This window comes from Coffea arabica, chromosome 2c, assembly GCF_036785885.1.
Source record: "Coffea arabica cultivar ET-39 chromosome 2c, Coffea Arabica ET-39 HiFi, whole genome shotgun sequence".
Lineage (NCBI taxonomy): Eukaryota > Viridiplantae > Streptophyta > Magnoliopsida > Gentianales > Rubiaceae > Coffea > Coffea arabica.
In genome coordinates, this window is record NC_092312.1 from 59,739,161 (window position 1) to 59,811,249 (window position 72,089).

At 37.0% G+C, this 72,089-nt stretch overlaps 3 protein-coding genes across 4 annotated transcripts; 1 reads left to right on the forward strand and 2 right to left on the reverse strand.

The window, feature by feature from the left end:
• Positions 1-12,746: 12,746 nt before the first annotated feature.
• LOC140035718 (uncharacterized) lies at positions 12,747-13,532 on the reverse strand. The gene is made up of 2 exons (XM_072077058.1): positions 13,298-13,532; positions 12,747-13,162 (listed from the first exon to the last, which is right to left on the reverse strand). The coding sequence occupies exons 1-2, from the start codon at positions 13,530-13,532 to the stop codon at positions 12,747-12,749; spliced, it is 651 nt and encodes a 216-aa protein (XP_071933159.1).
• Positions 13,533-13,833: 301 nt separating this feature from the next.
• LOC113724450 (uncharacterized) lies at positions 13,834-15,594 on the reverse strand. The gene is made up of 3 exons (XM_072077059.1): positions 14,866-15,594; positions 14,167-14,784; positions 13,834-14,034 (listed from the first exon to the last, which is right to left on the reverse strand). Exons 1-3 carry the CDS (start codon positions 15,592-15,594, stop codon positions 13,834-13,836), a joined length of 1,548 nt encoding a protein of 515 aa, XP_071933160.1.
• Positions 15,595-22,737: 7,143 nt separating this feature from the next.
• LOC113727386 (DNA gyrase subunit A, chloroplastic/mitochondrial-like) lies at positions 22,738-44,614 on the forward strand. Of its 2 annotated transcripts, XM_027251520.2 has the most exons (27): positions 22,738-23,340; positions 28,234-28,303; positions 28,415-28,480; positions 28,975-29,076; positions 29,529-29,573; positions 29,663-29,761; positions 29,931-30,017; positions 32,450-32,520; positions 32,639-32,747; positions 32,860-32,922; positions 34,186-34,251; positions 34,381-34,469; positions 35,140-35,188; positions 35,698-35,784; positions 36,144-36,237; positions 37,821-37,891; positions 38,018-38,107; positions 38,492-38,617; positions 38,702-38,859; positions 39,081-39,162; positions 39,242-39,406; positions 39,490-39,591; positions 41,774-41,901; positions 42,461-42,581; positions 42,798-42,852; positions 42,936-43,035; positions 44,234-44,614. In XM_027251520.2, exons 1-27 carry the CDS (start codon positions 22,883-22,885, stop codon positions 44,343-44,345), a joined length of 2,865 nt encoding a protein of 954 aa, XP_027107321.2. In that variant the 5' UTR covers positions 22,738-22,882; the 3' UTR covers positions 44,346-44,614. The 2 variants fall into 2 exon arrangements, 1 of the variants encoding a protein (XP_027107321.2); XR_011839498.1 differs by lacking the exons at positions 42,936-43,035; positions 44,234-44,614 and having other exon boundaries at positions 42,461-42,674; positions 42,798-42,845.
• The last annotated feature ends 27,475 nt before the right edge of the window (positions 44,615-72,089 follow it).

Sequence of the window (72,089 nt, forward strand, 5' to 3'; positions counted from 1 at the left end):
TATAGCGTTGAAAAATAGATTCAAAATGCTATAAATCATCAGAAGAAATCGTGTTCAAACTCTTTTCACAAGAGGGACGAAATTGAGCCACAAGATGCAGCTGTATAATTATCTCGGGTAAAAAAGTGAAACAAATCAGTCCACTTTGCCGGTTCACCACAACTCACTCAAAACGAATTAGCAGGGGAATTTTATACCGTTGGAAAGCTTTTGGTGTCTAGTTTCAAATGCCACAAATGGCACTTGATTTTGACTTTTGTACAAAGATTTATATGCAATCAAAGAGCCCTTGGTCAGCTGGCCTGGGCAACTTTTCTAGTTTTCTTTCTTTTCTCAAAACTCAAGTTTTACCCAACCAATCGAAAAAAACTTTTGAAAAATAATTTCTACACACATAATACAACATATAACAAGCAGTTTTGCAGCCATTTGAGCAACAAAATTCGAAATTAAAGAAAGGAAACAAAACAGCCAAATTTCGGTCAGCCCCTCCCCCTTCATCTTCAAGTTTCTTTCCAACTTTCAAGCCAACAACCAAGCTATAATCCACAAGAATACAACCAAACAAGCAAAATCCTCAAGTCCTCTACCTAAAAGTTCACCTCAAGGCCACAACCTAGGATTAAAGCAAGAAACAAAGGTTTCCTCAAGTCCTCTAGCTTAGGGTTTTTTTTTTGTTAGGGTTTTCAAATCCATGCAACAACCACTAACCATTACTAATCCTTGAAAATTTAAAGAGCAACGGGAGTAAAATTTGTTACCTCTTGAAGGTTTCTTAAACCCTAGGTAGAGCCAAGTTATGCACCACTAAACCACCAAGAATTCACCACAAGATGGAAGCTTCCTTCAGGTTAGATCAACTACTAAAGGTTTGGAGGATTTTGTATGGATCTTAGAGCAAGATTGGTGAAGAAAAATTGGAGCTTTTCTCCCTTCTTCTTGAGCTAGAGAGAGCCGGCCACTTAGGGAGAGAAAAGGAGAAAAAGTGAACTTTGAAATGTGATGGCAAAGTGAGGTGAAAGGTAGCTTTTGGGGGGTAAAAAGTCAACTAGAAATAGTAGCCCGTATAGTGCCAAGCACTACTAGTTTCCTTGTTTGCTACACTTAAGTACTAATCCTCCAAGGTAGTTCCTCTTGCACCACTAATACTCCTTCTTACTAGTCTAAAATTAATTCTCCAAATCTCCAATTAGTCGTGCTGGCGCGACTTTTGAAATTTTTGACGCGTAAACGATAAAAAATGTAATTTAAGTAAAATTCATGCTAAAATAATAAAACTAAGTAACACGAATGCAAATAATTTTTAAAATAAATGAAATTAAGAATAAAAGTACGAGTCCTCACAGTGACTCTTGCTAGATTTTAGATAGAGCACCCATGATTCAAACATTGATATAATTGATACGGTGCTCCTGCCAAATTCCAGGCGTAGTACTTAGTCTCTTTCAATATTTCACTTGCAGCCAATCCAACAGCAGCGTTTTCGAATCCGTTGACACTCCGTCAACATTTGAAATGTTGTAATAATGTCCGTAAATCACCGCTTTACACCAATTTTCTTTCGTCCAATCAACCCTCTTTACCTGGCTTGAACTCCAAAGATAAAAGTAGAGGTAATACTCAGGTATACCAATTTCAGAGTACGTATCTAGTGGATTAAACAATAAACACTATCCAGTAAGTCACTCTCCTTGACCAAACCCTTACTGATTCGATTCGACTAACTAACTGATGGGGTTTGGGAACCAAATCTAATCGTAAATATCAATTCACATGTATATCAAGTCATGCATATGTATATTAATTCACTTGTAAATAGGATAACAAAAACTCAGTCAAGTTAGGTCGAGTGCGATAAAGTGCACACTCTCCTTTGCAATAATAAGTCAAGATATCTAGCTATTTCAGGCAACAAGTCACATTTCGATCAACAAGTCACATGAAACATCCATCAAGTAAGTCATATACTCCTAACATGTAGTTGGAGGAACACTCATCAATTTATCTCAATTTTTACATTTCAATCGCAAGTTTGCCCCCTAGGCCACTCTTGAATCCTGCTATCATATATAGTAGAGCATGCATAAAGTAATAAGCCATCAAAATTCCATCAAGACCCAAGGTCAAAGCAACTAAACCTGAGGTCTTAAACCACTATTCAAGCTATCAAATTTCTAGCCAACATATCTCATATTTCCCCTTCAAAATTTACTTTTTCAAGTCCAGTGAAAAACCACATGCATGATAGATCAATAATTCAAACAAAATATGGAGTAAAAGTAGGTCAATTCTAGTCACAAAATTTGAAGAAAATGAGGCAAGATTCTTGAGGTTCAAAGTTGAAAATTTTGAGCAATAAAACGTTTTAGAGCAAATCATTTTTCTCCCTCGTAAACTTCTTTGTTTTAAGTTAAATCCAACATAGGTCTGAAGATCAAAGTCTTGTCCAGTACCTTGAGTCAAAATGTGTCAAAATTACCATACAAATTCTAGCAATAAAGTTGAACTTTCCAACTATCAAGCGTTGTGGGCAAACATCATTTTCCTCCTCTTAAATCGCCTTGTTTTGGCTCAAATACAACATGCATGTTAAGATGAATATGTTATAAAGTATATTGAGTAAAAATGTAAGATTTTCCAATCACAAATCATGGAGAAAAGTTGGACACTTCCCTCTCTCTCTTTCAGCTAGCTCAACAGATTTTTCAAAACAGGTTCTTTTAAAACTTTCATCCAAGCTACTAGTTTTCTCACTCATTTGCATAGAAAATACACCATATATCATTTTTAATAGGAGATGAGGCATATAGCATGAGTTCTTAGCAAAGAAATCCATCAAAGTTCCAAATACAAGGCTACAAATCAAAGCTATCCATCACATGCCCTTAAATCGAAATTCCAGCAACCTATAGCTTAGAAAAGTGAATATTCTTCCACAAAACTCCTATCTTTTGGCTTAAATTTAACATATAACTAGAATACACAAAATTAATAGAAAAATGAAGGGTTTTATACCAATTTTCACCTCTCTTTTCCTCACAATACAACAGATGGAAAATTCACAACATAGCTTGAAAAACATGCAAGCCTCCGTAAAAGTCCTTCCTTAAGCTTCTATAATATCATACATCAACTAAATTCAAAGATAAGGGAAGAACAATAGGTTTTCTAGCAAATTATGTCAAAACACTAGATGGAAAGCAAATTAAGAGTTTCATTCTTCCAAGAACTTCACCAAAAGCTTCCTTCCAAACTTAATTCAAGGTTTTATGGAGTGGATTAAGTTTTTCTTTTGTTTTCTTACCAAATAAGCAAAAATCAAGGCTTGAAATTGAGTTGGCTTTCTCTCCTTTTCCTCTCTCAATATTTCGTCCAACCAAGAAGAAAAAGAGAAGAAATGGTGATGAATGGAAGCTTGGTGAAGATAAGAATATAACTTAGTCTTGGTCAAAACTAGCTAGATGACCCACAAGTGGCACAACATGGCTCATGCCTATTTCTTATCTCTCTATTTGTCTCTAATCACCAAGATATCTAGTGTTCTTCTAATTAACTCTTAACACCTCTTGTCACATAAACCTTTTTACACAAAACTCCCTCTTAACCACTAAATTTATTGCACATACCTCACTAATTGCTCACTTGTATAATGCACTATGAAATTCAACATGCACCAATTAAATAAGGTAAATGATAAATGATAAAAATCATGACATAACTATTAAATCAACCAAAATTCAAAGAAAGTAGATTAAAATACAAAATATGAAAATAATTTTTGGAAATACAAAATATAAAAATAATTTTCGAGTCGTCACAATTTAGTTGGACTTGTTCCCTTTCCTATAAATTAGTAATAGTTGTTAAAACAAAAAAGTGGGGATGGAATGGAAAAGAATAAAAGTAGTCATATTCGTTGTTCAATTGGTCATCAATTCACTAAAGCTTCACATTCTTGAATCCCTCTTTTGTTTTCGTTCTTCTTTTTTCTTTTCTTTTCTTTTTGTTTTGTTATTATGAAGATAGACTTTACATGCCACTTTGGCAGGTGTGTATTTGCCAATTTTATGTATATTTGCTTTTATTGGGCAAGGTGCATATAAACCATTTAAAATATTTCCAAGGTATATATCTTTATATTGTACCTCATATATACACACACACACGTACAAACACATTTACTTGCCACATTGGCAAGGTGTGTATTTATCAATTTTATGTATGTTTTTTTTATTGGGCCAGGTGTGTATAAATGATTTAAAATATTTTTAAGGTATATATCTTTATATTATATCTCATATACATACATACATACATATACACGTACCAACATACATACATCTCTTATTTTATTTCATCTCATATATATATACATCTCATATGTGTGTATATACGTACATACGTACATACATCTCATATATATATATATATATATATATCTGCTTGCAAACCTATTAAACGAGTTCTATTTTTCTACAGTCTCATATGTCCCTTTCCTATTTTTTATTTCTTCTTGAAACATCGGATTGTAGAAAAATTTTATTTTGATCCGGTCTAAACCGACTACTAGCGAATTGTAGAAAAATTTTATTTTGATCCGGTCTAAACCGACTACTAGGCATGTCTACTTGATATCTAACTATATCTAATAACTATAATATAAGAACCAGTTGGTTGTTACTGTAGCTACTTCAGCTGCTGCCACATGGCACTATGAAAGATGAAAGCTTTTTGATCTGGGAGCTCCGACTACAAACTTTGACATATGGGCCCGTTTGCCTGCTTTCAAAGAAAATGGGAAAGGACCCATCAACTTCATGTTATCCATATATACAAGTTGACATTTGACAAAAAAAAACTTCATGTTATCGCCTTGACAACTTTTGTTTTTGGTAGAATTGAATGTGTAGCCGTGTAGCCTATGCCAAGTCAAGCGACCAGCCATCTTATCCCTGTTTTTCCGCGTTTTGCTTCTTTGGCTAGATGTCTTCGAAGACTTCGATCTTTGATAGGCGTATTTTCATCTCATCTTGACCTTTTAATCCCGCATAATCTGTCCTGATTTTCAGGAAAATTTTTTCCCTTGCCTTTTATCTGTATTTACACATCTCTTTCTCTAATCACACTCTCGCTCTAACCTTCATTCATTTTGGTTTTGGCTTTTTTTCCCCTCTTGATTCGGTATGTGCAATTTCATATGGAAGTACAATTTTTTGTTATTTCCTTTTTGGTTTGAACATTTGTTTTTTCGTCTCTTTGGTTGGACTATAGTGTTGATTTTTTTGTTGGATTCTCACAACAAATGAAGATTAGAAATAGGTGAATTTATTTTAATCTCATTTTCAGCTGTGATGATACAATATTGTTGCCATGAGTTGTGTTTTAGGCTTGATACTAACTGGATTTAAGCTGCATCTTGGCGAGGCAACTCGGATGGCATTTTGGAGTATATATTATTCCAGAATTGCAACTGAGCCATGGTTGTGCTCTTCTTCTTCACCTGGCATTGACAAACAAATTCGAGCTTTACTTTTAATTGTCAAAGTTCACTATTTTTTTTTTCATTTATTAGTCCAACTGTAGCTTAGTTTGTTCTTCTGAAATTCTCGTACAAATTCAATTCCACTTCAAGTATTACTACTCCATGTTTTGATGCTTTCTTATCACTTATCTCAAGTATTTTTTGATCCCTTACAATGATTGCTTATTTTATATTTGCTTCATTATGTCAAAACATGGTTTTAGTATGACACTACTTTTGGTTTATAAGACTAATAAGAAGAGGGTTGAATATGTGAAATCTCATAGGCATGGCTATCAAGTGTTTGATGAAATGTCTGTCTGAAACTTGGGATAATTAGTTCTTAGGTTGATTGCAAATGCAACAATAAATCTAGATGGTGTTTTTTGGATCTCTTGAAGGTTTTTTAAACAAAAGAATTGCTTCATTCATGTTCTATTGATATCTAAAACTAATAAATTAGCTTTATTTTGAATCAAATGTTGGCCATTTGATGGAATTTAGAGCAATCTAAGCAGTTCAACATTGTCACTCGGCTTGCTGTCCAGATTCTTCTTTTTCTCTGCATTGAATTCACTAGTAAGTTTCAAAACTTATGTTAAGGGTCTTTTCCATTTTTTCCTATTTTATGAAAACTGAGTGTAGCGTAACCTAATTGCTTTTTGCTTCTCTTTTGGTGGCTTGATAATCCCAAACTCTAAAGACTTTTTCCAATATTTCTAAAAACTAGAAATTTTAGGAAAATATTTTTCTTCACTGCTGAGAGATAGCCTCTATGTCTAAAATTTTTTAACTTCTACGTCTTTGACCCTTGCTGCAAAGAAGAATAGTTAACCTAAAAACTGATTTCTTTTAATTTTTCTTCTCTTCATCAAAAAGAATAGTTGATTTATTCTTTTTCATTTATTTTGTAAGTGTTTGAATGAATTTTTGTTGTTATTGTAAGAGGCAACAAATTCAAACAAATCTTTCTACCATGAATTGAATAATAGGTATTTCTTGCTTCTTTTTAGTTGTTAAGTTATTCAAAAATATTTTGTTTTATTTTTGCTGCTAATTGGAGAAATAAGTGAGTCACAAAAGAGTAACTTGATATTGGTCCTTTACACTTCTTATTTGGAATCTATAGGGCTATTTGTTGAGTTCAAATGATTGTGCTTTTCTTTTAGCAAAGCTTTTATTAACTAATAATCTGAACCTTAATTTTGATTGTCAAATTCGATTGTTGAATTATATTTAATAATTTGTATGTCTTGTGCTTGTGATTCAATTTTCGCTTTACTTCTTTAGCTTTGACTATTTTACTATTTTTCTTGCTATTTAATTGCCTACTGTACAATACTGACAAAAAATTCTTGGTACTTCTAATAATTTTTTGTCCCTGCTCTTTTCTTCCTTGTACTCATGTAGGGTTAAAACTCTATTTTGAAGCTAGAGTTTTGAAATTAGCATGCTTAAGTTGCCAATAATTTTTAAATAATGACAATGCTAAATATGAGCGAATTTAATCTATTGAAAAACTGAGCGTTTTCTTGTGAAAATAAAGTTGGGAAATGATTATTCTAAGTTATTAGATTCTCTACCTAGACACTTTGTCCTTACCTGAGCATTCAAATGCAAAGTTAATATTTTTGTCCTTACCTGAGCGTTAAAATGCAAGGTTAATATTCAGAATGCAACCTTATTTATTCTTTTTATAGATCTTTAAAATTATTTATACTTTAAGGGAAAATAAATACCAAAATTGATATTTTTTTCTAATGAGAGTATAAACATCATGAGAAGGGGTTTAAAATGCTATGTTAATTATTTACAAAGCATATATAAGTGCATCGCCTTTATTTAATTTTATAAGCACTCTCCTTATTCCTTGGATTAGTGACAGGAAGAGATATGAAAAATTGATAAATTTTTCATAATACATAGAGATTGGATAAGAGATGATTTAATTGATGGCACAAAAAATAAAAACAAATATGCCAGTTATGAGCCTTATGTGTTTAGAAAGTAATTTCTTAGGTTTTTATTTGTCTAGGATTTATTGGAAAAAATATGTTAAAACTTATATTTTTACAGTGTGGGAAAAAATATTAAGATGTATAATTCATATCTCTAATTGATATTTAAAAAGGAATATGAAAAAATGATTTTTTGCAATAAGACTACAAGTGTGTACTAGGGAAGATGTATATAATCTATTTATAAAATTAAAATGAAATAGTCAAAGAATTATCATTTGTAGCTAAGCAGTATTTAATCATAAAGCAACTTTTAAGGTTTTAATTTATTTGAGATTTTTCACTTTTTTAAAACAATTTTGATATCTTGCTTAACTTTGGGCTACTGGATTTGCAATGGTTAATTACTTTCCTTTTGTAACCATTAGATGCTCAAACAATCTATACAAGTCATAGGTCACTATTTTACTTCCTTCAATGACCTGCTATGATTGGATGTTTATTATTTGCTGAGAGTTACGTTGTCCTTTGTATAAATTTCAACCATTTGATCAATTGTTTTTTGTACTTTCATCATATATTCATCATTAGATTAGACCATGAATCAATGGAGTGGTTTACTTACCACCATTGACTACTTTTTTAGATGAAATTTTTTATAACAATAAACAAGAAGGCTACATTTGATGAAGCAAAATAAAGCTCAAAAGCTTTTATTCATTTTGTCTATTCTAATAGCTTCCTTGTTCGTCATTTCCATAAAACAAGGAACACAAAGTGTGCAGCATCTCCTTTTCCTATTGCTTGGTGAACTCTTGTTTGCATTGCTCTTTTATTTAGTTGTTCAGTTATTTGTTAGCTTTGTAAGATGCTTCTTTGGATGAACGTTTAATGCTTTATTTTTGTACCTTTCCAGCTCATTATTCTACATCTCGGATTTTCAGATTGTTTACTATCAATGAGTACTGATGCGACTGCCAAAAACAAGATCCGAGCTGAACTGTGACTTGTTGAGCACGAGCTGACAGGGAGCGAGCTGGCGGGCTGGCGAGGTGGTCGAACCGACCTGCAAATGGACAAACGGCGGGGCTAGTTCCCCGGAGCAACTCTGACGATCAAGTCAGTAGAGATATGAGATTGAAGTGATAGTATATTGAACTATGAACGGCGTACCTTGTATCTTTTCAATGCGTTGTATTTATAGAGTCCTGGGTGGTAGTTTCCTTATAGGACAATGAGTCCTCAACGGAGGGGGACTCTTCCTAGGGCTCCGCTTGTTAGTTCCGACAAGTTCGGATCTCGCGGCCCACTAGGCCAATCCACTTCGAGAGGCGGCAATCGCATGGGCTACCTACTGATTGTCCGAGCTGCCCGGACAGGTCAGTCAGTTCTTCCTGGCCGAACTGACGCGTGTACGGACTGAACTGATGTGCGTATGGGCCCCACTATACTAGCCCCTCTTTTGGTCTAGAGTCATCGAGTAGTCGAGTGAGTTTAGGCCGAATTTCGAGGACTTGTGTCAGTTCGGCGTAGGATCCCCATCTGGCATTCACCCGAGTAACCATCGCGTCGATTCACTTATCCGTCACCTCAACCGTCACCTCGCCTCATAATGACGGTTCTCGATATAAATTCAAAAATAAATGCGCGCCCCTTCGCTTTCCTGCCCTGAAGGTTGCCTATAAATAGGCCTCCCAGGCGTCACTTTCACTCCCCTTCTTTCATTTCATCAGTTCGCCTTCTTGTTTCCCAGTTCGCTTCTTCATTCTCTTTTCTTTCGAGAGTCCGTCCGCTCGTCTTGCTTTAAGAGCCCAGGGTCAGTTCGCGTACTCCTTAGATCGGTCTTTCATCTGACCTCCTCTTTTCACCAGTAAGTTCCCTTTCCCTTTTTATGTCTTCCTCTTCTTCTGAACGCTCTGACGTTACCAGTTCAACTCCTAGGCGTAGGGTAGCTCGCCCCATTCTTGTCGATATCAGCTCTTCTTCCTCTTCTAGCTCTTCTTCTTCTTTTAGTTCATCTAGGTCAGAGTTCATACCCTTCCCCGTTCTGTCTCCTGCTAGAACAATGAGTTCGTCCGAGCAACCTATCGAGCTCCCTGCCGAAGCCGCTGAACAAGCAGCTCCAGATCAAACAGTAGCGGGGAGCTCGGGGAGACCTAGTGGCGACTTCGGCGAGGTCAACACTATTCCCCCAACCCTAGAGCAAAAAGATGTCGACGAACTGGCAGAGAAGTATGATATCCCTGCACAGTTCGAACCCAGGGCCGCCCGACCTAGAGAGGTTGCTAGCCGACCTCCTCCCGAATTCGTGGCGATCTACAGGGACCAGCTGGTGGCCAGCCTCTGCCTTCCTATCCCCAATTTCCTTTTTGAGATCCTCACCTTTTGGGGCATCCGCATAACTCAGCTCATCCCAAATGCTGTTCGCTCCATTATAGGTTTTTTCATTCTTTACCGCGTGCTCGAGATTCCTTTTTCACTTGATTTGTTCCGGGCTTTCTTCCAAATGAAGATCAGCGGCAAGGTGCCCGGGTGGTTCTATTTTGCTCGTCAGAGCGGAGCAAAAACCCCCACCCGCGAATTGTTCGCGGGGGCGCCTTCCTCTATCAAGGACTGAAAGCCCCAGTTCTTTTATGTGAAAAATCTAGGTCTTCCTCCCCCGATCTGGAGAGCGGAGACTCAAGTTTCTGATCCCCTTCCTTCCCCGCTCCTTGTGTCTGAACTCAATCCCCTACTCAGCTCGGACATGAGGCTGAACGTGAAGGAGTTCAGTAATGCCCAACTCTAGGCGACTGGGCTGATCCGAGCTAATTCTTCGGATCCGTCCCCAGAAAGTACAGCTCTCTCCCCGGATGAGCTGGCCACCTGTAATCTTCTTGCCCTTGTTTTTGTTTGTTGGAGCTAAGTCGTTAGCTCGTGCGATTGCTAACTGCTTGGACTTCGTTTTTGTACAGTAAAGAGGTTTTTGCAGCTGTTGACTATTGGGGGCACCGGTAGCTCAAGCGCACCTACTCAAGCTCCTTTGACAATCCCGGGCAGCTCGGCACCTGTCTCGCCAGTTCAACCAGTTCCTGCTCAGTCTTCCAAAGTTGCTGAGCCAGGGAAGAAGAAGACCACTGCTAAGAGAGCCAGGGTGGAGATGACCTCGTCACCAGCTCGGGAGGAGGGGTCGACGCTTGACCCTGCTCAGGCCGGTCACTATGGCGTCAACACCGCCGAGGAGCAGGCCCGAGTTGAGGCTCCTCCTAACTTGTGGCAGCACCAGAGCACCTCGCTCTTCGACCCCCAGTCTCGGCTGGTCACGCATCAGCACCTCATGCACTTCTGTCCCCAATGGAAGCTGTCCATTAACGATCGGGCACAATTTCCGGAGGTAGCTCGGAAGCTCGTGCATGGGGCCATCCTCCCGCGGGACTACAACCTGATCAAGGCCATGAATCCCTCTGACCTCCTTGACTATTATTACACAGGAGCAACTCAGGTCGGTTTCCTCACTCCTTTGCTCGCCCTTGTTGGTAAAAAGTTACATTTTCTTAAAACTGACCTGTTCTCTAAAATCGACTTGCCAGATGAACGTGGTCGGCCCCGAACTGGCTAGGCGCTACGAAAGCCTGCTCCCACTAATGAGCGAGACGAGAGCAGCAAATGAGAAGCTGCTAAGCCAGCACTGATACGAACGGCACCAACCTTATGATGTGACCCGTACAGAAAGGCTTGGATTTAGAACGTAGAGACTCACGTTGAAGACGACGAACGCAGCGGATCACCTAAACCCGTTGATCACGTGGTCAACGAATCTCGGTATTTGTAGAGGACGTCACAATCTAGCACGGTCCTAGATTGATAAGTCAATTGAATACCTAAAATATAGATATAAGATATTCAAGGTGTTTCAATGAAACTTTTGAGAGAACTCTCAATGTAATTTTATTAATCGTCAAAAATTGAATGTAAAACAATGACCTAAGGCTATTTGTAGCCGTGACTAAGGCCCAACAACATATGGGCCGTAAGCTCCGGGGCGTTGCCCCAGAGCCCCCACCAGGGGCGCGTCGCCCCCTGGACCCCTGACTCACTGACCGGTCAGCGAGACCCCCCATACTGGCTCAGCGTAGGGACTAACTACGTGGCCCACTAAAGCGCTATTGGTCCTAAGGCCCACATGACCTAGCCCCTTGACCCAAGAACTAATAACGACTAAGGTTCAAACCACAAACTAGTTAGATTTCTTTATTACATTCTACTAAACTACTAATGGGCCATGGCCCAGGCGAACCATGGGCAGCTAATCCTCATGGATGCCCGATAGTAGGACAACATCTCTAGTTTCGTTGAGGCCCTCAATGGCACTTGGCTCTCCACTTGACTCACGGGCCGCACAAACCAATGTTTGTAGTGTCTCATTCAACCTCTTCGCGTGAGTTCGTGTCATAGGCCCCAATGGCACCTTCACTTACTCCACTTGGATAGCTCCCTCAACCTCCTCATCAAGTACGAATTTGCTACAGCTGAGGCTGAGAGCCTAAAAAGGCAACTCGTGCAAGTCCACTCGAACTTCGAGCTGGAGCTTAAGAAGAACGCTGAGCTGACCTCCCAGCTGAAGGAGGAGCAGTAAAGAGGCGCCGAGCTGTCAGCCCAGGTGGAAGCGGCCAGGGCTGAAGGACGCTAGGAGGGTGTTCGGGCCTTTCTGAGGTCGGATGACTTCATGGATGACCTGGCCATCCTGAACACCCCAGTACTACAACACGGATACTCCCAGGCGCTGAAGGAAGTACAAGAGTTGGGTCTGCCCGGTGATGTGGAGCAGGTCGACCGTCTGGTAGAGGGCTACTCACGCGGGCGGAAGCTGACAGATCTGATTGCTGACCCTTTGCTGCCTGGGACCACTCCTGAATCCGAACAGGAGGAGGAAGAGTGAGAGAACTAGAGTAGGATCTTAGGGTAGGGATCCGAACTAGCTAATCACAGTTCACTTTTGTATGGGCTCGACTCTCCCTTGTACATTTTTTTTTATGGAATGAAACTCTTTCCTTTGCTTGACACTTAGTCACATTTTTCATTCATAACCTTCTTGCCATAACATCAGAATACACTTGTGCGAACTGGTATTGATCTCGATAAGCACGAGCTGGCTTTCAACCTATGCGAAATAACTTATCCTTAATTGAATACATAGACACTAATAAAAATCTAGATGTGCGAACGACCTGACGTGCATGAGCTGGCCTCCATCCAGTTGAAGCGTAGGCCTTGCTCGATCTGAACTCTTAATGAAAGATCCTCAAGTTGGAATTATGCCAAGTACGTGGGACTTCTTCTCCGCTGAAGTGTGCTAACTTGCAGTATCCAGCTCGATCTGCCTCCTTCACCACATAAGCGCCCTCCCAGTTAGGATCCAACTTGGCTGTACCCCGAGTCCGACTCATGGTATTCTTCCGCAAGACTAGGTCCCCTGGCTTGAAGGAGAGGTGTCTCACCGTAGCATTGTAATATCGTGCGACATGTCCGTTATACTTAGCCATACGCATAACCGCTTCTTCTCTCCTTTGTTCGAGCAGATCCAAGTTGAGCCGTAGCTCGTCCTCGTTGTCCTGGGTTATGAAATTCTGGACCCTGCCCGAGGGAACACCAATCTCCGCAGGAATCACGGCCTCTGCTCCGTAGGTCAGGGCAAAGGGAGTCTCTTGAGTGGCAATTCAAGGAGTAGTTCGGTAAACCCATAGTATGGTAGGCAGTTCGTCGATCCAACCAGTCCGAACGGACTCTATCCGAGTCTTCAAGTCGTGCAGGATAGTTCTATTGACGTTTTTCACCTGACCATTGGCTTGGGGGTGACCTACCGAGGTGAAGTGTTGTCTGATCCCGAATTCCGAGCACCAATCTTGAAGAGAACTGTCGGCAAACTGTCGACCGTTGTCCGAGACCAGGACTCGGGGTATGCCGAACCGACAAACAATGTTCCTCCAGAGAAACTTCTGAACCGACCTGCTACTGATGGCGTTGAGTGGTTCGCCCTCTACCCATTTAGTGAAGTAGTCAACGGCCACCACCATGTGTTCATAACCTCCTGGAGCTCGGGAGAATGGGCCCAGCAGGTCGACTCCTCATTGGAAGAACGGCCAGGGGCTTTGAAGCGGGACCATCTCCTGAGTTGGGACGTGATGAACTGATGCATGCAGTTGGCACGATTTGCACCGGGCTTCCAACCCGGTTGAGTCCAAGAAAATGGTAGGCCAGTAATACCCTGACAGCATCTCCTTTTTGGCCAAAACCCTTGGGCCGACGTGGTTTCTATAGAGACTCTCATGCAGCTCGTACAGGATGTAGTCCCCTTCCTCCGACGTCACGCCTCAGTCATGGACGCAAGTAAGATTTCCTATAGAGCACTCCATTCGTGAGTACATATTCCCGCGACCTGATGAGAATCCTGCATGCCTCTACCTTATTTGACGGGAGCTCTCCACTGACTAGATGCCGCACAATGGGATCCATCCATGAGCCCATTACTTGAATAACTGCCTCATCCAACTGATCATATGCCCGACCTCTGACGACCTGCACCAGCACTTCCTTGCTCAGCGTGCCAACGAGGTGGAGGCTAGTTTGGGCAGAGCATTATCTTTTATTTCGGCTTCGTGGGACCTGTCCGAGTGCTAATCGTTTGAACTGGGTTCTTAGTTCATGCACCTTGGCAACATACTTCTTCAATGGTTCTTCTTTGACTTTGTAGTTTCCCAACACTTTGTTCACTATTAGCTGCAAGTCGCTGAAAATCTTTATCGACTCAGCTCCCAATTTCCGAGCTATCACCATCCCTGCGATCAGGATTTTATATTCGGACTCGTTATTGGAGGCCCTGAAATCAAATTTTAGGGCGTAGGCCAGCTCCTCCCCCATTGGGCTGGTCAGGAGGAGCCCAACTCCGCATCCTTCTTTGCTTGATGCACCATCCACAAACAGTGTCCAGGTCAGAATGACCCGCCTTGCAACCTCTCCAGCTTGTCCGACCTCAGCAGATTCTCCGGCCTGTCTGGTCTCGGCTGCTCCCCTGGTCTGCTTGGCTTCAGCTGCCCTTATAGCCTGTGTATCCTCGGTAGCTTCTCCAGCCTGCTCGCCCTTAGCCGCGTCCCTGATCTGCTCGGATTCACCTGCTTTTGTGGCCTGTGTGACCTTGGCAACTTCTTCGGCCTGTTCGGCCTTAGTTGTGTCTCTGGTCTGCTCGGTCTGGGCTGCTTTTGTGACCTGAGTGACCTCGGTAGCTTCTCCGACCTGCTCGGCCTTGACTGTGTCTCTGGTTAGCTCGGCCTGGGATGCTTTTGTGACTTGGGTGACCTTGGCAGCTTCTCCGGCCTATTCGGCCTCTGCTGTGTCTCTGGTCAGCTCGACCTGGGCTTCCTGCAATCCGAAAAAGACACTCTCTGCTATAAAATCAACCAATGCTTGGGTCTTGATGGCCGTACGGGGCTGATAGTCGAGATCATATTTAGATAACTCCACAGCCCACTTCACCATCCTTCCCGACACGTCTGGCTTGGAGAGGATTTGTTTCAGGGGCTGGTCGGTCACCACTATTACGGGATGAGTCTGAAAGTACGACCTGAGCTTTCGGACCGAGTGAACTAACGTTAGAACATACCGTTCAACTGGAGTGTATCTGGACTCCGCTCCTTGTAGAGCTCGGCTAACATAGTACACAGGCTTCTGGATTTTGTCCTCCTCCCAGACTAGCACTGTACTGATTGCCTCTTCTCCCACTGCTAGATATATAAATAAGGTCTCTCCCTGTGCGGGGGAGGTCAAGGCTGGCAACTGAGCAATATAGGCCTTCAACTCGTCGAATGCTTTCTGGCACTTAGAGGTCCATTCGAACTGGGGACCTCTTCTCAGAGTTTTGAAGAAAAGAGAACCCTTGACTGTAGATTTTGACAGGAACTTGTTCAGAGCCGCCATCCTACCAGCTAATCGTTGGACCTCCTTTATGTTTCGGGAGGGAGCCATATACATGATGGCCTTCACCTTGTCGGGGTTAACTCTTACTCCGTCTTTGGATATCATGTACCCAAGGAACTTGCCCGACCTAACTCCTAAGATGCACTTCTTGGGATTCAACTGCATCTGCTAGCTCCGCAGGACGCCGAAGATCTCTCTGAAATCGCTGACAAACTGTTCCTGAGTTTGACTTTTTACCAGCATGTCATCTACGTAGACTTCCATGTTGCGATCGATCTGGTTCTTGAACAGCTTGTTGACCAGTCTCTGATAGGTCACGCCAGCGTTCTTCAACCCAAATAGCATGATGGTATAACAATATGAGCCGTATTCGGTGATAAATGGGGTCTTCTCTTGGTCCTTCTCATTCAGGGCTATCTGATGATACCCCTTGAATGCATCCAGAAAGCAAAAGATCTTGCATCCCGCAGTTGAGTCCACCAGCAAGGCCCTGGGTGCTGTGAGCGAGATCCAGGCTTTTTCTTTCTCAAAGGGTCGGCTCCGAGACAGGCGTTCGAAAGTGTTCTTCCGTCCATGACCAGGTCGCGCCTCCCCTAACTCGATTCCTTTTCTGCGTTTGTCATCCCTCAACCTTTCCTGTGCGTCCTTCAAGCGGTTGGCCTCTTCAGCATTGGCCTTCTCATGAGCTCGGTCTAGCATCTCTCGAACGGACTTGGGAGGTTTCTCCATGAACTCTGTGTACAACTTCTGCTTACGCAATCCATTGATAAAGGCAGCCATGACCACCTTGTCGTCTCGGTCTCGAACCTGAAGAGACTCGTTGTTGAAGCGTACCATATACTCGCGCAGGGACTCCTCAGGCCCCTGGTGAACTGTCATCAAGTGAGCCGTGCTTTTGGAAAAAGCTCATGAGGACACAAACTGAGCTGCGAACAGTCGTGTGAGCTGGCTGAAGGACCGAACTGACCTGAGAGACAATCCTTGGAACCACTGACGGGCCTTCCTCTCCAGGAACATCGGGAAAGTCTTGCACCTCACGGCGTTAGCAGCCGTTTGCAGGCGCATCTGTGTCTGGATTGCGAACAAGTGATCTTCTGGGTCCATGGTCGAATCATAGGACTTCATGGAAGGTATCTTGAACTTTGCTGGCAGCGGATAATCTTCGATACGAAGGGAGAGGCGGTGTACCTGTCCGCTTCCGGATCCAACAACAGATCCAGTTCATCGCCTCTGGTATTCCTCTTTCCTGGGAGGGAACTCCATTCGCGGGAGCCCTAGGATGGGCTCCGGGTGATTAGTTCGGGAGTTCTTGTGGGAGGGCTCCAGAACCTCAATCTGCTCAAGCGTGAGCTCCTTCCGTGCCCTCTTCAGTCGGGAGTTAGGGCTCCCTGTTCTAGATTCCGACGGCCCAATTCCATTCGTCCTTGGTGCCTTGTGTTTCTGGCCGGGATGATCTCTGGATTGTCCCTTCAAGTAGCTCACAATGGCTTCGAAGGTAGGCAGATTCGCCTCCACCGATTGCACTAGCTACTCTGGCGGGATCCGCGTGAGCTCAATCCTCTCGTTCTCCAAGATTGGATCTTGACGGGGGTATTGTGGATCACTCTGCTCATTCCCCTTAGATCCGTCCACGTTCTTCTAAGATCTAGTTTTCGGCATGTTTTTGCAAAAGAGAGTAATTGTTTCCCACAGAACGTGCCAATTGATGCGACTGCCAAAAAAGCGGTATATCTGTCCGCCTCCGGATCAAACAACAGATCCAACAGAGGCGGTGTACTTGTCCACCTTCGGATCCAACAACAGATCCAGTTCATCCTGCCTCTGATATTCCTTTTTTTTGGGAGGGAACTCCATTCACGGGAGCCCTGGGTTGGGCTCCGGGTGATCAGTTCGGGAGTTCTTGTGGGAGGGCTCCAGAATCTCGATCTGCTCACGCGTGAGCTCCTTCCGTGCCCTCTTCAGTTGGCGGCTAGGGCTCCCTGTTCTAAATTCCGACGGCCCAGTTCCGTTCGTCCTTGGTGCCTTGTGTTCCTGGCCGGGATGATCTCTGGATTGTCCCTTCAGGTAGCTCACAATGGCTTCGAAGGTAGGCAGATTCGCCACCACCGATTGCACTAGCTGCTCTGGTGGGATCTGCGTGAGCTCAATCCTCTCGTTCTCCAAGATTGGATCTTGACGGGGGTATTGTGGATCACTCTGCTCATTCCCCTTAGATCTGTCCACGTTCTTCTAAGATCTAGTTTTCGGCATGTTTTCGCAAAAGAGAGTAATTGTTTCCCACAGAACGCGCTAATTGATGCGACTGCCAAAAACAAGATCCGAGGTGAACTGTGACTTGTTGAGTGAGCTGACAGGGAGCGAGCTGGCGGGCTGGCGAGATGGTCGAACCGACCTGCAAATGGACAAACGGCGGGGCTAGTTCCCCGGAGCAACTCCAACGATCAAGTCAGTAGAGATATGAGATTGAAGTGATAGTATATTGAACTATGAATGGCGTACCTTGTATCTTCTCAATGCGTTGTATTTATAGAGTCTTGGGTGGTAATTTCCTTATAGGACAATGAGTTCTCAGTGGAGGGGGACTCTTCCTAGGGCTTCGCTTGTTAGCTCCTGTCGCGCCCCATTTTTTGATAAATAAATGAATTGTTTAAAAATGTATTTTTGTGATTGGAAAATGAATCGTGATTTAAAAGAAAAATGGGTCTAAATGGGGTTTTGAGAATGCGACGATTTGACCCAAAATTATAGTTTAAAAAGGGTTTTTAAAACTAAATACGGAGTCGCCACTTGGTAATGAGTTAAGGTGTACCAAGTCACCTAAAAAATGTATTTTTAAAGAAAAATAGGAAAAAGTAGTGAGAAACCCTTTTTAAACGACTCCTAATCTACGTAAACCAATGAAAAAGGTTCGGGAGTCACATTTGACAAAGGGGAAGGCAAGGATAAAATCCAAGGCACCCCTTTGACCTAGCCAAGGCTAGTTGCATGATTTAATCAAAGATTTTCTTGTTTTAACCAAAGAATTTATTACATTTGGATGCACTACATGAATGCAAAAAGAAGGAAAAAATGCAAACCTAAATTCTAAAATGTCTCTTGTAAGGTTTTTGGTCCCAATCACATGAATTGTGGCGGCCAATAAAGGAAAACCTTATAGAGGTCGATTAATGCAAATGATGGCTAAAGTGCAAGTGTGCAAGTGTATAAAAAGGTGAACGTGTGAAATTGTATGAAAAATCCAAGTGTTTGTGTGCAAGTGTATGAAAAGGTGCATGTGTGAAATTGTATGAAAAATCCAAGTGTTTGTGTGCAAGTGTATGAAAAGGTGCATGTGTGAAATTGTATGAAAAATCCAAGTGTTTGTGTGCAAGTGTATGAAATATAGTGATAAGTGCATATAGGTGTAATTAAGTGCAATTTTGTGAAGTAGAAATCAAATTGAACAATAAGGAAAGGAAAAGTGATGAGGAAATGTGAATTGGAAAAAAAATGAGTAAGTGATAAATGAGAATGAATGAACCTAAAGGAATGCATCAGGTCGGGTATGGGAATGACTACTAACTTTTCGATTTCGATTTTCCCTTTGATTAGAAAGCAAAACTAGCGTGCTAAGGCTATCGAGTAGCCACACTCGCTCGTTTCCCTTATCAGAAGGGGACTCTTCAGGCAAATGTACCCTAACTAGCATGAGATGCAAGTCCTAAAGTGAGGGGAAAGGGAGTCGGGGGCATGCAAAAAATGACAAAACTAAAAAAAATGCATGACATGTAATGAACATGCAAACATGTACTAACGAGGGGAAATCCCTAAGGGTCTAGCGTTGGACTAGCCCATTCTATGAATTCCGACTAGCGTTGGACTAGTGGAAACGTACATTCATCCATTCCATTCATCTACACTACAGAAAGCTAGTAGACATGCCAAACACTCATAAACACGTAGCACGTAACACTTAACATGCTCGACTAGATGCAAAACCTAATAAAACAAGTAGCACGTAACACATAAGCATGCAACCAAGCTAATGAACTTTACATTCACTAACTAAAACAAAGGGGAAGGGGAAAATGGACCAAACTGCTCGCCAAAGCCCTATCTATTACAAACCAAGAGGTGTACACATACCCCATAAAAGAAAAAAACTTAATAAAGCAAAAGTAAATGAAAGGAATGAAAGGAATTTAAGAAATGTAAAGAAAACAAAGTAGTCATGCAATTCACTTAGCACATTGGATCACATAGGAGAGACAAATAAAAGGTAAAAGAAAGTTATACCTCCCTTGAGTTGGTAATCAAATGAAGTAAAAATGGCTTCAAAACAATAAAAAGGTCAAGGTACCACTTTATTTAAGAAAAATTAAAGAAAACATGCAAACACGGGCTCACATGGTCATAAAGCTCTTAAATTCATGCATGAGGTGCAATTTAAACAAAGCATAGTAGTTAATTGAAGCAAACAAGCAATGAAGTTGTAAAATTAAAAACTACCAAGGACCAAATTGAGAAAACATTCAATTGGTTGGGTCATGGTGGAACAAGGGGAGACTTGGGGGGGTTTAATGCAATTTTCTTGAACATTTACATGCATGCATACGGACAGCTTCTTCATTTCTGGTTGCTATATTTTCTGCAAACTCAAACATTTTACTAGTCACCCAAACATCTTGGACAGGGCTTCAAATGCAACGTTTATTAGCTTCCTTAAGACCAACATCATGCCCAAAAACTAATCATGCAAAGCGCAATGAAACAAAGCCAAGATGTGACCATAGAACCAGATTTCTTGTTGCAAATTTCTGCAACTTAAGATGAAGCCTACTGCCTTTCAAACAAAATGTATTGGCAGCTTCCATTTCACACGCAAGTTTCATTTCAAACCTTCAACTAACAAACTTTGAACTAACTCTAAACAAAACATGACTAAACACCTCATGGCAATGCAATTCTTAGAAGCTTTTTCATACAAGTTAATTGAGAAATATTCCACCAACAAGAGAACTTTCAGCAGTCAAACTCCTGCAATTTTCATTAGCAAGCTCTTGCAACTTGCGGCATTTAGTAACCCATGCAGCTCAAGACAATTTGAAACAGAGATTCATGTCCAACATTCAGACTCCCTAGATTCTTATCAAAATGCAAAATTAAACATGCAAACAAAGGAAATCTAAAAATGAATAAAACTAGCAAGTTCCAAATATTTTCGCAGAGTTCTTGCTGCAATTTTTCAGTTACCATTAGCTATGCTTTGGAAATCAGATTTCAAACTCAAACACATAGCTTTGCTCAAGTAGAAAATGTTAACCAAAATCATAGTTTTAAGCTAAACAACAAAACACTCGACTCAGTCATCCAAATAACAAGAAAAACATGGCAAAAATTGGTGGAAAAATTCTGGACAAAACATTCGTGTGACAGTGACTTAGCAATCTGAAATTTACTTTTTCATCAAACATTTGAACATGATTCAAGTATTCCAGTCCCTAAGCATGCAAACCCAAAACCGCAACTACCCACGCAACAACAAAGAGGGAGGCGGCAATAATCAAAGAGACAGTAGGAAATGAGCTTTGTCGGAACCTCATATTTTCCTGCAGTCTTCATCGTTCCAGTGCTGGCCAAAAATTGAAATAACAACCCATAATACAGTCCCTTATCATTCAAACACGGTCACCAAGCTCAAACCCATCGAAGCAACTAAACATAGAAATATAACTAGCCAAGACCATGAAAAACAAACGGCACACAAGGATAGGAATTCATAATCTCAGATGTCTGCTTCAAGAATAGGACCACACAGCCCATTCGAAACCAAACTATACTTCCTAAACAAACATCAGACTTTGTTTGCAAGGACAAACCTCAGACACACATCATGCAACAAAACGCAAAGGGAACAAGATGCAACAAGGTTTTTCCTTGACCTACTCAATAAAAATCTGAACTTGCGTGAGAGATCAAAGGCAAAGGGATTACCTTCAACACCTTATGGTTGAGACAAGTCACAAAATTCCCAGGTGAGACATACGAACCCTATCTAATGAAGAGAGAGTTACCCTCAGGAGCGCCTAGCGTTGGAGGAACTGCTACTTGGAACTCAGATTTGGCGGCTGAATACTTCAATCTGAACGCAAAGCATCAATAGCCCGATAATGGATTTCTTTTCCCTCTGCCCAGCAATCTTCCTGATTTGGCCATTAGCTTCTTTTGTTTTCTGTCCGCCACCCCTTTGCAGAACTCTCCACTCTCTCTCTCGTTCTCTAAATTTCTGGCTCTCCCAAACCCTCCTCCTTTTCCAGATTCCTTTCTTCTTTTTCCCTCTGTGTATCGATCCTTTTTTTTGCCGTTTTTCTTTTCTCTGTGTTATTTTCTTCAGTTTTCAGCCGTCCCCTTTCTCTTGGCTTTTATATGAGCAAACCCCAAAACCTAAACCCCAGCCCTTTCTGATATATTTGCAGCTAAGGAGCTACCCAAAGTTCACTTGCAAGCTGCGGCAAAAACGCAGCTTGCATGCTGCGCGTTGGTTTTTTTTTTTTTTTTTTTTTAAATACAGCATATAAATAATAATAATAATAATAACAAAATGACAAAACCATGTAATAATAATAAGAATGAAAACAAATAAATAAAAAAAACAAACTAAATAAATAAAAACAATAAAAATGTCCATTTTTCAAATTTTCTTCTTTTTCCTTTTTTTTTCAAAATAACTTAATAAAAATAACTAAAGTGCAAAAAGGTTGAATTTAAAGAAATAAACATATTTTTGTGAACAAAATTTCCTCCTTTTTTTTCCTTTTTTTTTATGATTTTTCCTTTTTTCTTTTTTTTTTTCAAGAAATTCTATGCTAAAAACTTAAAAATAAAAATAAAAATAAAACTATAAACTAAAAACTAAAAATCGAATAAAACTAACACGACAAATAAAAAATAAAAATAAACAGTAAATGAAATTACACCAAAAATTTGGTGTCTACAGCTCCGACAAGTTCGGACCTCGCGGCCCACCAGGCCCATCCACTTCGAGAGGCGACAATCGCGTGTGCTACCCACTGATTGTCCGAACTATCCGGCATGGTCAGTCAATTCTTCTTGCTCGAACTGACGCGTGTGCAAACTGAACTGATGTACGTATAGGTCCCACTACAAATACATCCCAATGGGCACTAGCTATGCGTAGCACAGCCCACCCCTACTAATATAAACTAGTAAGTGAGATCTCTATATATTATTATCTCCATTTCACTAATTTTAGCCAAAAGGGATTAAAAAAACAGAGTTTAAAAAAAAACAGAGAAAAAGGGGGCAAAAAAAAAAAAAGATAGGAGAACTTGGCGCGCAAGAACACGTTGAAATTAAACTATACAGTTTCTTGCTCCTTTTCTCACTCTCACTTTCTCTCTCACGCACAACACACACTACTGCGAACAGAGGGTTCCTTGTCACCTTCCATGGCATGAACCTAAATTACTGCATTTCCCCGCCCAAAAGCCCCTTATTTAATCAGCCAATGGCCTTCAACATCACGACAACGGGACTTCGCCTACTCCGCTGCTACTCACAGCACCTGCGCCCCGTCACTGCGCAGTTCTCTGGGCTCCGGAAAGTTAGGGTTTCGGAGCTCCGGTTCTTGTCCTCCTCGGTGCCGATAGAGAAGTTACCGGTTGTGAAAGCCAAGCGGAGAGAAGCCGAGGACGCAGTTTTGGATGATGGAGGAGGAGATAATGGTAGTGTTGTTTTGGCTGCTAGGGATAAAATTGGCGGTGGTAGTGGAGGAGGCGAGGGGAGGATTATAGTTTCGGAGCTTCATAAGGAAGCCACTGAAGCTTATATGGCTTATGCCATGTCTGTGCTGCTCGGCCGCGCCTTGCCTGATGTTCGAGACGGGTTGAAACCGGTCCACCGTAGGATATTGTGAGTTAATTGTTAAGTTATTTTTGTTTTCTTTTGGTTCAGGAATTTATTATGCATTTTTTTTGGGGATTAACAGCTGGTGATGTTGTACATGATGCTGTATAAGTTGTACATTGTACTATTCTGTATGGAAATTATTCAAGTATTTTTGGAGCTAATGAGTTTCGGAATACCTAAACATAACAAATTAGGGGATTCATTTAAAAATCAAGTTGCTGAGTGTTGGACTTTGTGCTTTATGACTTGTACATTTTACCATTCTTTAGGTTAAAAGTACGTTACTTACAAATAGGGCTATGGAGTTGCTTCAACTAATTTGATGAACTTTATTCTGATTGATAATTAATTCCATTAATGTGAACTATGATGTGAACATAATTAGTTGTATTAATGAGGATGTGATAAGTTCTAGTGCCTTAGGATGGGGCCCGCAGCATTTAATATGTAACCGGATGTGAGGAACGCATGGGTCCTATTTTCTGAAGGGTAATAATTTTTTTTCCTATGGAAAATGGTTTGATGTCTTTGTAAAGTCGATCATTGGACAAAAGTTTCCCATTGTCTGTAACTTGCTTTATTTATTTTTATTTGATTTTTTCCTTTTGTTGGTTTACTTGTGGCAAAGGGTTATATGTGCCATACAATTCTGTTTCTGTAGAGCTTCACCTGGTGTTGGAAACAAAGTATGTAGTTCTTAGGACACTGGGATGAGAAGTTTTGTTTCATTGTACTTGTCCCAGTGCTTTGCAAATTATACTTCTGTTTCAGTCATTTTCTCTGTTTCATTCTCATAGCCTTGAATAATAAGTCCATGGCACATTTCTGTAGTGCAGATGCAAGTTACTAGACATGATGAACTTGATTTTTTTCAGCAGTTTTGTCAAACTATAAAGAAATATAGTAACTGATTAGGTGTAGATCATTAATTCCAAATGTTCTGGTATTTAAATTAAATGATGGAAAAAGGGAATGATTGCAGTGTCTTTGTAATGTTCATTAGGAATGCTGCTGAGGGTTCTAGTTGCTTCAGAGAAATCGAAATGAAGGTGAAATGTTGGAAATTGGATATGTTTGCTCACTAAAATACTACTAATTTGGACCAAAACACTAAAAAACAGAATGTGAAAGTATTGCATGCTTTATGGGAAGACATAAATTCCAAATGGATCTGTTAGCTAGTTTTGTCCAACTGCAGAAAAATTTGATTTGATGCAACTATTCATGATGCATGAAAACAATTATACAGTGTGGCATAACCCAAGATAAGACCTATCTTTAAATCTGAAAATTGCTCTCTAACAGAAGAAAAATGAAACTCACGATTGTGAGAATACAGAAAGAATAATACACCAATAGAGATAAACAAGGAAAGCTAACTGTGTAGACTTCGTGGCTGATCTTTTGTCATAACTATTTCAAAGTTCAAGAGGACGTTTCTATACCATCTTTTGTCTCTATCTATGGTTGAGGTTCTTGTGGTAATCTCGATCATTTTTTTATTCAGTTCACTTTTAGTTGTAATAAGCTTTGAAAGTATTGATAGTGGTCTAAACTTAGTGTAGATTGCAGTTCCTGTTTCTTTTCTCTTCTGCCCTAATTACTTTTCAAGCTACAATCTAGTCGAGTAAAAATGAAATTCAAAGTATGACCATCTTGAGATCCACGTTTTAAAAGAAGACTTGGTGAAACTTGTGTAGCACTATGAAGTCGCAACAAGGCTTCTTCTCATCCCTGAAAATCCAACAAATGTTTCAGAACTACAGTTGAAATTTTTTCTGGTTTAGATCTGTAATTGAGAAAACAGAATAATCCTTCTAGTAGGTACACTGTTTAGATGCATTGGAAATTGCTTTAAAGTCTACAGTAAGTTTTGTCCCTTGAATCTTTTTGGACAACCCTTCAGGGTTTTCTACAAGTTCAATAGATTTTGAGAAGATGTAGAATGTGCGTAATAGGTTTGAAAGGTATTGATTTTCTTAAAGGAGGTAACTTCAGTTTGATTACGAGCATCCAGTCTAGTATTCTGATTGAATTATCTCATGATCAGTATACCCGTTCAGACATAATTGGGATTTTTAGGTTTGCCTACCAATGAGAAGCAAGATAATTTTATTATTTAGAAGTATGTTCTATGATTGCAAGTTAGAATAGTGATATCTATTTGTCGTAAGGTGTAGAGCTTTGTGTCAGACATAGTTTAGATTCTGGTAGCAATTCTTCTCAATGATGATGTTATGGATCCAAAAGTCTGAAACTGGGTGTTCTAAAGAGGATATTGACTTGATTTTTTTCGATTATTGCAAATGAAGATGTAACTCTTGCTGAGATGATCACAAGGATATAGATGCTAGCCATTGAACTTCAGAATGCCCTCAAAAATTGGCAAAAAAGGAAATACGTAGCCATTAGTTCTTCTAAAATTGCTCTTTGCAGTAACGGAAGAGTCATAATCTATACATTTTTTCCCTTATTGTTCTATTTTGAGGGATGGACATTCATTTCCCATTGGAGAAGTTCAAATCTTTCTGACTGGTAATAGTTAATAGCTCATCTCACTATATATGCATACTAGAAATAAAGCATGCTCCACCATGACTTAAAAATGAATTACAACTGCAACCAATATGTGGCATGGTCCTCAACTTGACAAGCTCTGTGTACTTGATTATACTTAAGTTGCGGCTAAAGTAGTTCAAGCGCGGAAATCTAGCTTGAGTACTTGGTGCCTAATTTTAGCACATAAAATTTTACAGTGATTAGTTTTGGAAATACTGAAATAAAAAATTTGTTCTGATAACATGTATACCTAGTATAACATCAGAACTATAACCACATTATTTTTTGAGGGGGCTCAATGGTCCAATTGAGCTTTGTTGTTATGGGATGTTGCATTTTGCCTAATGGTGTTAAGTTCAGGTTACTGTGCAGGTTTTCATGAGAACATGGGCTGTGGTACTTAGTGTCTAGCGCAAGCTTGACTACTGTCAGCCCTATCTGGAAACATATAGTTGCATATCACAAGGAAGACAAGGTTAGGGATGCAACTGTCGTGGCTGGTTGGAGTATCAACTGTCATGACTTGTTATGTAGGTCCTGAACACTGGATGGAATCAAGCCAAGAGAGTATCAATAAGCACTTGGAACTGTGTTTGACTCAACCCAATTCCCTAATTTCAATATTTTCCCTGGCTCTATTCTACTAATTCTACCGACTCTTGCAGTCTATTGCCTGCAATGCATCCCTAATTACAGCTTGCAAACACATTTTCACGTCATTTGACAAACTTACATCCATGGGTATAATCTGTATCCAGATAGGCTTATACAGTATAACTATTCAAGTATTTATGTTGCATAATTAATTTTCTCTCTTCGACTAATGGCAGCAACCAATACATAGTTTCATCTAAATAAGGCTGTAGATATACGTATATTTTGTTAATGATTTTGACTTTTGACTCATACCTCTGACTTGGTTGAGATATAGGTAAATGTGTTGTTTGTCATACTTCACAAGGTAATTGCTGTACCACCCTAAACTTTTTCAATTGCTTAGCTTGACTACCCTGACCTATTAATTTGTGTTACATTAGCCCAATCATCATAATGCAGTTTGAGGAAGAAATCAATTATCAAGTTAAGAAGTTTCTAAAGGATCCGATGTTGGTTGGATGGATCTTAACTCTAGGAAATCAACAGTGTCTTTGGCAGAAAGTCATCCCAAATATTGTCAATGTGAATCTAAGAACAGTTATATTACTGTTCAAGTTAGACATTGATCCAGTGCTCTTCTGATGATTCGATTAACTTAAGATGGATAAGTAGGTTAACTTAGTTAAGCAATGCAGTTGAACACTCATGGCGCAATTTGCAGGTGAGTAAAAGTTTAGGGGCATAGACTTAAACTAACTCTACTTAATTGTTTGTCAAAGTCTTCCTCTTATTGCTTATGTTTTGCTGATTTGCTTGATGCTATTCATAGGTATTGCATGAAATGGATACTGTTTGGATCATTTGCTTTTCTTTTGATGTTTGGAAGTGCTATCATTGGTTTAGGGGCGTTTAACTAACATGAAAAGTGACCCAAGGCAGGTAATTAATTTTGGTGAAAGCTGATACGAGCTTCCTAAGGAAGATGAACTTCTAAAAAGTTCATTTTTTAGAGGAGACTTGATTTGTTATGGAGTCAGAGTGCTTACCTGGTACAAAGTTAAATAACTATCCATCCTCTTGCGTATTGTTAGCAGGAAAAATAAAACAGAACATCGTTCTTTACTGATAATTGCAAACTGCATATACACAATTAGCTGAACGTGTTGCTGTTAGTAGCTTCATGAAGATCAATCGGTTATTATGTACATTCTCTTGATTTTGTGATGATGAATGGAGGTATTGGTGCCTTTAAATTTTAAGTGGTTTCAGCCAGTATATGCAAGCTTATTTATTACTTGTTGCCAGTTCTTAGAGGAAATATATGATAACATTCTTATGGAGTGAATTATTTGCATATATTACATTTCATATATGTGGTCAATGGTATCATAACAGATATCCCAAGGGATCGCTAATTATGCATATCTCGCAGATTTCATGATGATGCATATGACTCCTTTGAACTCTGATTGGTTTTTTTCAGCCATCGATAACACAAGTTTTTTCATTTTTTAATCATAACTAACTGCATGTTATGGTTTCCATGATGTTACATTTTTCCTGCTTCTATTTTGTTATGTAATTGATTTGAGACAAATTATTCTGTGTAGATGCTATACTTGAGAATTTCTGCATTTTGCTGTTGTTGAATGTATTATTTCTGCATAAGTTTTGACCCAACAATTGTAAGTTACTGAGGTGACATCTGACTGAGTTTCTTTCTTTGTTATTTGACTGTAGATTTGCAATGCATGAATTGGGTCTTTCATCAAGGAAACCTCACAAGAAATGTGCTAGAGTTGTTGGAGAGGTTGTACACTGCTTACTTTCTTAGGCTATATGGGAGTGTTGAATAGATTATTTCTTTAGACTGAGAGAACAAATGACTCTTTGGTATTGATCATCCTGGTTTCAACTACAGGTCCTTGGTAAGTATCACCCGCATGGAGACACTGCTGTGTATGACTCCTTGGTTCGAATGGCACAGGTAATATTGTATTCCAAAATTATGGCACTTCTTCAATTGCTTGGTTATGTGGTTGATTGAGGTGTAAGCCTGCTTTCATTTTTCTATATACATTCTATCATGGGCTAATGGAACTGTTATCTCCATTATTTGTCCACATGGTTTAGCAATCAGCTAAATATGACCTCACATTTAGTTCATTCAAAATTGTGTTCTGGGTTTAGATGCGTTTTCTTCTTGACCCGTGACAAAGGTATGCAACAAAACATTGTTGTAGATTTATTGAACATAGATTTGTTTCCGTCCTTTTTATCATCCTCTTGCTTTTATTTTCTTTGGAAAGTGAATTATAGGATTTTTAATTTTGTACTTGTTTGTTTGCTATCCTGCTTGCCTATGTAATGGAAGTCGGTGCTTCACATTTCTGAAAATCGGAGTTATCTAGCTCCAGGTTGTAGATTGTAGAGGGATTTGCTCTGTCAATTCGCCTTATATTGTTGTTTATGTGTCTCCAGGATTTTTCCTTGCGAAGCCCACTGATTCGTGGACATGGTAATTTTGGTTCTATTGATGCTGATCCTCCTGCTGCAATGCGTTATACTGAGTGCCGGCTGGAAGTAGGTTTATGTTTGATTTCTTGTACTCTGTTAGTCCTGTATCTTAGCATGCTCTGAAAAGTTTGTTTGAACTTGCTAGGAAAAGAATTATGAGAGTTTCTCTGCATTTGTCTTAAAAGTATCAATTTCAGGATCTGAGAGTTCAAGGAATGTCTTGTAATTACTTTTTCTTTTGTTTTCTTTCCTCTTTTTTAGTTATTAACGGCAGGGAAATGGAAGTCTTTTTTAAAATCCTTTTATTTCTCAATTCTTCTTCTTTGGCTGATATATACACCTCCTATGTAAGAAGCTAGAAGCTATGTTTTCCATCCTGAAAATTCTTAATGCTGATTCTAAAAGTATCTATGATCATTGAGTTTTGCACTCACATAAATGCCTTGATTGTTTTTTGGTTTTATTAAAGTAATACTGAAATTAAAATTGCATTTATCATCATGAGTTTGTACTTTCAGGCACTTGCGGAGGCAATGTTACTGGCTGATCTAGATCAAGATACCGTCAGTATTTTTCTCCTTGAACGTCCAATCTTATAGGCTTTCTATATTGTGTTGTGATCCAAGTTCTTTTCTATTTATCATCTCTGCAGGTGGATTTTGTTCCAAATTTTGATAATTCGCAAAAGGAACCATCATTACTTCCTGCCCGGATTCCTAACTTATTGTTGAATGGTGCCTCTGGAATAGCGGTGATTATTTTTGGCTAATGGATGTTGAGTTTTTTGATGTTCATTTTCACAATTTTTAATCTATTTTAGCCTGGTGCTCTATTGTGTGAAAGAGGCATTTTACGTATGCGGATCATGTTCTCTTATTGTAGTGTGTTTGGGTATGATTCCATGAGTAATATGTTGTCAGGTTGGAATGGCAACAAACATACCTCCACATAATCTTGCAGAGTTGGTAGATGCACTGTCTGTGCTGATTCATAATCCAGAAGCCACGGTATGTCTAGCTTATGCAGCCTGTTTGTCCTTTGCTGTAGAAAACTTCTTTGTTCCTTTATTATATTTCCATTTGACCACATATTGTTCTTATCAATAGGATAGTGAAGGAAGCCTCAGGATTAGAATTGGTTTGCTGTTGCAAAAAGAAGAAAAGTGATTATGTAAGAAGGTTTAAAAAATTGAATGAACTTCGTTTGGATTCGCCTGTTTTTCAAAAGCTAGTTTGTCAAATACAATGCTACAGTAATATACAAATAAAAACAACTCCAAAACACCTCATCCATACAATATATCATAAACAACTCACAAATATACAAAAGAAATTTAAAAAATATAGGCTCTGTTTGGATTAGCTGTTTTTGGGGATGTTTTTGAAAAATTTTGCTGTAACAGAGTTTTTAAATTATATTTTGGGATATTTTCAGAAAATATTTTGGAATATTTAAGAGTAGAAGAGTTTCTAGAATATATTTTGAGATATTTTTAAAATTTTAAAAAAATTTAAACTAATTTTTAGATTACCTTTTAGAGTACTTTTTAAAATTTTTTATTTTTATTGTTGTACTCAAAATTTTTAGATTACCTGTTGTACTCAAAATTTTTAAAATAGTGCTTTTCTACAACATCTTCCATCTATCACCAAAAATTCACCACCACCTCCTTCTTCCTTTCTCCTCCTCCTCCTCCCCCCTCTTCCCTTTCCATCTTCCTCCTCCCATCCTCTTCCCCACCACCCCCCGCCCCCCGATCTGGCCTGGACTAAATCGTGATGGGGTCGGGAAGAGGGGAGAGGAGGGGGAAGGAAGGGCATGGGGTGGGGGGGAAGGGGAGGGGAGGAGGAAGAGGGAAGGGGAAAAGAGTAGGAGGAACGAGAGGGAGAAGGAAAAGGGAGGGGGGGAAGAGAGAGAGGGTGGTGGCTGTTGTAGGTGGGGGTGGTGATGGTTGTAAGTGGTAGTGTTAATTTTTAAAAAGCACTCTAAAATATTTTTTAATTTAAAAGGTACCCCAAAATGGATTTCAAAAATTCCTCCAAAACACCACAAACAACATCTACAGTAAAAATTTTTCGTATACACTACTACAGTAAAATATTTCAAAAAAACCTTAAAAAACAACTAATCCAAACGGATTCCTAGGTATTGTCAGGGTGTTTTTAAAAACTTTATTGTAGACGTATTCGTAGAAAACTTATGTATTGTATATTTTGGGATGTCCTTAGAATTTTGAAAATTTTGGGCTGTTTTTAAAATTTTATAGTTTATTCTTCTTCCCTTCCCTATCTCAACCTCCCGCCAGCCCATCGCGCCCCCCTGCCAGCCACCCTCCTTCCCCGGTTTTCCCCTCCTCTTCTTCTTTCCCCCTTTTCTTCTCCCTCGTTTTTCCCGCCCTTCCTCCACCCTCCTTTCCCCACCCCACTCCACCCCCCACTCCAGAAATGTTTGACCATATCTGGGGTGAGGGTGGGAATGGGGAAGAGGAGGGGGGAGAGAAGGGGGGGAAGAGGGAACGGGAAGGAGGAAAGTGGGGAAAGGGGAGGGGGGGAAGGGGGTGGGTGTGGGAGGGTGGTGGAGGGCGTGCTGATTTTTTTATAGTTATTTTTGGTGTTTTTTTAGGTGTATTTGGAATGTTTTTGGGGTTACTGTAGACTTGTATTTGGAAAACTAGTTTTTTCCCAATTACTTAAATCCATACAGAGCTGAAATCGTTCTATGTTTTAGAAGTTTTGAATAGCCAAAGGCTATTTTAGATAAAGCTTCCCAAAGACTACCTTGAAGAATCAGCTCTTTCAGCTAGAATTTATTCGAAGTTGGATGTCAAAAGCAATTGAGAATATTCCAAGGCACAAATCTGGAATAGGCCTTTGGCTAAAAAGGTAGGATTTAGCCGATGCATAAAAAGTTAAAGCAGGCTTTTAACTATATCCTAACATTTGTTTCAGGAAACATAGTGAATGAACTTTAACTGAACCTTTACAGTACTTAAATGAGGTCATGAAAACATTTTTAGATGTCTTACATTGCACCCAATATTTGTAGGAAACTGGAAAGGGAATGAACTTTAACTGAACACCATCTGTACTTAAATGAAGTTTGTTCTTATGTCTACAAAGCTGGGACAATGGTGCCTGCATCCTAAAGTAATCTTAAACACGACCATTTTAGATATGTAGGAGAATATTTTTTTACATGGACGAAACAGGATTTGAGTATGAAGAGTAGAATTTACTTTATGTGAATAGAAAAATATTCTGGTAAAGGAATTGATTTTGGATGCTTAAACATGATTGGTTAGTTAGCCTTGAGTTATAGGATTTTGACCATATACTTGCTGATTATATTGTTAAGTTCAAGCTTGTAGTCTCTTAAAGTTGTTGGCCTCAAAGTTAATTGCTATTGATCTCATTATGGTTGTCCCTCCTCTCTGTAACAGCTACAAGAACTGCTCGAGTACATGCCTGGACCAGACTTTCCAACAGGAGGAACAATAATGGGTAACATTGGGTAGGGTCTTCTCATCTTGTTTAATCACTCACATTGTGCATTTTGGTTCCAGCTTATCTGTGTGTACTATGCAAACATGAACTTATTGAAAATTCTGAAATGAATGTATGTTTTCAAGGATTTTAGCAGCATACCGAACTGGGAGAGGACGTGTAATTGTAAGAGGAAAGACTGATGTTGAAACTCTTGATTCCAAAACCAAGAGAACAGCAATTATTATAAAAGAGGTTTTTTTTTTCTTATTATCCTTAATAATATTTATGCACTTTTTGAATTATAATAACGGTATGCTTATTGTTTGTTACTTTTCTTTCTTTCCTTGTTTGATTAATGAAACAGATCCCATATCAGACCAACAAAGCTTCTTTGATTGAGAACATTGCCCAGCTTGTAGAAAATAGGGTATCTTCTTTGTTTTCCTCAAAAGCAATCTGTTTATCTTTAAAATCCGCATTTCTTGGAAATGGTCTTTCTTCCCTTAATTGTGCTGTTCCCTTCACTGGAGTAAATGTATTTTGATGCTTATATTCCATTTTTTTGTCCCTTTTCTTCTTTCTTTTATTATTTTCTGATGGTTCCATAATGTGGATCAAGGTCAATGGTCTGGCAGAATATTATATATTTTCCATTTCATCTTGGTTATTCCTTCTCCCAATCTTTTCCACTCTTAGATATGGACATATTATTTTAGGTTTGAATCTGGAAATACCTTTACTTTCTTCATCTGGTCTACAAGGTTTAGATAATTTCATGCATACTGTCACTGAACAATGTCCAGGGAATATTTTGTATGTGCAATGGTCTCGTTGGCAAATGAGAAAACTTGGCAGTCTGATTTACTTGTAATTTTGTGAGAGCAGTGTGATGATTTGTGATCACCTGGGGTTCCTTTCTTACTCCAATCTGAGATGTAGCACCTTTCGGTCTCTCTTGCTAATCCTCTCCCCATTACTAGATAAATGCATCATGTTATATGTTTGACTGGTAAAGCATCAAATAAATACAGGGACTGCCTCTACTATATGGATATTAAGGACTTGCAATCGTTGCGTATTTTAGCTCTTTCTTAGCTCAAATTCTACAACTGAGGAAAGCTGTTTCTTGTATCTTGTGGAACTCAATGCTTCAATTGGCTGGCTCAAAATAGTTTTGGTCTTACATTTTGGAACACACATGCAGTTGGTTCGGTTTTGGTAGTTTAAATGTGAGGACATGTAGTCACTTGTATGATTTGGCTACAATTTTGTAAACTGAATGTTTGACTAGGTTTCCAGAATTTTGAATTTGGTGGATATGATGTAAACTTTTATTAGAGACACTAGAAGAATAATTGTGAAGGATGTCTTGAGAAATTAAATTTTTTCTTCCCAGGAATTTTTTGAGTGACAATGTCTTTATATAGCATGATTGCTTATCCATACTTCAAGCGGTTCCTTGTAAAGCCTTGGTTTAACTTTTGGGAATCTATTACTCTATTCTTATTTTTTGTAATTCTTTATGTTAGATGTCATCCTTACATTCAAGAAGCATAAAAATGGTTCCCAACTTGAGCTAAGAGCAGATGACTGGGTCTATGGTACTCTTGATTTATTTGTCTGTTGGAATTGGGGACTGACTCAAGCTTTATCCTCTTTTCTGCAATATTTTCATGTTTTCTTGTTTCAGAAATTAGAAGGTATTAGTGATATCCGTGATGAGAGTGATCGATCTGGAATGCGGATTGTTATTGAGGTATGAATAAGTTTATCATTCATGTCTTCAGCTTTGATTGATGGAGCTATACTTTTTGTGTTTGGTCTAATGACTATGAACCTTATGCAAAATTGAGAATAATAAATTCTACTCATTTCTTTTCTCTAGCTTAAGAGGGGTTCCGCACCATCAATTGTATTGAACAATCTTTATCGAATGACCGCTCTTCAGTCCAGTTTCAACTGTAACATGGTGGGGTGAGTAGTTTCTAGATGGTTAGTTGTTTTCTGTGAAAGCTTTTCCAGTTTATGTGTAAGTAGCTAATTTATTATGGACTTGCTCAGTAGACTGCTAACTATGACAAGGTCTTGTTGATTAATCTATTTTAAAAGACAGGAATATGGTAGGCCAAGAAATTAGCATGACTACATTGAAATATTAATGTAAGTTTGATTTCTGTTCTAGTATTCAGGCTGGTTCCATCATGTTATCGGGTCGTTACTAGTAACAGGCTGGTTCCATTTTGTTATCAGTTCTTTACTAGTAACAACAACCATCTCTTTGCAGAGTTTGTTTTTCTACTTCTATCTCTTTCTCAACATGCTTGTGTGTGCGCACATGTACTTGTATAGAGAAAATAGTACAAAATGACAAGTGCAGTGGTTTTTATTCTTGACAAATAAAGCAAGACTTCCAATGCTTTATAATGCATAGTAATGAAGAGCTGGATTTCTCCTTCACGTAAAAATGAAAGAGAAATTAGGCTTTGGTTGTTTTGCAATTGATTCATTTTGTGGGGGATCAAAATATGTCTCACTTTCATACTAAATTAACCTGATGAACTACGGTTGTTCCTCTTTTTTGTGCTATTCAATTAGAATATCTGATCAATTGTTGTTCTTTCTTCACGTGATTTTTGGCTCACAGTATTCTTAATGGCCAACCTAAAGTTATGGGATTGAAAGAATTGCTTCAGGTGATTCATTCTTATTATGGCTCTATTTATTTGGCGTACGTAGATTTACTTACAAGTATACACGTGTTTTTATCTGTTATGCAGCTTATTTGTTATGCATATTCATATATCTTTTCCTATATCCTTGAATTCTTTGTCTATTTCAAGAGAGTGGCTTGGCAGTGTGCATAATTAAATTATACAACTGACAGTCTTTTCCTATATCCTTGAATGCTGTTTCATACTTATGCTGGTCGATAGTAATTCTTTTTTTGCTGAATCCAAATGATTGTGTACTTTTACTCATCTGTGAAATGAATTTAATCTACAGGATCTATAGTTTGTTAAAATTCCAAGTTTCAGGCTGTTCAGCAGTGAAAATAGTATTCTTTACCTTTGGCATTCCTGCATTTGCATCTCTATATTTGCCTAGACATGCATATGAAATGTCCTGTTATAATTGGATTAGAGATACATGTATATACCTTCACAACTTCTGGATAAATTATAATTTTCTTGTTGGTTCACAGGCTTTCTTGGACTTCAGATGCTCCGTGATTGAAAGGCGAGCAAGATTTAAGCTTTCGCATGCACAAGATAGAAATCACATTGTTGAGGTATGCTTCAGCTCTGGGGAAGTTGGATTCATATGCATATCATATGTTTTTTATAATGCCTTTTGTCTGGATTATGTTTCTCCCCGTACAAGTTTCAATCATTTGTTCCTGCACTCTTAGTTTGCTTGAATCATTTTAGGTTGTTATTTTCATATTCAACTTAGTTTCTTTGACTTGAATATGTCAACCCAGATGGAGACTTTGAATTATTGCTTCTACAAGGAAACGTGGACTGGTTGTTAATGGCTTGCTTCATGGTGCTATTGCACCTGTTTTGTGCTGCCTGTCTTTGTGGTTATAGTGCTTGATATCTCACTGTAATTGTTTTTTTCCCACCTTTTGGCGCGTGATGAATTTAGGGTATCATTGTGGGGCTTGATAATTTGGACGGAGTGATTGACATAATTAGGAAAGCCTCAAGTCATTCTGGGGCAACAGCTCAATTGATGAAAGGTAATTTGCTTCTTGATGATGCTCTGTTTATGTACCATTTGCTTCTTGCATGTGTGCAGGAAACATACAAGGCTCATGCAGAAGCCCATAGAAAATGAAAAATCATATATTTGTTCTGTTCTAGATTTGCATTCCACTTCACTTGACAATGCGAATTGCATGCCTTAAAGTTTGAGCTATGTACAAAGTTCTTATTCCATTGGTTTTAGGAGTTTGAACTCCTAATATGACTATTGTTTTGTTGTTTAGAGTATTAAATACATGCTGTAGTCAAAGAAGCAACTAAGGTTGAGTAAATTTCGCCATCATATGCATTTAGGTATTATAAGAATATGTAACTTTTGGCACTATTCACATTTATGTATTATAAAAATATTTTGAAGAGTTCCCATCCTGTTGTTTTCTCTTTCAAATTATTGATCTTACTCCATTTTATATTAAGCTGGAATCTTCAACTTTTGCTTAGCTTCTTTAACATTACCGAGTACTGAATACCTCAACTGAGCATTCTCTTTACCTCCTTCAAGGTGCAAAAGCTTTCAAACTGCAACTTGACTTGGGCTGGTTGGGGTTAAATGTTGTGGTATTCTTATCATTCAACTCTTTTTGTTCTCTTCTTAAGTTGCTGAATCTTAAATCGTTGTAGATTTGTAGTTGAATGTGCTTCCTAATTTATGTTGACACCCACCACCTAGTGTTTAATAATGAAGAGTAAATGCAATAATTGCACAAAGTGTAAGCAACTTTCTCCCACATTGTAAACAAGGATATGCCACACAACCTTGATTTAGCTTTTGGATTCTGTTTTCACCCCACTTTTGTTCTGATCAACTAAAGGAGTTTTGCTGCACTGCATTTGGATGAAATGAAGATTTTTGTCCCTATGTTCTGTTGACTAGGAAGTGAAGTTGCCTTCAAATATTAGTATTTTCAAGTAGGAAGCAAGACCTTATTGATAAGCTTCTATGATCTTGAGTATCTGATATGCATGGATTATAAAAGGATTTTTTTTTTCTTTATGCTCTTGACTAAGAAATGAAAATGATTTGTAAAGAAGAGTTTGCAAGTGGTAAGAAAGACATCCTTAATTCTCTAACTAGTTATATGTAAGTGATGTGCTTATTTATATATGTATACTTGCATACATATATGTTTGTGGATACACACACACACATTTATATGTATGTATATAGAAATTCCAGCAATAAGAAACTGTTTTCTGCTTTTTCTTGTGTTTTTGAGGATATGTTTTCCTGGAAGGAGATTTACTTGCTTATTTCTGCTCTTTAATGATTGGGCAACTACACTTTTCTCTTGTTTAACTTTGTATCAATGATTATGGAGTTGATCTTTTAAGGATTGGATTTCAACTCTTAATTTTTTTGGTCATTCTGAGTTCTGTTGTATCTTGTAATTTCTGTAGTGCCATGCCCTGGCGTTAATAGTGCTCCTATTCAAGGATTTAGATCACTAAGATAATATTCATGAGATCCATGAAAGTATACTTTTTACGTCTGAGGGTGGAAAATAAAAAAATGTATATATGTGAAAATTTACACCTGATAAATTTGCTCTTTTGGCAGAATTCAATTTGTCAGAGAAACAAGCAGAAGCTATTTTGGACATTAGCCTGAGAAGACTAACACTCCTTGAGGTTTGCATAATTCTGCTAACTAGTCATTTTGACTTTTAGATGTTCTTTTAACTTCTGTATCATAGCATCTCCCGAGCTGAAATGAACTATCCTGTGGTGGTGAAAACGTGTGCTGCCATTTTGCAGAGAAATAAATTTGTTGATGAGAGAAAATCTTTGACAGAACAAATATCTAAGTTGCTGGAGCTTTTGTCCAGCAAAAAGCGAATACTTCAGGTAAGATTGTTGTATAGAAGCTAATTGTATCTTGTTTTGTTTTATATTGCAAGATTTATTTCCGTTATCAACTAAAATGATTTGATCTGAACCTAATCTAGCTTTAGCCAAGAATCAATTGGTGAATATAGAGGTGAAGTTTGTTTTTCTGCTGTTGGGCAAAGAGATCAATATTACCTAATTATATCTTGAAAAGCTCTCTGATTTACCTTTTCTGACATTATTTTTCTAAAACAATTACATTCAATCTTACAATAATTTTTCCCCCTTTTGGCCTCATTGCTGCAGTAATGTGTATTGAATATCTTATTGCTTGTTTCGCTGCCATTTATTTTACAAGTTCGTGTTTTTAATAAAACTAATTATTTTCTTCCTGCAATTTAGCTGATAGAAGAAGAAGCAATGGAAATAAAGAACAAGTTTTCAACCCCAAGACGTTCAATGCTAGAGGACTCAGAGAGTGGCCAAGTTGAAGATATAGATGTTATCCCCAATGAGGAAATGCTATTGGTAGTTTGGCTTTGTCCTGCCAATTTTGTCACACATTGTTCTTTGTTGCAATGTTACACCCATGGTTTCATGTTTCAATTTCAGGCAATTAGTGAGAAGGGTTATGTTAAACGCATGAAGCCTGATACATTTAATCTTCAAAAGCGGGGAACTATTGGCAAATCAGTAGGAAAACTCAGAGATAATGATACCCTGTCTGATTTTCTCGTCTGTCGTGCCCATGACCATGTCTTGTATTTTAGGTATTCTTCTGCAAGTCATACTATTAGTGGCATTTTTTTGGTGAAGATGATTTCTGTCCTCCACTTATTGAAATGGCTATCGCCTATGTCTTAGTATCGTTAATGCTCAGTATATTTAATTATTTATCCTTTTCTGCCTTAGTAGATTAAGGTGCATTTAGCACTTATTTGGTCATGTATATGTCATTTGTTCATTTTGTGGATTTTTCCATTCTTGGCAGTGATAAGGGAATAGTTTACTCAGCTCGGGCCTATAAAATTCCTGAATGCACTCGAGCTGCAGCTGGTGTAACACTGGTTCAGGTATCCAATTGTACTTCTGAGGAGAAGTTTCTTCTTATAATGTTTCATATCTGTTAATTTGTTTTTACTTCAAATCCAGATCTTGTCATTGTCTGATGGTGAGAGAATAACATCAATCATTCCAGTGAGTGAATTTTCTGGAGACCAGTTTCTTTTAATGCTCACTGTGAATGGTTATGTCAAGAAAGTGTCTCTGAACTACTTCTCATCGATCAGATCAACTGGAATCATAGCAATACAATTGGTTTGTCCCTTCTCAGTTTTAGTTGTTTGAGTTGTAACTTTTTCTAGTTTAAGTCAGATCAAACACAAGATTTTACTTTACAGGTTCCTGGGGATAAATTAAAATGGGTAAGGCATTGTGCAAATGAGGACTTCGTTGCAATGGCATCACAAAATGGAATGGTTATCTTAAGTTCATGTGAGAAAGTGAGTTCTCTTATTACTCATCTGGAAAATAGCTTGAAAAAGCACATTAACTTGAGATATATGAGTCACCCTCCCCCTTGATGAGGAGCTGCAGCAGAGATTATACCTATCTACTTCTAGCTTTCAAACTGAAACATATAATCTGATTCATCTTGCCTTCCATTTTTTTTCTTTCCTTTTTCTGTTTTAAATGAAGCCATTTTGTTTAAGGGCCATAACAATATCATATAGGTGTTCTTGTCTCAAAGCACTTAACGTGGCTATAATACAATGAATTGACTTGGTATTTTGTTTTGAAGAGAACAACATAATAAAGCTTCTGTAAATTGAATTGACAATGATTTCATTCTTTCCATGCTTATACAATAGTGTGATGGCTCTTCTGAAATAATATCCTTCACGTATCAGAAGGAGAAACTACAAAAACCTTAAGTCAGTGTTTGGCTGAAAAGACAAAATAGGCATTGACATATTTTCCCATCCTTGTAACTTTCCTGCAGAATTTCATGTGTCCGGAGTTTATTAGTGCTTATTGAATGATCAGATGCCCCAAAAACTCCTCATTATGATATGGGGAAAGTTTCCCATTCCCACGGTTTGGATGTTAGTTGACTACCGACTTTGCAAGAAAGTCTTTATTGCAGTAATTATTTGTCTTTGTTGTTTGACAATAGTTTCACTTAAATGAATTGAGCATTTTGAATAGTATTATTCTGGTGATTCACAATTCTCTGTGGTAACTGATTAAATAAGAGGTATTACCATGGAAATTTTCTTAGTGGTAAAATCCAGTTGGTAAGATATATGTCACTTAATTCCTAGTTGAACAAAATACATGTATTTGTTACAGCCAATGAACAAATGTATGGGGCGTCCGGATTTGCTCAGAGGTCTGAATAGGATGTTGATCCCTTTGTATAGAAACTTTTAAGGCATGAGAGTCTTGGCAGGGAAAAAAAGGCATAGAAAGAATTTGGTGGTTATACTTGGTGATGCTGAAAAAATAGGTTTGTGATAGGTGGTTTGATGGTAAACTACTAAAGCTCAGTTTCTGCTGCTCTTTAGAGTTGCAAGGGATATTGTTATAGATTTTGTTGCTTGTGTGGAGGGAACCCTGGATAGATGTGGGACAGTACCCTTTTAAGGATCTTCATGATGGGGAATCTAATGAAGAGCCTTTTATTGTGTGTTAGAGAGGCAGCAGTAGGCCCGAGTTAACATGTTAATATAGAAAACTGAACGTGAGAACCAGAGATTGAGACTAATTTTCATCTCTTTTAAGAAACAACTACAGGATGTATAAGATCAATTTGACTGAATTAAGCTTGCTAACGTACTTTATCATAAAATACACAAAAGCAAGTAAAATGTAGATATTCATGTTGTATATATACGTGCTCGCAGATAGACACATTAATATGTTGTGAGCATATGGTTGGGTTTTGATGAACAGTCTAGCATTTCTCTTCTTTTTCTTTGTTAGTATTTTTCTTATTTTATTATTCCTGACCAAACTTTAACATGCGAATCTTAGTTTGACTGGGCTTCTTGACGGATGTTTGCAGGCCATAATGTACTCTCTTTTATAGCCACACAATGTTAAAGTACTGCTGTTTCTTGTTTATATCGAGAAAACTTAAAAGGAAGTGATATGATTTGGCTGATATATCACAAGAGAGCAAAAAATTGTAAGCATGGATTTGTCAAGTACAAGGGAACTTCTCCATGCCGAATAATATTAGCAATTCCAAGAAGTCACTGATGCTATACTTTTAGACCTGTCACGGTGAAAAGTGACTGATCTTCTGATACGTACATGTGTGAATTCATCATCCTTAATCATGAAAAAAAGGGGTGATTGCCTGTTTCTTGCTTTGTCATCCATTGTTACAAAGAGCTGATTCATCTCTATTTCTACTTGAGTTGCTTAGGTTGGAAAACAGTTAGTGTCTATCAATTTACTAATGCAATGCTCATGTTAGGCCTTCCCAAATCTCCCAGTTGTGAAACCTCGGACACTTGGTTTGTCTTTAAAGTAGACCCTAAATTTTTAGTGAAATCATGAGGTTTGATGTGATCAATTTACTGAAATGCATAGCTACTGTGGAATTGTGGATGATTCCTTAGCTATTGACTCTATGTTTCAACTTATCAATGTTCTTTCCTTTAATCTCTGTCTCAGATAAGAGCACTTGGAAGAAATACCAGGGGATCAGTGGCCATGAGGCTGAAAGGAGAGGATAAAGTAGCGAGCATGGACATAATACCAGCTGCTTTGAGCAAAGAGTTGGATAATCTCTCCCATCGAAGGCAGTAACTCTTGGCTATTTTGGTTAATAAGTGTTTCTTTTTTCCAATTTGAGATGGCTATATATGATGCTTTTTAATTTAACCATATTTTTGTCAAACTAATATTCTGGCCTTTCATGTTACATAGCTTGTCTTCATATATGCATGTAAAAATGTTTTAGTGAGGATCCATCGATTACTTTTGTGCTTCTTGTAGTGACTTCAAAAGTTTGGTAGCTTTTATCATGATTATGCCTTTTTTTTTATTTCTTTTTCTGGGCAATTTACTTAAGTGAATAATGAACACTAACTTCTGTACTTAGCATTGACTGCATTTATGTGTTTAAGTGAAGGATAAACACTTCTATAATCCGGATATACATCGTCTATCCTTCAACAGTTTTTCACATTCAAGTGCTTCCATTTTCTCAATATTTTAGTTTTTCATTGGTCAATAACTGTTTTTCACATTCAAGTGCTGCTGATTTCTCAGTATGTTAGTTTTCCATTGGTCAACATCTTTAATTGAAAACTGTGCGATCAAAACTAGTTTCCCACCTGCTATGTTTTTTCCAAGCAGTTGCAAGGGATTGACGGGCCCATGGTTGCTGTTTGTGTCTGAAAGTGGTTTTGGCAAGAGAGTTCCTCTTAGTAGCTTCCGGATGTCGCCCTTGAACAGAACAGGTTTAATAGGTTATAAGGTATGCCACTTGGTACTGAACTAACTAGATGGAAAGAGAAAGAAATGGAATGCAAAGAAACCAGAAGCTCAAGTTTTCATTTTGATAATGGTGGTAGGTTAATGGGTGGTTGATTGCCTTTTATTTGTAATAGGAAGGGTGAAGAAAAAGATAAGGAAAGAGTGTGCGCCCTTTTTTTTTTTTTGCCTCTGACGTGGTGTGTTAATCTTCTCATAGTTTGCATCTGAAGACCAGCTGGCGGCAGTATTTGTTGTTGGATTTTCCTTAGGAGGTATTTCTTTTTACCTTTTTATCACTATTCTGAATTTGGACTCTGTTTCTTAATAGTGACGGTGGACCTTATTTCCTCTTTAGATGATGGTGAAAGTGATGAACAAGTTGTTCTTGTTAGCCAGAGTGGGACTGTAAACCGCATAAAAGTGCGAGATATCTCCATACAGTCGCGATTTGCGAGGTATTTCTTAGCTGCATGCCCTTTTACTTCTTGTTGCATAACATGCCAAATGGTTTTCTTGCCATTTTTTGCTAATAATTTGCTCATGGCTGAAAAGCAGGATCTTTTTAAGAGCTTTATATTTGCAAGAAAGAATGAGAACTTGATATGAACTCCTTCATGATTAATGTTTTCTTTTGTGATGTTATTTACCCTCGTTAAGGTCTACTGTGTAGTTTGTTTTCCAAGCTGTTCTTAATTGGAAGTTATTTTTCTCCTTGACATTGTTAGTGAGTTTTAATATTGGAGCTTCAGGCTAAATCCAAAGTGGACTGGGAGCAAAGCAACAGTTTGAGCGAACAGTCACCTTTCTCATGGGAAGGATATGTAAACTACTGATATATCTGTTCGGCTGAAACTTAGAAACTAAAAAACAAATGCTTTGTTCTGATGCTTCTGTCTGGATCTTTTTTAACAGATTAGTCTAGATTTGACTTGAAATGAAGCTGTAGAATAGAGTTGGAAGTGTAGTGTGGAAAATATGTCGGATAAGGTAGAGAACATGTGAGGAAATTTAGATATTGAATTCTCAAGTATTAGAGGATCAATGACTCAGGTTGATCTGACTAATATGAATCTTCTTGTCATGCAATAAATTTGCTGCTTAGCAGACAGATAAAGTTACTTTATTGGTTTTTTTTTTGGTTTTTTTGGGGTGGGGGGTGTTGTGTGGGGGACTTTAGAGTATGGTAGTTGTGCCACTAGCTCTCTCCAGAGGAAGCATCATATACTTCTGTAAAATTTTTGTCATCCAAAATGTGATCTGCAGAGTAAAGTAGGATAGTTAGCTTTTTTCTCTTCATAATTTCCTCCTAAGATTTATCTTTTGCTTAGTTAATAATGTTAAACCAAGATAATTTTATAATTGCGATCTGGTTTTTAGACAAATAGATATTGGTTTTCTAATCAGAGGAAAATGCTATTTGCACATTTACTTGCTACTGCCTGTTCCAAAGTTCTGTCTCTACTCTTTTTTTTTTCGCTGTGTTTTTGGTGGGGGGGTTGTGTTTCCTTTTTTAACATTTAGGTATTCAATCATCAACACTAGAAATTTGTGACATATTTAGCATATTATACTTCTCCTGGGACACGCATGGATTTCATTTGAGAGAGTATCGTAATTGAATTAAACATTACTCTTTCTCTCTTTTTTTGGCAGAGGGGTAATTTTGATGCGGCTAGAGCATGCTGGTAAAATCAAATCAGCTTCTTTGATCTCTGCAGCAGAAACAGATTCAGATGAAGTTGAAGCTGAAGTTGCTGCTGCCTAGAAGTTGCAGTCCTTAATTCATGTGCAAATATCAGTTAACTGGATTACCATTTTGTTGCACTTAGATTAACAGTGTTAAAGTAGCTGTACACATGACAGGAAATCGTACGTTATGTTTCCTGTTTTCTTTTGCACTGAGGGGAAGTGGCGGCGGACATGTTGTAAAGGATGCATTTAACCGCTTAACGTGTTGGAAGCTCCAATTTCAGTAGTCAACAAATTACTCTAGTAGTAATGAAAACACTGTAGCATCAAAGTTATTTTTCATCATGATTGCTTTGTATCTTCTGTTGTATTTCCAATTTATTCATCTTCGTTCGTGCTGTTGGCTAATGGAAACTTTCTTGCTGGAAACTCGAAGGATAAAGTGAATAGATAAGAGGCATATGTGACTTTCTTGATGGCAATTTGGGTAGGACAAAATGAATAAACGTTCTTGCTGTAGTGTTGACAATAACGATGTATTTATTAGAGAAGTTGGACTACTGCTGAAAGTAAAAGTTGTTCTCTTGCCGTAGCATGTAAGTATTGAGTGTTAGATTCAAATGTGAGTGTTAAGATAACAGTCATTGACCTTATCTAACGTTTGATTTGGGACAAAAAAGTGTCGTTCTAGTTTTTTCAGGATAGAGCGAAGAGTACTTGTTATTTTTCTTTTCTTTGCTTTCTATGTATAAAATAGGAAACTTTTGCAAATGGTAATTCTCAGATTTCAAAATTATATAAATTATTTAAATCATACAATTTTACATAGGTTTTAAAAGTATCTTTTTGAAACGGATTGAGACAGTACGAATTATCGTTACGCCATTATTTTGAAGAAGAATAGTTGTTTGTACGAGTGAATATAAATTTTTAAAACTTTTGCTGCCTCCAAAATACTGTGTATGCCTACTATAACAATGACTTGCCACCTTCTTCCTTGTCAATTAGTGCTATTGAAGCCCAAATTCATTATATAGCATCTTTACTCTTGTTTAAGTAAATCAAAAGTCAAGGATTGGATTAGGTAGTTAGGTGGGAGGGATTGTAAGATGTTTGGATTCAAAACCTTTCATCCAAAAATGAAAAAAGTAAATCAAAGATCTCAAACTTTCTAGCATAATGAAGTTTATTTTTTTTTCTCTCTCGAATAACTTTTAGTTTGTTGACTTTCACCTAGTTTAATTAGTCATATGGAAAAATGCAACAAGAGAAAGACAAATCATGAAGAATTCTACAATTTGGAAGAAGTCAATGAGAGCAATAATAGCACAAAATATGCATTTAGATATTAATTTAGAGCTAAAAAAATTTTGTTGATTATCATCATCAACCGTATGAGTGTAATTCCACACCAAATGTTTAGAAATACTAGAGTTCAAGCGTTTGAGATTAATTTAACAAGAGTATATTCTATATAATTGAGATAATTGCATATATATAGTTACGTATTACAATATTAGTTAGAAAGTTGTATGTTAAACTTGACCCTGCAGGTATGTATAGTTATATATAGCAACCAATTACTCCTAAAGTAGTTAGTCACCAAGGAAACTTTAAAACTCTATTTGGGTGTATGTTAAGGGATTAAATCTCTTGGTTTGGATTTTAAAAATTTGGGATTTCTTGAAAAGTTTCGTCAGTGGGTACGTGGGCACTCATCTGGACCGATGGTGGTTTAGTTCTCTCGGATTCTCCCTTGGTCCCTTTGGGTCACTCCCCTTCCTTTAGTATAGAGTAGAAGTATGTGCAAATTAGAATCTATTGTGCCCGGTATAAAAAAATATGTATAGTTACATACAACGATAAAAAATTAAAAAAAAAAAACAGAGAGTTTTATATATTGAATTCGATCCTACTAAAGCAAATTTCTGACTAGGCCACTTTGTATAACTTTAATTGAACAGGTTTTGAACGTGTAGCAATCCTCTATGTTGTTTCAAAGACAAAAACAAAAGTACAAGCTTGCCAAGACTTTCATTACATGCCACTGAAAGCATCCAGTAGCCTGATATCATTACGTTTTATTATTAGGGCAAATTATCCATTTGGCCCTTGAACTTTTAGTTTAAGTAAAATTAAGCCCTCTAACTATTTATAGTCAACTTTCAGCCCTTAAACTTGTAAAATTGAGAATCCGTGACCCTTTTACCTAGTTTATCCGGTTTTACAACCGAAAAATCAAATCACACGAATGACAATATGCTTTAAAGGAGGGCATTTTTGTCCATATATTCTAAGCAAAAATTGAACAGCTCTATCTTCTTCCCTTTCCCTAATCCAACCTGCCATCGACGGAAGATCAGCCTCCAAGAACCCCAAGACTTACAAATACTACAGTAATGCCATCATTCAGAGATTCAGGGACAACCCCTCCTCCTCCCCCACCCCCCAACAAAAAAAATCATTTTTTCCGAAATCCGCAAGATCGTCGTTGGAGACGTCGGCTCCATTCCCGGGGTTTTTGATTTCTTGGAGGTCTGGGGTTTGATTAATTACTCTCCCTATTCTTCTTCTTCCTCTTCTAATAAGGCTGCCGCTGCCCCCAACAACTCTCCCACAATGACAGCAAGGACTCCTCCTCCTCCGCCAGCTGGGAATGCACCAGTCTTGTCCAAATCAAGAAAGACTGTGTTTTTCTCTGGCGAAACCGGTGGTGGAAGTGCAGAACTTTTTTCGTCATCAAACAAAGCTCTTCTGATGCTACTTTTGAGATCTTCAGAACCCTTTTGAAGTAACTGATACCCCCGTTTTCTTGGGCTCTTCTTCTTAATTGGAGTTGAAATGCGCGCTAATTTGGAGAAAATCTTGATGAGGCGGTGGTGGCAAGTGTAAATGGACTTGTTAATCGACGCAAGCACCACTAAAGCAGCGGCGGAGGCATTCTTTATGAGGGATTTTTTCGGTGTTGGTGGCTGTGGTGATGGTGACGCGAATTTTTTATGGACTTTGTTGGGGTTTTCTTCACAATCTTGGACACCATTTTTGTTGGATTTCGTGGAGAAGATCGAGAAATCAAGACGAAAAGGGAAAGGAAGAGTGGTTAATTGATGCGATTTTTAGTGGGGGAAAGGAGTATATGGGGAAACCAGGAGAGAATAGAGTGGGCAGTTTTAAAAATTTTGCTTAGAGCCGGACTTAGTTATCCCCAATTTGCAGAAGCTTAAGAACTCTAGAAATATGTGCCTATTTGATTGGGTTTGGGAATGGGAAGAAGATGGAGTTGTTCATTTTTGTTTAGAAGGTGCGGACAAAAATACCCTTCTTTCCGGTTGTAAAACCGGATAATCAAGGTAAAAGGGCCACGGGTTTTCAATTTTACAAGTTCAAGGGCTAAAAGTTGACTATAAATAGTTAGAGGGCTTAATTTTACTTAAACTAAAAGTTCAATGGCCAAATGGATAATTTGCCCTTATTATTATTATTATTTTTGGGTACTAACATATATAACAGAAATCCATTTGTACAGCCATGATGATATTGATTGATGTAAAGATACAAATAGTAAACTTGGGTTCGCCCATTGGGCCCCTTTAACCTAAAAAACTTGGGCCAGAAATTCCAAGATGGTCATATATCAAAATCAACAAATTCCATTTTGAATTTTATATATGTCGTCGAATTTCTATAAATAATTCTGAAATAAGAAATCATGATAAATTTGGTGTTTTGGACAAATTAATTCTGTAGTAGGGGTCATTGCAAATGAGAAAATCGGTGTTGAGCGAAACTGAATTTATTTTAGGTTTTTTTTTAAGTCGCACAACAATTTAAATGAATAAATTTTTTTAAAAAAATTTTCCAGTCACCACAATCGACTGGCTTAGCCATTTCTAGTTTTGGATGCAGCTGAACTTGTGCATCGTTGATCATAAATTGATCAATGGTGCAAATTTGTTTTTAAATTGAAGATGCCGCATTATGGCGGCTACTTAGTATCGAATCCTTAATTCAACGTTGGACTTATACGTGAACAATTATATATTGCAGACTATTAAATAAAATGAAATCCAATTAAAGTGATCAATTATAGTTTGGACTTTAATATATCTAATAGGATTTGGGTCATGTATAAAGACTTAAGGGTTGAAATATGAATTCAAAAAGTAAAAAGAAAGTTATCTATAAATAGGGTTATGGTCCCCAAGTCACACTTATTATTTTTATTGTCGTATTTTTTGTATCACAAAATAACTCTTTTCTGATATCCCGTATCAGGAAAGATACTAGAGAAAAACTAAAGGGTTCTCTCAAGAGATTAGCGAATACGTGTTGACCTGAAAGACCACGTCAAAATCTCTGAGGATTCAAGTACCAGTTAATCAACATGAATTCATGTACACTTTCACAATTTTGCTGTTAATTTATTTCTTAATAATCATCATAAAAATTTTGGATTTAATAAGTAATGGTTTTCATCAAAAGTTAATATAAACAACCACCAATAAGTAGTATCAGAATTAGATATGGTTGATTATTGGGAAATAATTTAGATTTAATAATTCATAGTTTTTAAGTTTTTAATAAAAAACTATGATTAATTTTGGTTTTGTCTGCATGGCTAATAAGTTTTTGTTCTGTGGTTTTAATCCAGTTAATATTGTTTCATGTTAACAATTTTTGTTCCATGGTTCTGGTCAAGTTCTGTTTCATGTTTCAACTTTCGTGTCTTCGAAAGTCATGGCAGCATGAATTGTGTTTCTGTTCGTGTTAACATGCATGAATTGATATTCTAATGAAATTCATGTGTTTATGTCTTCCGTCCAATCACGCCGTATGATTCATGAATTCAGTTACACTTGAATCTAGTGGGCTCCACAAATTGTCACACATGAATCTATTGTTTTGCTATGATATTTTAGTGGGCTCCATGGTAATTAAACTTTAGTCACGATCTATTGATTTACTATGATACATTAGTTGGCCAATTTTCTTTATAGGTTGACTTGTTAACACTTGGATTTTCTTTGATTTGTGTAAGAGAGCCAATATGCATATATTTATATTCAGGAAATTAGGATTTATCTAGTTTGAATGAACCCTAATAAAGTTAAATGATACATTTAAACTTTTAAATTTTGTATAGTTGTCATTCATCCAACGCTGACAGTATATACACTGTCAATGAAGGAAAGATTAATCTTTAAACCATACAAAAGTCATAAGTTTGATCTACTAGTATATAGTCTTATAAGACATTTTAGATTTCAAGAAAATTTTGAATTTGAATGATAAATTTAGGTCAAATTATGGATATAAACTTTTAGTTCAATAAGTCTTGATCTATTTGACTGATTTGATCAGATTTGACTAATTAGATTGGTTTAATCACTTTTGATCAGAATTGGCTTGTTTGACCACATTTTGATCATAGTTGGCCAAAGTTGACTTTGGCTAAATTTTTTGTGTAATTTGTGTAATTTGAAATTTGAATATTAGTATGATTATATATATTTTGGAATAAATTAATTGAAATAATATGACACCAAAATGACCTCTTTTGTGAAAATTAATTTATTTTAAAATAAAATTAGTTGAGTACTTATAATTTTATGAATATTGATCGACTCAAGGAAGGTCAATGTTTAACAAAATTACGTATGCACTTATGGTAATAAATACATGATGATTATTCGAATTTTTACATGTGAATTATAAATTGGTCTAAAGAAAAATTTAGTTTTTGACATATTATTATTGTCAGTGTTTATTATTGCACTAAAATATCATTTAGAAGTTAATATTTTTGTCCAAAAATAAAATATTAATGAAACATTGGTATTTTGAGATGGGATTACCATTATTTAAATTTATTTTTTTTAGTCTATGTAGGTTTGTTTTAATTATTTTATGTTTTATGTTCAGTTACGAATGATCTTACAAATATTACTACCAACATTAATAATATTCTTATATTGAATGATATGAACTTCAAGTTTTGGAAAGAAAATCTCTTGATAGTTCTTGGAGTGATGGATCTCGACCTTGTGTTAAGGGCTGATTCTTCTTCATCTCTTACAGATCAGAGTACTTTTGATAAAAAAAGAGATAAGGACAGGTAGGAGAGATCAAATTGTTTGTGTTTGATGATCACTAAAAGACCGTTCCAAAAGCATTTAGAGAAACAATGTCAGAAACGATAACTACCACCAAGGAGTTCCTTCAGAACATTGAAAAAAGATTTGTCAAGAACGAAAAGATTGAAATAAAGAAGCTTTTGACACGCCTGATTTCAATGAAATATAGTGGTAAAAAGAATATCAGAGAATACATCGTGCAGATGTCTCAACTTGCTTCTAAGTTAAATGCACTTAAGTTAGTACTCTCTGAAGAGTTATTAGTACATTTGATTTTGATATCTCTTTCTAAACAGTTTCATCAATTTAAGGTGAGTAACTGTCAAAAAAAAAAATTGGTCTCTAAATTAAGTCATCTCACATTGTGTAGAGAAGAAGAAATGTTGAAATAGTATCAGACAGAGAGTGCTCATTTGATTTTAACCACTAATAATAAAAATAAGAAACATAAAAGAAAGAAGGATAAAGAAATTATAGACACGGCACCTCAAAAGAAACAACAAAAAAAATCAATTGATCTGAGAAAGAATGATTATTTCTTTTATAGAGTTGAAGGGCATAAAAAGAAAAGTATTACACCAACTATCACGCTTGACATGTTAAGAAAAGATATACTTCTTAATTTGTTCTGTTTTGAGATTAATTTAATTTCAGTAACTAGACACATATAGTCGTTAGATTCGAATGCAACGACTCACATCAGTGTATCTATGCAGGGTTGTCTGAATTGCCAAAAGCTTAATGATAATAAAAGACGTATCTACATAGACAATAGCAAAATAGTTCAAATTAAGACAATAGGAGTGTTTAGATTATTGTTAAAGATCGGATTTTATTTGAATCTTAATAAAATATTTATTGTACCATTTTTTCAACGAAATTTGATTCCTATTTCTACTTTGGACAAATTTGATTATTTTTGTTCATTTGAAAATAAAAAGTTTAAATTGTTTCATGATTCAAAATTGGTTGGTTTTGGTTCTTTGATGCACTATGATAATCTATATTTAATTGATATAATTGTCTCATTTAATAAATCTCTACATTTGAGTGCTAGAGGAATAAAGAGAAAATTAATCAATGAAATTCTGGTTGCATTATTGGGTCATATCTTCAAACGGAGAATGAAAAAATTTGTATCAAATAAAATTCTTGACCTCTTAAACTTTTCAGATTTTGATGATTGTATTAATTGTATAAAGCAGAAATAAATCAATAAAAAGAGATTTGAAACCAATAGGTCTTTGGACGTCTTAGAATTTATACATATAAATATTTGTGGGCCATTTTCTATTTCTGTTTGCAATAGTCAACAATATTTTATAATGTTCATAGACGATTTTTCTAAATAAAACTACATATATCTCATTTCTGAAAAATTGCAATCGCTGGACGTGCTCAAAATTTTAAGGTTGAAGTTGAAAACCAATTCAACAAAAGAATTAAAAGCATCTAATCTGACCGTGGTGATGAGTGCCGTAGTAAATATGATGAATCAGGTGAACAACGTCCAAAACTATTTGCTAAATATCTAGAGGAATGCGGTATCGTTTCACAATACATTATGCCGGGTTCACCCACTTTAAATGGTGTTGTCGAAAAATAAAATATAACACTTAAGAATATAGGAAGGTGTATGACATGTTGTGAGGACTCGCAAATTTATCTATTTTAAACTCCTATTATTAGCTTATTTAAATATTTAATTGTCCGTTGCCCTGAATATTTCATTTCAATCTTTTTAGACCCAATTACATGGAGCTATGGCTTACGTGTATTTTTAAAAATGACTTGTTTTGAAAGCTCATTTAGTGAGAATAGTGAATGCGCGTTTGGAGACAATAATCGATTCGAAGGGACAATGAATTTGGAAAATTAGAGACTTATACATTAGCCTTAAAATAGGTATTTTTATACCTAAATATTCAAGTATTAGTTAGTTATACTATCGTTATAAGAATTTCTTGGAAATTTCACCATAACGCGTGCAAATCGAAAGTTCGTGTATACCGAACCGGAGCAGTTAATTGGAGATTTAAGAAATTATTCTAGACTATTAAGAGTGAATAATTATAATGTTTAAGAAAATGTATTGGAGGTTTAGTGTACAAGTGAAGCAAACTCGAGCGGAATCGAGCACGAAACGTGCGTGACCGCGCACTATTCCTAGTTGATTTTGAACCACTTTTGGGCCACACACTTAAGCTTCCTCAAGAAGCTTTCTCATCAGCACACAACACTCTCTCTCTTGCTCTTGTTGGCCGAACAACAAGGAGGAAGAACGAGACCAAATTCCTTCATCATCTTGCTTCATTTCTTCATCAAATCACTCCAAAATTTACACACAACTTGCAAACCACTTGGTGATTAACCTAAGCTAGGAAAGGAGCTTCATCTCACGGTTTTTCTTGAGTTTAAAATGACCAAAAATTTCTGCTCTAGCCATCTAAGGAGGTGAATGATGATCAACCTCTTGAATCTTGGTTTATATAAGTTGTATTGCACTTGTGAGTTCATAGATTCATATGGGTAGCTTTATATTATTGGAAATCTTGTGAGTGGGCTCTATGAAATCCCACAATGGCTTGATGAAATGATTTGATGAGATTTGATGTTATTTATGTTGGATTAGTGATTAATCTAGTGAAAATAAGTTGTGTTGTGAAAGAAAACTCAAAGGAAGTGAGATGAGCAAAAGTGATTATTCTGCCCCTGTTTTGCCGTGACCATTAGTGCACTTTTTTGTCGTTCAATTGACTTAATTTTGATGTAAATATGTTTTATGGGTTGTGTGGAAAGTTTCCACCAAATATCATCCAAATTGGTTGACCAAAAGTTGAGATCTCAAAAATGTAGCAAAACTGGAAACGTGACCAGAGCCTCTCTGGCAGTGGTTTTTTTTCGGCCATAACTCTTTGCTCTGATATCAAAATCGAGTGCCGTTTGTGGCATTAGAAATTAGACATTTCCAGTTTTCCAACGGTATAAAATTCATGCCTTGATTCCACCTAAGTGAGCCGTACGAATCTTGTAAATGTGCCTGTTTTGTTTCTCGTCTGTACTGAAAGCCTTGTTTTGAGCTGCGATTTGATGCTCAAATATGAGCTAGTTGTGGATAAAATTTTAAAATGACTCCTTCTGAGAAATTGTAAATTTATGAATGTAGTTTCCAACGCCACTGACCACGCTCAATTCCAAGTTGAATTAAGTGAGTTGTGGCCGGATTTCAGAGCTGTCTTTGTGAAATAAAACCCTAATTCTGGACTGATTTATAGCTAATCTTGATTTAGGACTTGTTATTTCAAAATCCTTAGTGTTAATCACCTACCAAATGTATCTTGGATACTTTTTAGATCTTGTTTTCATAAATGAATCATGTTTGAGGAATTTTCATTGGCCAAATGTTTGAGAAAAGAAAAACGAAAGTGCAAGGCAGATTTACCTTACCAAATTGTGAAATTTTAATGATTTTGTTAACCAACTTCCCGAATGAATTTTTGCATGAAATTGACAAAGGAATAGCCCTTATATGGTAGTGTAATCATACCAAATTTGGTGCCATTCCGAGTCTATTTCAATGCCCAACTGAAGTCCCAAAATTCATGTTTCAAATCTGGAAATTCTTGATCAATGAGAAATTTTTAGCCAACTTTGAGCTGCTATATTTCGGCACTCAAAACTTCGATTCTTGTTCCATTTTTTGTTTTAAACTTTGATTGTAACTTTAATTTAGTTTCAAATTTGAGAGGTTAGTTCGTATTTCGTGAATTTTACCGAATTTCCGAATTTTGCTGAAAACCAACTCCAAAGCTGTCTCGGGAGTTCAAATTAGAAACTTGAAGCCAAAATTTGAATGCCTTCAATTTAGAATCATGGAAAAGTACCTTCTAGGAACTTTTAGTACTTTAGAAGCAGTTTCCAACGATATCAAGTTTTCCAATTTTGGTCTTACAGAGAATGAGATACGATTTTTCAAAGATTGCTTGTCAAAACTGAAATTTCCGAACTTAAAGGAATTGAGTTTTTAGAACTCACCTTTTTCCTTCAAGATTGCTTGACCGTTTTACACTTAATTTTAAGATGAAAATCAGATTTTCCTTGTATTATTAAAACCCTACTTCGAGTCTCGATTTGCTAGAAATTAAGACTCATTCTAGGATATCTTCTTAGATTGTACATGAGTGCAATCTTCCTTCGTAATTAGGGGTTTTAAGCGATAATATGTAATAGTTCGTTATTATTTGCTCAGCCACTCAAAGGGACCTTCAAGAGGAACTTGAAGCTGACGCCTAAACATTTGTTTGAGCACTTACTCACTTGTTATGAATATGTCAGTGTTCCATATAGAAGTACGCGATTTGAATAGTTTTATGACATGTTTACTCCATGGTCATTATGTGTTTAACTGTTAAGTGCTACCGATAATTGTTTCTATGAACTTTTCTACCATTTTAAGGCGAGTGTGTAATTTATCGCACTCGACTTACTAAAATGATAAATGTCTTCAAATTAACCGTGAACTATTACCATTTACCGTTTACCGATTTACTTGATTACCTGCTTACTTGATTACCTGACTACCTGATTACTTGATTATCTTAAATTACATGTTCATATGAAATTGTCCACGGTTTTAAAGCGAGTGTGTACTTTATCTCACTCGACCTACTAAAATGATAAATCTTTACCGTACACCAATTTACTTGATTACTTGTGCATGTTGTAAGCTCTAAGCTAAACTGGACCCTGTCCTTGGTTACTAACCTACTCGAGCCAGGACTGGGCTCAGTTGGGTAGGTTGGAACCTTGGGACACCGTTTCGGTATACTCGAGTACTACTACTGGAGGGATAAGGTGATGGCCAGACAAATCAAGAGGATAAGGAGTTATAAGGTGAAGTTGACCGAAATGGTTCCACTGGAACACTGTATCCTTCAGTATGTGTTTATTTCTGTATCATGAAACTGTCTTATTGTAAATGTGCCAATGTGAAACCTTGAACCATACTTATGTTATACTCAAATTACTCGTACAATGATAACTATCTCATGTTAAGGTGCCAAATATGCAACCTTGAACCATACATGTGGTATGCTCAAATTACTTGATTTATTAGAACTGTTAGAGTGTCTTGGAACCTCACTGGGCTGTGTAGCTCATTCCATGTTTTTGTTTTCCTTAGCAGGCTTCGAGACCAAGAGTGCTCGTAAATGGTACTAGATTGTTTTCTTTTAAAGACCTTAAGTTGTATTATAACGGATGGTTGTAGTATATGCTCTTTTGGATTGTATTAAGCATGAAAACTAATTAATTGTAAGCATGCAATATTTTGGAGTACTTTAATTATATGTTGAAGTTATTTGAAGTATTTCGATCTTTTGAACTGTGGATTATAGTGAGTCTTGACGAGAGTTGGGCAGGCGTCCCGCGGATACCCTCTGATTTGCGTTAGGGAGAAGTGGGGGCGTCACACATGTAATTCTACATTATTAGAGTCACTCTAAGAAGAAACACTTAAAATTGTAGCATATATCCTTAGCAGAGTTTCAATTAAAGCAACTATCAAAATTTCTTATGAGTTTTGGACAAAAAAAATCTAATTTAAAATATTTAGGTTGCATTTGGATTCCCTATTTTGGAGGTGTTTTTCAAAAACTTCACTGTAGCAGTTTTTTAAAAACTACTATTGTCGTTTGGATTATTGTTTTTTAAAACTACTTGGGTCCGTTTGGATTCTTGTTTTTGGACTTGTTTTTGAAAAACTGTTTTTCACAATCCAAATGCTACAGTAAATGTGTATTTCAAAAACAATCAGGTAGTTGGATTGAACAATTTTTGAAAAACACATGAGTTTGGATTGAACAATTTTTGAACAATCCAAATGCTACAGTAAATGCTACTTAGTTTTTGAAAAACACATGAGTTTGGATTGAACAATTTTTTAAAAACACCTACATATTAAAGCTGTGTACAAAAAAATTGGATAATTGCCCAATAACCTCAGGTCATTGCAAATGTGACACAGCTTAAAGGAGTTAGAATTTGCAATATAATTTGTGTGGGAAGTAGCACACTATGACCGTAACCCTTATCAACAAACGAGAGGAACATAACTTGAAAACGGCTTTTTGGTACAATATCATTCACAAACACATGAACTTAACCGATGAGGTGAATATATGGGGATAGAGCAAAGTAAGAGTTAGCAAATATAAGATAAAGGTCCAACTCCGTGGTCGATATAACACAATAACAGTTCCCAAATTCAAAATTTTACGGAAATCACAACATTTCATAGAAGAAGACTAATAAACTTGTGTGAATTTGGACCTATAGGCCCAAGGCCTTGTAGTGGAGTCTAGTTATGTGCATTCCAATACATGTGAGCCGCCATTGCCCATCAATTTTCGTTCCAATTATCTATGCCCTGTTGCGACATATCAATGGATTGGCTCGGCTGCTGTTGCTCCCCTGCTATCTATGCATCAGCTAGGGCTCTGAGGGCTGCTTCTTCGTTGAAGTACTCATCGTTTGGGGAGTAAACGCGCATAAAATTGTGCAAAGTACAACATGCAAGTAATATTATTTTGTGTTGCTATTAGGTAGTTCTGCATTGGACCCTTGAGTATTGGAAAATGCTTCTTAAGAACCCCAAACGTGCGTTTAATAATATTTCTAACCGATGCATGCCGCCTGTTGAACAGCCGTTTAACTGCTCGCTCATGATGTGTGCCCTGTGCACCCCTAAACGGTGCCATAAACCCTGGCATATTAGTATAAGTAGCATTTACCACGTAATATTTCCCCTGTCAATGATGTCATACAATGGATGTGAAGGTATTGATTACAAATAGAGAAACTTGTTTTTTTTTATTTTATATGTCATCTTGAAAATATTTGATAATACTATTATGCACTTTCTTAAAGTCTGTCTTGAAACATAACAAGTTCAACACATACCCTGTAGTGGCATAGGAAAACCCAAATCCGGATGCAGCAAGGTTTCTTGAAGAACTCAGGTATCATGAGCACTACCCTCCCAATCGACCCGAACATATACAAATCGCATATCATGATCGCAGGCAGCAAGCACATTTTGGGATAAGTTGTCATGCCGATTTTTGAACCTCTCTCTTATCTTTGCTCTGCACCAGTGCTCCTACACAATCCTATAGAATTGTCTAGTATTTTTTAGAGTATTCTAAATCGAAATTTGAAAGCAGAAAAGTAGAATCCATATGCTAAAAATACTAACCCGGAACCACGGCATGAGCAATGCATTGTTCAAAATCCTTGGGTGAGTCCCATCGAAGTCTGTTGGTCTAACGAGATCACGACCGAGCCGAACCAATGCTCGTAACACATGACGAACATGTCAATCAATCGTCTCCGTTGAATGCTGGAACCGCTCGGCTAGAACACGGTGCCACTCATCATGGCTCAGGCACATTAGAGTTAAAGCAACGGATTCATGAACCCCCACTTGATGAGAAGGATATGCATGCCAATAACTTCGCTGAACCAACAAATCGCACAACAGTAGGAATTGAGGAACATCCAAATGCATGTTTTCAATAATTCTGTCCTCATATCCATTTATCAGCTCAAGCACATAGTCCCTCCCTGAGAGCGCACTATCTCGGACTCTTCTTTTTCTAGGGACACGACTAAAGCGTAGGTCAAAGAACATGACACCTAGGAGCACAACTGCCATAAGGATGTTATCGATATCAATATCGTCTATCTCATCGTCCAGGTGTCCGCCTTGAATGTGCCTCTGGCTATCCATCCCACTGCTATCACTTTTAAGTATGCAATTGGCCAAGCGATACCCTGCAAAGCTGGGATCGAAAAGGGTTAAAAGTAGAAGTCAACACCGCTATTGCTTAATGCAGACCTTTTTGAGATAGAACAAATCTACCAAACTTGCACCTGCTGAAATAAAAACAAGCATAGCAAGATAACAAGTTCACAAGTTTCCAAGTCGGCAAACAAAAGCTGAGCAAAAGTTTCCAAGTTCACAAGTTTCCAAGCTCATATACAATGTACCACAAAATGATTAGCTAGTGGTATGTCTTATAGGTATGCAACAAACGTAATAACAACTGGTGCGACCTAACCAATGAACTAGGTCTGACCGAAGGCAAAGAATTGCCCAGCTTGCAATGGACAAAACAAGTAAAACTATGCCAAATCCATCCCGCAGACTTTAAGAAATCCAAAATCCTACTTACGAAACTTGAACAAGAGCGCATGCACATAAGTGGAAAATTTACAGCGAATTTACCAATGGATGAAGCATTTACGATTCACTAAAGGGAATTATTAAATATCAGGAAAAAAAAGTAGACTCATTCGGGGTATAGTGGAAAAAGCTGTCGGCAAAGTTTCCAAGCTCAAACTACATCAATCGACAATAAAAGTTCAATAAAAATGCATGTTCGGGGACATAAAGATAACAAAGTGGGCTGCCTAGTACTTGAACAAGGATGGTATGAGCATTTATACGGGGGGAAGGAACCCTCAATGTCTCACAAATGCAAGATGGTCATCGTCTGTTTTCCAGGAGAACCAAATGATACGCTCCGCTTTGGACCGGAGGAGATCGGCCATCTTCAGGTGCGCATTTATGTCCAAATGAAGAGCGCAGAGGTGGACCATTGCAGCTTCTAGCTCCGCATTGGCATCTAAACCAGGATTTTTACTCTTCGAAGGTGAAGAAACCTCTGCACTCATGTTACTACTCTTTTTACAGCTCAAATGTGTCTCAATGCTGTCTAAGACGCGGACGTACTGCTGGAATTGGGGGAACGATGGTGAAAAGAATGAATTAGTTGACATGTCACCGAATTTGCGCTTTCCTTTGCCCTTCTTCCCTTTTTCTTTCCCTTTCCGAGTTGCAGGTTGCGAGGGAACTTCTTCCTCAGAAGAATCCACGTCCACAACCCTCTTTCCCCCTTGAGAACGTCTAGCAGCATTCTCCATTTTTAACTCGTCGGTAGAGTTGGGGGATGATACTCCATATCCAGCGCTGAAATCCCCAGTCGCCCCTTGATTCATGAAAACTTCTTAGAGCAAATGGAAGACAAGCCATGAGCGGTCCCAAAATCTAGCGTAGCCCTTGTTCACCTGTAACAAAGTAGAAGAGAGCAAAACGATTAATGCAAGGCTATAAAATAAACTTAATTAATGCAGACTCGGTAAAAACATACCAAAAAAATTCAGGGGATAATAAACCATTTCAAAAGGAGAACCCATAAATCCAAGGGGGGACAGAATGGACAGAATTTTGAATGGCAATAAAGTAAAAAAAAAACGCAAGTAAGCATACCTGAACTAGCTAGCTCCACCGTTGATTGTCCATCATGAAGGTGTAGTTGGTTGAGTCCCAGCTCATACCAGTGCCCCGCTTCTTGAATGAAATGTAAAGCCTAGTCAGGCTCTGAAGGGCATAGTATTTCGGCCGAATAGTGTTGCGAGGAAATGAAATATCGAACCTCTCAAGAAGCATCCTCATAACCTCGGGGACTACATGACTCCCAATGTTATAGGACGATATCTCTCCATTCCTATGCATATGCAGGAGATGTTCGGCAAACGCAATTTCATGTTCAGATGTGAAAGTGTTCTTGGATTTTGGGTACTTCCCTTTTGGTCAACTCATTTTATTTCTCTTTAGAATACATAAACCAGAAAAATGGACGAACAGGGTCAAAAAACGCTCAAATTTGTCCTCTTTTTCATATAAAAATTCAAAAGGCAGTATTGGGTCAGGCTGCCTAGTACAAGGGAGCATCACATATATCTAACCTTAAAGTAGTTAGTTATGCAAAGTTGCAAACCGTTTTCTCCCTGAGTCGACAACGAACAACAATTGCTAAATCCCCTACTCCTTCGCAAAGCTGTGAAGTATATGTAAAAAATATAATCCTAAAGGTCATTGAATTGACTTTTTGCAATAGAATTAGACCAACAACAAGTTCTCCTTATCCTTCCAAGCACGCCGCGTAACAGGGGGCATGTAGCTCCAAACGGACCGCTCAAAGGACTAGACAGTAGCTACAGCCGCAACACTTACATAAAATGGAACAAATTAGGTGCCCAAACTCTACCAAATTACTCAACAAATGAGCACACAGAAATGTGTGGACAAGATGGAACAAATAAACCAGAATGCATTGTATGTAATCTCCACTTAAGAACGAAATCGTAAAGAGTTCAATAAAAGGCGTTCTTAGATGCAAGTCTAATTAAACCAACTTCGGCTTCAAAGAACATACCAAAAAATCCGTTTCTAACTATACAAAAATAAGGAAAGGGGAACCAATTTAACAGCAGCTAATCAGTGCAACGGATTCATGTACAATCTTATCTGTCCAACAACAATGTACCACATATTTAACGCTGACTGATTGCTTATGCATAAGCAGAGGTTAAAGGCAAAGCATGAGCAGATCAAGGTAGAAATATTGACTAATAGAGGGCAAAACAAGCATCTCACGCATAAGCAACATCCAAGTGGAGATGCAGCAAGCAGTTAAACATATACAAAAGCTTTTCCAGAGGCTGTCTCAGAGGACAGAGCAACAAGTACTACTATAGCCAGCAATTTAAATCGAACTTGGTAAGGAGAAATAAGAAAATGGTTCAATTTTCGTCCAACACAGCATTTCATGTCGGCAACAAGCTCCGCATGATCAAAAGCACTACTACATATTATCACTCTCGGCCATTTTTTTTGGAAGAAGACACCAAAGGTCAATATCAAATTTGAAGGCATTAAAGATACAATATTAACTAAGGTAACCAACAAAGACACTGTGATGCCCCCACTTCTCCCTAAGGCGAACCAAAGGGTATCGGCGGGACGCCTGCCCAGCTCTCGCCAGGATTCAGTACAATTTCAGTTCAAATTTAAAGGATAATGACTAATAACCAAAGTCGAAATAAAGACAAGAAGTCATTTCCATACATGAATATTCAATCTTACATCACAAGTTTCAAATACATTCACTTTCCAAAATATACAACTTCCCAAAAGGATATCTAGACAAATACATTCCAAAATTCTATCCAAAAAATCCATCAAGTAGGCTTTTCCATAATCTCTTTCAGCTCAGCTCCTGTTAAGGAAAACAAATCTAACGGGGTGAGCGGATGCTCGTGAGGCCAAGAAAACATACAAAACATATAGTTCAAGTAGCAATGACATTTAAGCAAGAATTAAAGCTATAACATTCAAACAATTCGCAATTTTCAATTAAACACATTAAATGAGGATACAGGAGCTCTTAAGAGCTAATTTCCATTTGCTTTGCCAAAGTTCAATCCAATATCTCCTCGTGATGACATTTCGTCACCTGGGTAGGTAATTAAATCCGTAGAATTTCACTTACTCCATTTATGGTTCTGAGTCGACATGAGAGGTACCTTCTACCTGAATCGGTGTGGTACATGATATTGCTCAGGGAATCGATTATACATTTTTGGTTCTGAGTCGACATGAGAGGTATCTCCCACTCGAATCGGTACATACTATCGCTCAGTGGTCGATGAGACATCCCTCCAATCGACTTATACTTTGTTTATGATTCTGAGTCGACATGAGAAGTACCTCCCACCCAAATCGGTGTGGTATATACTATCGATCAGGGAACCGATTACAATTATTTATGGTACTCTGTCGACATAAGAGGTACCTCCCACCCAAATCGGTGTGGTACATGCTATCGCTCAGAGAACCGATTATTTGTTTAGGATTTTGAGTCGAAATGAGAGATACCTCCCACCCAAATGGGTGTGATACATGCTTCCACTTAGTGTTTATGAATTAAACATATTTATGAACAATTATCGATCATATGTGTTTATATAACAAGTATAGCATAATTAAAAAAAAGAGAGGACGAGGGTGTCCCCACGAATATACACATAAGTCGAGGAGGTTCACTCCACTTGACACCACGACCCAAATATGGTTTGCAATAGCAACACTTCACTTAACTCAGAGAACAATTCATTTCTCACAATTCGAATATCAATCCACATAGCACAATTCAATTGTAGCATCCCTTAAAGGAGAACGAGTGCGATAAAGTATACACTCGTCTCGACAAGTTTACATATCATGTATAACACTTGTACAATTCGCATTTCAATCACGTAAGCATTTAACATACACTTGACACTCACCCAATCACAATAAGGGAGTAAGTGCAAAAGATCTTTAATGATCCGCTTCGGGATTCTCTTCGAAACCTTCTTGATCGCTTGAAGAAAATGACCAACAATCACTCTCACACATTTTCACAAATTCCTTATTAAATAAGGAAGAATGCACATAATTTTTAAAATTTAAGTCAATGTCCTTATAAGAGCTTCACTTTATCGAAAATCAAGATTCAAAAGTGAAGATTTTAAAGTTACTAAAGAAACTCATATTCCCCACGAAATCAGGTTCAAAACAATATGCCAATATCAAGATAAGAAATCAAGTTTTCAAAATTTCATTTTCTAAGAAATCGGCAAATTTCAGCTTTGCGCGTCAAATTTAGAAAAATCAGAACTTGCACTCAGTAGATCTAAAATTGTAAAACTTTATACCATTGGAATCTTGGTTCAAAGTACTAAAAGTTCCTAGAAGACATTTTTTAAAGATTCTAAACGGAAGACAATCATTTTTCAGCTCAAAGTAGCTGATCTAGTAAACAAGACAGTTTCGATCATATTTTTTGGCAAATTTGAAAATTCGGCAAAATTCACGAAAAGTGAACTAGCCTCTAAAATTCATAAAGCAATAATAATTCCAATCAAGGTTTCAAACGCAACAAACAAAACTAGATTCGGAGTTTTGAGTGCCAAAATATAGTTGCTCAAAGTTGGCCAAAATTGAAGACAGTTTAGTAAATTTTTCAGATTTGAAAACAAACTTTGGGACTTTAGTTGGGTATCGAAATGGTCTTAGAATAAGACCAAATTTGGTACACACCATCCTCCATATAAGGACTGATTCAGTATCAATTTTCACACAAAAAATCATATTGGAAGGTAGTTAACAAAACTACCAAAGTTCAAGAAATTTTCCCAAAGCAAATCTGTCTTTTTGGTTTTCTTTCCTTTTCAAACATTTTGCGCAATGAGATCAACTCCAATTTGATTCATTTTTTAAACCAAGGTCCAATAAATATTTCATAAGTATTTGACAAGCAATGAACATCAAGATTTTCGAAACAAAACATCCCAAGTTTAACTAGATCAATCGGCTAGCCAAAAAGTAGGGTTTTCCAGATTCGTCGCAGTTTGAAAATTGAACCATATCTCACTCAATACAAATTGGAATTGAAAATGGTTGGTGATGTTTGAAACTAGAATCATAAGGCTACATTTTATCAGAACAAATCATTTTCAAAATCAATTTATACGTGAGAGAAAATAGAGCCATAAAATGCAGCTTCTACCTTTCCCTCGGATGGAACATAAGAACAGGGCAGCAACTTTGCCGACTCACTACGACTTACTCATTTCAAACCAGAAAGTGAATTTTACCGTTAGAAAGCTACAACTGTCTAGTTTCAAATGCCACAAATGGCACTCGATTTTGATGTCTATACAAAAAGATATGTGCGATCAAAGGGACACTGTTCAAGCTGTCCGAGCACATTTTCCAGGTTTCTTCACATTTCGAAATTTCAAGTTTTACTCAACCAATTCAAATGATTTTTTATAGAAACTTTCTACACACCATATACAACATATATACATCAGTTTCGCAGTCATTTGAGCATCAAAAATTTGAAGTAAAGGCACGGTAAAAACAGGACAGATTCGGCCATCACCCAAATGAAATCTTCCTTCGATTTTTTCATCATTTCTAACCATAATCTTTTCATCTACACACATAACAACCACAATCAAGCATTTACACCTCAAGCCCGCTACCTAGAGGTCACCACAAGACCGCTAGCCTAACAGTTAATGCAATAAAAATAGATTCCTCAAGTCATCTACCTAATCCATGCTTAGGGTAGCAAACCCTTGCAAATAAAGTTCCAATCTTGAAGAAAATGGAAAGTTTCATGGGTGGATGAAGACTACCTCTTAGCTTGTGATGAAACCAGAAATTTGGACTAAAATTCTCCCAAGAAAATTGTAAGAAGGTGTCTTCCTCAAAACATAAGTTGCTCTCCAAGTGATGTGGAAGTTGTGTGATGATTTGTGGAGGATTTGGAACAAGAATAGTGTAAATGAAGAGAGCTCTTTTTCTTCTTCTTCCTTTGCTATTTTCAGCCGAGCTTCAAGAGAGAGAAGAGAGGTGTTTGTGTATTGTGAAGCTTCTTGGAGAAGCTTGGGTGATTTGTGGCCAAGATTCCTCCAAAAGTCAACTAGGATTAATGTTCGCACGCGCGTTTCGTATCCGATTTCTCTCGGGTTTGTTTTACTTGTGCACTAAACCTCAAATGTATTTCGTATAATACTATAATTATTCACCCTTAGTAGTCTAGAATAAATTTCTTAAATCTCCATTTAGTCATTCCAGCTCAAAATACGCGAACTTCCGATTCGCGCGCGATAAAGCGAAACTTAAAAGAAATTCTTGTAACGATAATATAAGTAACTAATACTAGGGCAAATAATCATAAAAATAACTATTTTAAGGAGAAAACAAGAGTCCTCAAATCTCCAAGATCATTGCACTCTCGGATCGAATATTGCCTCGAAAAATATGTATTCACTATTTCTTAATAAACGAGCCTTCGAAAAATTAAATTTGCTAACAGGATGTTTTAAAATATAAGTGGGACAGTATTCCATGTAAATGATTTTAAAATGGTTGAAATAAATTATTCGGAGAAAACGGGTGAATAAATAATTAAATAAGCCAATAAAATAGAATTAAAAGTAAGGAAAATTTTGGGTCCTCACAGACACAGTTGCAACAAATACAAGTACGAATACGATTGCAGTACGAAAATCCAAAGAGCATGCTGTTTGGATTTAGACAAATTTCTTAGAGTCGAATTCTATATCTGATGAATGCCAATTATATGAAATAATAGGAGGCAAATTAAAAGTACTACTTTTGCAGCTTGTCAATGTGCAAGTTACACAATCATCACCAATGGCAAATCACAAATCAAACAGGCAGCAAAGAAGTGTTATTACTAAGCACATTCATAACCAATTTCTAGAATCGATACAGGAGGACAAATCAGATCATGAAATTTAAGACGCTGCTCAAGTTTCGATTCCTTCGTTCGTGCCAATTTTTTTTTTAAATCGACGGAAACAGCTTAAAGGCGAAGAATTAGAGTTAAATTTAGAGGGTTGCCCAATCTGGGTTACTGTAGCCCTAATGTGTATGAATTTGCCCAAGCTCAACAAACTCACCTGCAAGCTGCGCGAAAAGGAGGAGGCTTCACCGAACTTGTTGTGAAAGCAGCAGCGTACCGCCTCAACAATGCACTCACGGAATTACTTCTGTAGCAAGGGAGAGCCAGTGATAATCATGTCATGGTCGTTAATGAAAAGCATCTACAGCGTCTGAGGTGTGTTGCAGCTCTGCCCACAGCAAGCTTTGGTGAAGCGCCTTCATTTTTTAGGGAACAGACCGCCAAATAACTCCCTCCGATGATGTGCTGGAGGTGTGGCAGAAACGGATGCAAAGTTTGCAGAAGATGGCGGTCAATTACTCTTCGAAATTTGGAAGGAGGAGAGATGCAACAAAAACGGATGCGTTCTTAGCTCAGTTGTACAGAGAAAGGATAAGAAATCGAATAGTGTTGTAGCAAAAGACCGAAAAATAAGTTTTAGTCTTCAGGAACAAAAATGGTGCCGTCTGGCTACAGTAGGAAGTGTAGTATTTTGCAAGTAGGTAGTTGACTACATTTTGTATTTTGACTACATAAACTGTTTTAGGCAAAATCTACCGATCCAAACGTTACCTTACATATTTGGGGATATCCAATTGAGACAAATGCTTATAAGTCAAATGAAAAGAAATTGGATTCAAGAACAGTTAATTGTTATTTTATTGGATATTCTAAAAGATTCAAAAATTACAAATTTTATGATCCCACGGCTAAATCGATTTTCAAGATAAAAAATACTCGATTCTTTGAGAATGTTGAGTTTGAAGGAGAAGATACAATAAGAGACTTTGTTTCTTAAAGAGGAATATGTTAATATTTTCATAGGTGTCATTAATCTTATTCAGAATCCTATTTTTGACCTTTTATCGTGATCAACAAATCAAAACAATGTAAAAAAAATAAACTGTTATAGAAGAACAAATTCTATTTCTTCAAAAATCAGTGCCATTAAAAAGATTCATTAAAGAAAGGAGAACTGTGATGCCATATGACTACATTATTTTTCTCCAAAAAATATGAGGATGACTTGGATTGATGGAAAATAATCTAATCAACTTTCGTCAGACCATGAAAAGTTTAAATTCTTAAAAGTGAATCGATACCATGAATGAAGAGATTAAATCCATGAAAGACAATAAGATCTGAGATCTTATCTCATTGCCAAAAAGAGCAAAATCTATTGGTTGTAAATGGACATTTAAAACAAAAAAGGATTCGAAAGGTAATAGGAAAAGATACAAAACTCATCTTATGGTTAAGCGCTTCACATAAAAAGAAGGCATCGACTATAAAGAGATGTCCTCTCCGATTTTTTTGAAAGATTCTTTCAGAATTATAATGGCATTTGTGGCATATTTCAATCTTGATTTACACCAAATGGATGTAAAGACAGAATTTCTCAATAGTAATATTGATGAAATGATCTATATGATACAACCAGAAAATTTTGTATCAGGAGATCTAAAAAATATAATTTGTAAAATTAAAAAAATTCATCTATTGGTTCAAACAAGCATTTCGACAATAGTATTTCAAATTTCATCAAGTGATCATTTCATTTGATTTTGAGATGAATTTAGTAAATGATTGTATTTACCATAAATTCTATGAGAACAAATATATTTTTATGGTATTGTATATTACTAACATTTTATTTGTCAGCAACGATATTGGCCTATTATTTGAAACCAAGGATTTCTAATTAAAAATTTTGAGATAATATATCTTGGTGACGCATCTTTTGTGTTAGGTATATAGATACGTTGGAATCATTATCAAAGTATTTTTGAACTATCACGAAAAGGTTATATCAAAAAGATTCTTAAAAAATATAGCATGTAAAATTGTAAATCAGGTAACACCCCTGTGGTTAAAGGATACAAGTTTAGTTTCGATCATTATTCTAAAATATTTTTGAGGAAAAGAAAATGCAAAAGATTCCTTATGTGTCAGCAGTATGAAATCTAATGTATGCTCAGATCTGTACGCGTCCGTTTATTACATATATTATTGGGATGTTTGATAGATAATTAAGCAATCCTAAATTAGATCATTTAAAAACAACCAAATACGTCTTGTGATATTTATAGAAAATAAAAGATTACATGCTGACGTATAGGAGGTTGGATAAATCCGAAATCATTGAGTATACTAATTTCGATTATGTTGGATGTCAAGATAGTATGAAATTAATGTCAGGTTATCTCTGCTTGTTAGATGGGGATACCATATCCAAGGAAAGTACTAAATAGTCTCTTGTAGTCTCTTCTACTATGGTTGCAAAACTCATAACTTGTTATGAGGCATCAAACCTTGAAATTTGGTTACAAAATTTTGTCACAGAATTATGTGTAATGGACAATATCGAAAGATCATTCAATTTATTTTGTGATAATAAGTCAGTAGTCCTATATTCCAATAACAACAGGCACTTGACAAAATCTAAATATATAAATATCAAATTCTTGACTATTAAAAAAAGAGTACAGAGTGGATAGTTATTGATAAATCATATCAGACAAATTCTATGTTGCGATTTCACTTACTAAGGGATTTTTATCCAAAGTGTTCATGGGCATACTATTCATATGGGTGTCATGTTATTACGTAATGTTTAGTTTTAGTGGAGGTTTGTTATTTTAAATGGTTTTACGATACCGATATTTTTTATTATTAATATTTTAAGGATATTTTATACATAAATAAAGTTTAAATTTATTTACACTCTGATTTTGGTATGGTTTGATCTCATGAAAATTTAAATTGGACCGGTTGAAAATAGGTATGTTATGATCATATTACAAGAAATTTTCATGCTGCACATCCACAACATGATTCATGTCATTCAATTGTATCAGTATATGTGACCATTGATGGGGCGAATTATGAAGTTGTAACAAATGTTGCTCTAATCCTATGCTGGTGTAATTGATGGATCAAATTGATTGTAGATACATTTTGGTAATGACAGTAAAGTTGAGTTCATACGGTTAATTGTAAATATAATTATAAGTTTATACATATAGTACAAGTGGGAGATTATTGGATCTTTAATCCAACATTGAACTTATATATGTATAATTATGTGTTGCAAACTGTCAAATAAGGTTAAATCCAATTAAAGTGATCAATTATAGTTTGAAAATTAATATATCTAATAAGATGTGGGTCTTTAATGTGTAGAGATTTAAGAGTAATTCCTATTTTTATGATAGGTTGAAATAGGAATCCAAAACGTAATAAGATATTTATCTATAAATAGGATTATGAAGTCACACATATTATTTTTATTGTCATATTTTTAGTACCATAAAATAGTTCTTTCTTGATATCCAATCATCAAAAAAGAAACTAAAGAGAAACTAAAGGGTTCTCTCAAGAGATTAGCGAATACGTGTTGATTTGAAAGACCACCCCAAAATCTTTGAATATTCAAATACCAGTTAGTCAACATAAATCCAGACATGCTTTCGCAATTTTTTTGTTAATTTATCTCTTAATAATCACCATAAAAATTTTGGCTTTAATAGGTGATGATTTTTACCAAATGTTAATATAAACAACCACCAACACTTAGTCGTATCAGCTTTTGGATGTGGTATAGTTCCATTATCATTAATCAACTATAATCAACGGTGCAAAAAGCTTTTTTTTTAAAAAAAAAAATCCAAATGCCACATGTGGCGTCCAGTGTAATTGCATCCATCAATGAATGGGACAAAGGTCTATGGGCCGTTGATCAATTATGATCAACGACACATACATTTCGCCGACAGTTTACTATTTTTAAACTGTTGATTAATTCCATATGAATAGTTGGATTGTGTCGATACAATCAATTTTCAATGCTTTTAGCTATAAAGATATCAGCGAATTTCATAATTTGATTGGCATAACCTCATTTGTATCTTTCCACTTATTGTCTCTTCAATTTCTTCCTTCTATTACAGAGAAATCTAGAAGAACTCTTGTCCAGATTGTGTTTCCACCGTTGTGCAGTTGGTTAGTTCGCGTGCATTGTTGCTCATTGGTGTGCATCAGTTTATTTTATTGGTCATAAAAAGCAAGTGGACTTTTGGGATTTGAAGTTGGTGATGGTCGACCAGAATCTTCGACAAACCAACAGGTACCACAGACCTCATATATCATTTGAATATGACTAGGTTTAGGGTTGGCAACGGGGCGGGGTTGGGGCGGGGGACCCCTCCCCCGTCCCCCGCCCCGTTGCCTATTAGTTCCCCCCGTCCCCCGCCCCGTCCCCCGCCTCCCGCTCCCCCCGCCCCCGCCCCGCTTACCCCGCGAGGGCACCCGCGGGATTAATAAAATTTTACTATATAATTTTATTATAATTAAATTTTAATAAATAATCAAGTACTAAAATATCAACATATTACCAAATTATTATTCATTGTAATTTTACAATTGAAACTCATAAAAACAATCAAACAGAAGTTATTTGAATACAATCCAATATGATGAAATAAATATAACTAAAATAGTCAAATTTTCACTTTTAGTACAAATGCAATCACTAATTCATCATTGTGTTTGTGCTTTTTTTTTTAGAAAAAAGTGTTATTCTATTAAGTGTAATTAGAAATTTAGTATAAATGTATTAGTAAATTTAGTATAACTAATTAATAAATTCTATTAGTAGACATGTATAATTATCAATTATATTACATAAACTAATATACATTATATAATACATCTAACTAATAATATCATTATCATAAGTTTATAACTAATTAACTTACATATAATATATAGTCATTTATATATATATATATTTATATATGTATATATATTTTTTTTTGTTTTGCGGGTGGCGGGGCGGGGGATGAGGTGGGGGTATACTCCCCCGCCCCCCGCCCCAACCCCCGCCCCGTGAGCCCCCCGCGGGCACCCGCCCCCATTGCCATCCCTAACTAGGTTTATTATATTTAAGTAGTATTAGTTTATTAGTTGATTACATTTGATTTAAATTATTACTATTACATTAGTAGTTTATTACATTTAATTAGTGTTAATTTATTACATTTGATTAGTATTTGAATTAGTTTAATCAATAATAGTTTATTAATTATATTACATCTACCTATTCAATACAAGTACTATTTAGTACACGTATTTACATTTTCATGTTTAGGATTTACAAGTATTTACATCTTACTGTTACTAGTTAGAAGAAGTATTTACTATTAATTATATTTAATATATTCCTATTTACGATTGATTGAATGTCGAACCAAAAATAGTACAACCATAAAGCGATAGTACAAGTACTATTTAGTAAATAATAGTAAAAAAATAGTAAAAGTAAATAGTAACAATAATAGTAAAATTAAATAGTAACAAAAATAATAATAGTAATAGTAAATAAAAGTAACGATAATAATAGTAAAAGTAAAAGAATCTAATAATAGTATCCAGTAAACAGTGAATAGTAAACATAGGTAGATAGTGAACAATGTAGGTAAATAGTGTGGCGGCCCCACTTCTGCCTAAGGCGAACCAGAGGGTTGGTGGGTCGCCTGTCTAGTTCTCGCCAAGACTCACGCAAGGAAACTGGCTAAACCCTTTCCACGTATAACTCAAATCAAGACAAAACTCGTCACCCGAACAATCCACACCTTTGAACGACTACAATTCTAGGAACACATTAACTTCAGAGATAACATTGCCATTAGACATCTGAACGTTCACTCTTAACTACACCTCCAACTAGTTTAACACATAATTACACTTATACATTACAAACTACAAAATGAAATTATAAAAGTCAAATACATCCATACAAGCCAACATTTAGGGTTTGCACTTTTCCAGTTTCAAGTGGCAACTCAAAACAAAAGATACATAGTCCGATTCAAAACAACATTTACGAAAAAAAAACTAAAGGTAGACTTCAAGTCTCTCGAATGCCAAAACCTGTTAAGGAAAACAAATATCGTGTGGTGAGCTAAAACTCAGTGGTGCCCCAAAACATGCAATCATATAACACAAATTGTAAATCATAACTTCAAGCTTAAATTCAGCAAGTAGAAAAGCGTATAACAGCACAGAGTAGGATACAGGGCTCTCAGGAGCCATTTTCCACGCACTTGATCAAAATTAACCGCAGTTGACCCTCTGTCAACTCTCACTATCTAAAGTCCATGTAGATTCATTATTTTTTTCTTAACACGCTCCAACCAACTTACTCCCACCGGGCCCGTTCTTCTCACGAGAGAGTTTGGTATTACTCGAGTATACCTTTTTGTAAACTAGTCGAGAGATTCACCCAACGACGTCACAATTATAAACTAGTCGAGGGAT

What these genes read in the sequence shown, in the direction of transcription:
- LOC140035718 (XM_072077058.1), bottom strand. Translation starts at nt 13,532, where the DNA reads ATGGTGGTGGCCGTTGACTACTTCACTAAATGGGTAGAGGGCGAACCA. An exon ending in AGGTCACCCCCAAGCCAATG is followed by an intron (nt 13,163 to 13,297) that starts GTCAGGTGAAAA and finishes TTGCCACTCAAG; the next exon opens with AGACTCCCTTTGCCCTGACC.
- LOC113724450 (XM_072077059.1), bottom strand. Translation starts at nt 15,594, where the DNA reads ATGCAGTTGAATCCCAAGAAGTGCATCTTAGGAGTTAGGTCGGGCAAG. An exon ending in TCGGATTGCAGGAAGCCCAG is followed by an intron (nt 14,785 to 14,865) that starts GTCGAGCTGACC and finishes AAAGCATCCCAG; the next exon opens with GCCGAGCTAACCAGAGACAC. An exon ending in TGAAGAAGTATGTTGCCAAG is followed by an intron (nt 14,035 to 14,166) that starts GTGCATGAACTA and finishes GTGCTGGTGCAG; the next exon opens with GTCGTCAGAGGTCGGGCATA.
- LOC113727386 (XM_027251520.2), top strand. Translation starts at nt 22,883, where the DNA reads ATGAACCTAAATTACTGCATTTCCCCGCCCAAAAGCCCCTTATTTAAT. An exon ending in AACAGCTCAATTGATGAAAG is followed by an intron (nt 36,238 to 37,820) that starts GTAATTTGCTTC and finishes CTCTTTTGGCAG; the next exon opens with AATTCAATTTGTCAGAGAAA. An exon ending in GATAATCTCTCCCATCGAAG is followed by an intron (nt 41,902 to 42,460) that starts GCAGTAACTCTT and finishes TTTTCCAAGCAG; the next exon opens with TTGCAAGGGATTGACGGGCC.